Source organism: Rhinichthys klamathensis, unplaced genomic scaffold (genome assembly GCF_029890125.1).
Source record: "Rhinichthys klamathensis goyatoka isolate OS25496 unplaced genomic scaffold, OSU_Roscu_1.1 h1tg000554l_1, whole genome shotgun sequence".
NCBI classification, from domain to species: Eukaryota; Metazoa; Chordata; class Actinopteri; order Cypriniformes; family Leuciscidae; genus Rhinichthys; species Rhinichthys klamathensis.
The window spans coordinates 3,602,105-3,669,937 of NW_026607023.1; the positions used below are offsets into that span (position 1 = coordinate 3,602,105).

At 38.1% G+C, this 67,833-nt stretch overlaps 2 protein-coding genes across 2 annotated transcripts; both read right to left on the bottom strand.

Moving 5' to 3' along the window:
* Window positions 1-32,459: 32,459 nt before the first annotated feature.
* Window positions 32,460-39,289, bottom strand: brcc3 (BRCA1/BRCA2-containing complex, subunit 3). Its single transcript, XM_056239113.1, has 8 exons — window positions 39,073-39,289; window positions 38,852-38,972; window positions 36,132-36,218; window positions 35,901-35,989; window positions 35,759-35,814; window positions 35,259-35,390; window positions 35,036-35,079; window positions 32,460-33,038 (listed from the first exon to the last, which is right to left on the bottom strand). The coding sequence occupies exons 1-8, from the start codon at window positions 39,175-39,177 to the stop codon at window positions 32,890-32,892; spliced, it is 783 nt and encodes a 260-aa protein (XP_056095088.1). The 5' UTR covers window positions 39,178-39,289; the 3' UTR covers window positions 32,460-32,889.
* A 5,220-nt stretch (window positions 39,290-44,509) lies between these two features.
* fundc2 (fun14 domain containing 2) lies at window positions 44,510-52,492 on the bottom strand. Its single transcript, XM_056239135.1, has 5 exons — window positions 52,465-52,492; window positions 50,874-51,021; window positions 50,722-50,797; window positions 50,504-50,632; window positions 44,510-45,650 (listed from the first exon to the last, which is right to left on the bottom strand). Exons 1-5 carry the CDS (start codon window positions 52,475-52,477, stop codon window positions 45,573-45,575), a joined length of 444 nt encoding a protein of 147 aa, XP_056095110.1. The 5' UTR covers window positions 52,478-52,492; the 3' UTR covers window positions 44,510-45,572.
* Between the last annotated feature and the right edge of the window lie 15,341 nt (window positions 52,493-67,833).

Sequence of the window (67,833 nt, forward strand, 5' to 3'; positions counted from 1 at the left end):
TAAGTCAACTCAGAGTTCAAGTTTTAACTCAGAGTTGGTTGAACCTCCTTATTGAAACAGGCCACTGAATGTTTGGAAACCAAAATATTGTCATGTAGGCTACCCTCTTCTGTTTTTATACAGCTCATCTGCTTGAGTTGTGTTAGCTATTCCTTGACCTTCTTTTTCGCATTAATGTTTGTTTTGAGTATATATGCAGACCATTTTAAAGCCAATTCACAAATCTTTCATAAGGCTTTAGGTTCTATGCTAGGCCAGCAAAAACAGCTGCAAGTACTCAGTGTTGATTGACAAGCTAACTTCGGTTATCACTGGTGTAAAATGGAATAGTGCCATGTAGGGTTTGCGAATTAACATACCACTTGATGCGTAAGCAATATCAATTCTGTGATTGCTAGTTCTCATTCTGAGAGAAAGCCTGCACTGTCTACACCTAGAAGATATGCATTCCCCGGAAAATAAATTCCATTACTGAATGCCACTCTGGTCTGAGTGTCCAATAGAGTAATGAAATAACGGCCAACACTGTCAAACTCCACTCAGCTTTCCTCTTTGAGGCACAACCATCTGTTGAAATGTCACCATCAACACAGAGCTATGGTACCTGTAAATATATTCCTCTGCCTGTGTGTCAAAAAAGTCACAACAGCACATATTAATAAATACCTTAAAGATATCGCACCATGAAGTAAAAAAAGGTGTGGGCTTTATGGAGTAGATCATATATGGAGTAAACTGCCTGTCGCGGTTCGGGGGTTTGTGTGTGTCTTTGTTGTGTTTCTGTTCTTGGTCAGATTGCCTGTCAGCATTGCCTAGTTACCAACTGCTCTGACGAGCTAATCAGACCAGCCGCACATGCAGCTCGTTATTATCGCCTGGCCTATATCTACTACGTTTGCTGTGTTTGTTTTCAGATTGTTCTGGGGTGTATGCCAGAAAGCAAGGTTAACTTACCGTCACATATATCCTGTACTGTCGGTTGATTAACCTAAACCTTGCGTACTTAAGGTATACAGGTTCCAAAATCGTGGTCTGGAGTAAGTTCTGGGAGTATGAAACTCATGCTGCATCCCAATTCGCAATTCACAAATGTACTCTTTTTGTGAAGAAAAAGTACATACTGTTGAGTGTGTAGCAAAAGAGTAGGCAAGCTTTGGGACATACTACTTCGTCATCTTTAACGGACAGCTCTGTCGCGTCCATCCTATCAGCGTAAACTGCCCTGTCAATTATCATGTCACAGTTAAAATCCTCCATTTAATCTAATTTAATTTCCTTTCATTTCGGAGAGAAATGTAGTAGCACGTTCATCTGTCAGTCGTGGATCTTTCATGCGGAGACTCTCCTCATGTGTTTGCAAGTTGAATGTAATGATGCATTTAAAAGTTAATGGCTAAACGTATCTTTACAAAAGTTCACAATCCTGCTGCAGATGCAATATAATGTAGACAACATTGAATAAATACATTTTCGTCAGGTTAGATACTGATAATTAATCACTCAAACCTCTATATCTAAACCTCTCTACATAAACGCCGGACTCGCGCGTCCTCCATGTCTGTAGTTTTTTCAACACTTTTCACTCGTGTTTGTAGTTCTAATCGAATCCTCGTCCAACGCGGGATGGGTTGTGGGCAATATTAGCCGTCAGAGTGTGCATCGATCTGCACTTCGGATTCCGACCGGAAATGGTAGACCATCCGGGTATCTTTGGAACACTCATTTCAACATACTACGATTTGGGACGTACTAATTCTATTTTCGAATACTATTTAGGACGGATAGTATGCGAATTGGGATGCAGCTTCAGAGTTAACGGTGACCACACAAAAAGTCGCCTTAAAAAGTCGTAAGTTTCTAATATGAAAACATACAAAAGAGTGCCAGGACAATGATAGACATTAGGTGTGCATTAATTTGTATTTATTAAACAGAAATAATAAAACTGAATAAACAAAAGTTTTAAAACTTAAAGAAGTTAATAGAAATGACACCAATAGATTTCTGCATTTTAAATAAAGCAACATATCAACAGTGTTTCTTGGTCTTCTCCTGGACTGAAGCACGGGCTCTACTCTTCAGCACAATGGTGACCCACAAACCTCAGACAACAGAAACCCTTTAAATCCCAACAGAACTTTAAACACTAATAGGCTATAATTATATGAATAATTATATATAAAATTAATTAAACTTCATATAATATAAATATTATAAATAATTAGCTGCAAAAGATGAGCAATTTTGTCTCTAAAGTTTTTTCCATATAAATGCTTTAATTTGGAGCGAGGGATACAGGGGGAGTGGCTTTATTGAATCGGATAAATGTCACTGCTCAGCTGATTGGACCAGTTTGGTTTTGCGATCTCTAACCCAGAATAAAACCTCATCTGGAACAGGTTAGCCGTGTGGCGATGAACACCTCTAAAAACCATCGTGAGCCCGAAAAAAACAGAGTTTGCTGAAACTAATCCCAAACTTACCTAGGTAGCAACTAAAAACCAGCTTTGTGCAACAGTCCACTGGTACTAGAGCACAAATGCAATGTTGAACGAACATGATCGCACACACACACACACAAAGGTGTGACTGCAATAGAGGGCTTTTTTTATAGAAATTGGCAAATAAAATCAATAATTACAGTATAAATCTGAAAATGTACACACATAATTGAAGGCCTGGTAATTTATGAGCATAAATGAAAGCATAAATGCAATGGGGAACGAACATGCATGGACAGTTGTGTTCACTCTTCACTCCTGTTCATTTCATAGACTGTATAAAATAGGTTCATATCTGCTTATTTTTTGTTGTTGGTTTTATTTACTTTTTTTTCATTAATTTCTTATTTTAAAGTTCATTATTTTTATACATTTGAATTATTGAAATAAATAATGATCATGCAAAAACAAGACACTTCAAAAAAACTCAAACAACAACAAATTATAAACTTTGACCAAAATACTGATTTAATGTATTTTATAATGTTTAAATGTATATATTCCTAATATATCTGACAACAGCTTTTATGGAGCAGTTCACCACATCCAGAAAAATGAATGGATCTATGGGCCTCTGTTGTATGGAATTCCTAAGCTGCCAAAAAAATAAATAAATATATAAATGCATTCATAAATATACCAAGAAATGTAAAATAAAACAGAAATAAATATACTAAATAAATAAGTATTTATACTTTTATTTCCTTGTATAATTGTATTTTTTCCACATTTATTTATTTTTTCATTTATTTATTTCCACTTTTATTTATTTCCACATATATTTATGTATATATAAATTTGTCTACATTTATTTATTTTCACTTTTATTTTTTTCTACATTTCTTCATCTGTATGTTAATGAGGGGGGGCGTGTTTAACCTCAGACAAAGCAATCGATCTCAGAGTGGCAGTGCTGAAGCTTTGAGGCCACAGTGACACCTTGTGGTGTGACCAAAAGATATGCAAGAGGTTTGTGGACGTGCCTTTACAAGTCACAAGGGATGAATGACTTAGAGATGGGCAATATGGCCAAAATCTTATATCACAGTTTAAGTAATTTAATGTCACCCTAACTGTATATAACTATAGGGTTACCATACTCTTTATTCCAGAAATGGCCGAAAAACATTGTCCCGTTGGGTTTTCTAAAAATGTCTTGGCACACATGAACAGAAGCCGCATCTTCACAGGCACTTTGACACGTAAGCATGTAGCCTACACATGAATTTATAGATTGTTAATCACATTTGATGTAAATGCACTGGATGGGGCTGATAAGAGCTTGCGTTTATTGTCGATGAGACTCACAAGCCAGCTCCTCAGAACTCGGAGAGAAACCAGCGCACAAGTATATTGATCAATGCGTTTGAAACACATTTGCGTTTCCTAATTTTGCATGCACAACTTTTAACAATTCAAGAGCTTAAAAATGTAATGCATATTTCAAAGATGCCGCTTTTAGATACTGATTAATCACGTCATCAATTGGAATTATTTGGAATTAAATCAAACAAAAGGTGCTTATGTAAACGCAGCTAGTGAAACACACATCTCGCACCATACATTGTAGATCTGTACACAGAAGCATCATGCCCATTCAAACAGCACCTGTCATGCCCCCTCATATTTTTGAGACAACTGCATTTTTAATGTATCTTCCAAAAAACAATGTTGACAGCAACAGAAACAGAATTTTTTCATTAAGGGGTAAAATATTTCCCCCTATTGATTTCAGGGACTTTTTTTTCAAACCACATTAAATATATTCATCATCATGTACGTCAAGTTCTTAATCGATAAATTTAGTCAAATTGATAAATCACTATAGGGCTGTTACCAGTAAAGTAAAATAAAATCAGTATTAATAAAAGCCATCTTTGCACTGGTGGACATACAGTAGCTGACTGATATTTAAACAGACTTTTCCGAGTAAACCTACCCAGGTAAATCACATAACCTGCTTTCTGGAATACAGAAATTACCGATTGATTATTTTGCACTCCTAACATAAATTAAGAAATTAATGTTACTGCAAACGAGTTTTATCATAAACAGTGGTCAAATATCGAAGCTGGAATATTTCTAATGATACACAGTTAGTCCAGATCAAGTATGAGTGTGATGTTTTAACGTGCAATGAATGTTAAACAACAATAATCTGGAGGCACTGGCGATTTTTGCGTGTTAGGAGGTTAATATGTTACATGGCCTTTCAAAGTTTCTCTAAAGGACACTGCGCTTCACAAACCTTTCTTTTGGTTTCCCTGCAGCTCCCCTTACATCTGATTACTAAAGATAGGAATACCCAGGGCCCATGCCTGCAGCATTAGCTCCAGAATCCTCCACAAGCCAACTACATTTACAAGACTGGGTCTTAGTGACCTAGATTTGTCAGGTTGGATTCATCAAGTCACTTGCATTACAGCTGACCTGTCAAAAAATGATACTTATAATCACAACATGACAACTCATTTAAAAGCAAGTTCGGCAGATTCAGTCTCGGATTGGACGAGGCATGGACATGTCATAGTTAAGAACGTGGACTCAGAACATTGCAAAGTGAGAGATATGTTATTTGTGGCCTGCGGCGTTTTTCACTCACTTTACTGTCATGGTAGTAGCACTCCACCCAGAATGTCTAGAAAGCTCAGTACTCGGTTACATCGGCTTTTATTGGCTACTCTTTTTGAAGACCAAGTGGTTCTCCTCTCTTTCTTTTGCTCTCTTCCAGTTAATTTCTTCTAGTACCTTGACACAGCATCTTATTGGTCCTTTGGGGCCTGGGGCATATTTCCACGGCAACACAGGCCAAAATAGCAGATGACAAATTGCTCCAAGGCGCTGTTTATTCACTCTCTTGCTTTTACAGCAATTCCAGCCAATTATTTTGAAGTCTGACACTTAAAGCGTAATCAGTGGTGGATCATTATCTGGGGGGAGTGATAGCCAGCAGCCTCTTTCCCTGGTTTGCCCAATTTGGCTGGGAGATTGCAATTAAGGGTGCACAACTCTTCTCTGTCTCAAACTTTCTTCACACTGTTATTGCTCTTAAAATGTTGAAATGTCCCTTACAACTACTCAGCATGAGAGATTGTGTGTGAAAGCAGATAAGGCAACCTGGAACGTATAAACAATTCATCCCGATGACATGCACAGTTGAGGCATCTGATATCTGGCAGAGTTTGATGTTCTTTCAGCGTGATTTATGAAGTAACGCTGAGGTTCAGAACAGTCACAGGTGAGAGGGGGAAAATGCAGACCAGGCAATTTGGTCTTTCCACAATGTCACTGAGCCCATTAGAGCTAGCATTCAGATATAGATGTTAAACCTTGGATTATTTGTGGAACGATAACCTCAGGTGTCCCGCTGCCAAGACAAGAGTCCCTCATGGAGCAAATTACAACAGCTGTGCAGTGTCCTTGAGATGAGGAAAGTCAGGAGATGACAACAAGGAGAGGGAGGAGCATATAGCTAAATGAAGAACCAATAACTATTCACTGTTGATGTATCCAGGTTGTATTCAGTTCAGTAAACACACACATTTGTCATCAAATTTTGTAATTAGACTTTTGAATTCTCCCAATGAGTGAACAACTTTTGTACTTCCAGGAATCAAATAAGAAAACCCATCTGAAAATTGTCTAGTCTTGTAACATTTTAATAATTAAGCCTTCTTCGCACCCACAGAAATGCTCAAAAATTCTCAAATTGCAGGAACCCTTCAAGCACAGAATTCCCATAAACCAGCTTACAGCACTCTAAACAGAAGAGAGTCACAACTGCCATGCTCATTGCTAATTTCGTATTGGATCATTAGCCTATTGTCAGAGCTAAATAAAGATTTTAGTATTACAGATTACATTAATAAGATAAGCTTAATAAGATTAATAAGAGAAGAAGGGAAGAGCACTTCTAATGATGGCGGTCTCTTTGGTGGAAGTGGAATTGTCTGTATTGTTGGAGTTACTCCAGCACAGCTCTCTTTCCTGCATCCTCTCTCAGGAATAGCATGCATGAGTACCTCTATTCTGCTCCATGACTGCTTTGCATGCATGACTAATGTTTAGCTGACTATCCTTGACTGATTCCTGCAACAACAACAAAAAACTCTTGCTGGCATGTTGGGGTTGCCCTCAGGTGTCCAACTTTACCGTAGGCCTCCCTCAGAGAGGGTAAATAAAGATGTTTTATACCATTAAACAAAACAACTCTGTAATAGCCTACTTTTGATTCTTGACAACCATGGTGTTGATTCACTTTTTGCTGTCACTGTAATAGGATGCATTTCAGAAGAAGCATCATATGAATCGTGTGAAAGCCTTTCACATGAGAACGAAAATATCAAGTATTTTGCCTTGTTCTGTTCAAGGTTAGACTGAAAATCCATTGCTTCTGACATAGACCTGCTGAATATAATGTGTCCCACCACCTCCTGCAGACCATATCTGGACCACAGAAGGTTAATAGGTAACACTTTACAATAAGGTTCATTAGTTAACATTAGTTAACTTCCCTAGTTAACATGAACTAAGAATAAACAACAGCATTTATTAATCTTAGTTAATATTAATTTCAACATTTACTAATACGTTATTAAAATCAACATTAGTTAATGCACTGTGTGAACTAATATGAACAAACATTGAACAGCTGTTTTTTTTATTAAAATATGTGTATTTTATTATAATATAACATTAACAAAGATTAATAAATACTGCAACAAATGTATTGCTCATTGTTAGTTCATGTTAGTTAATACATTAACTAATGTTAACCAATGAACCTTATTGTAAAGTGTTATCGGTTAATTGTAGGGTCTTTGGCAGACAGAGTGCATGAAATGAAATGACATTGTCTGCACTGCAAAAAACATTTGGCAGTGTTTTGGCATTCGTTGTTGGGGGATATTTCCTTGATATAAGCTGTTTGACAGCTGAGGCTACCCATCCTCATGCAATATTTCACAATTAGGGGACAGCAAAGGCAAAGGCTGCCAGCCTTATCAGCGCAGCTTTTGATCGGTTTGGGGCTTCCTCCAGAAGACTTGGAACGTTCCACCATCATGAAAAACATGATGGTGGATCATGAAAAACAACTTGAACAATTTGGGGTGGATGAATATCCTTGAGAAATATCAAGAGTTCATTCTTGAGTTATTCATGAAATCAGTCATTGAAGTGAATAAGTATCCAGTTATGACCCTCATGCTGACCTTGAGCAAATGTGGTCATAAGGATAAGAAAGGAATTAACATGAAGACACTGGATAATCCAGAAAGAGTAGCTACACTCCATTGAATCTGCTTCAGGATTGGTGAAAAGTTGTTTCATAACTTTCCAGCAACAATTCTTACCCACTAAAATCTCATGTAAGCTGCTCTCTAAGCTACCATCAAAGCTAATAAGACAAACATTCAGGAATGTCTTGGATGTGTAACAGGAAACTCGATGCACCAAAGTTGTTGTTTTGTTTTGTTTTTGAATCTAGGTAAAAGAGGGCCAAAAAGACGATACTTGAACAGAAGGCTACAAACACAACACAGAGCAACAGCAGCATCTTCTGGTAGGGTGTGCATACTAGCCACAAAACAGCAATGAGCAACAATGACAAAAAAAAGGGGCTACACCTTAAGGAAATAAATGATTGAATAAATATTGAAGCACTCAATCATTAATCAAATTGCACCAGATCTTTAGCTACATATTCATAATTACTATCCTAGAAAGAGAAAAAATTAGATGTATATAAAAAATTATTTCCGTATATTTATGATCAATATATTAAATGATGTAAACATACTGAAAAATATATGAAATAATATATTGTGTTATATTGAATAATACATAAGGAATTGCTGCTTTTCCTATATTGAAAAATGTGACAATATATTTACACTGCAAAATGTAAAGTTGAGTGTACTTCGAAAACATGAGGAAAATGAGTGACTTAAATTTCTCAAGGATTTTTTACTCAAAGTTGTAAGTTGCTAATACAAAGACATACAAAAGAGTGTATAGACTGTGCATTTATTTGCATTTAAGAAACTACAAATACTTTGTGGATGTCTGAAACTTAACTGAAACAAAACTTAACAAAGTAGTTGATAGAGATCACTGTTATTGTATTGCCTTTTAAATAAAGCAACATGCAATATATGATCAATGTTTCTTTGTCCTGGACTGAAGCACAGACTGTACTCTTCAGCACAATGGTAACCTCAGAAAACTCAGACAACAGAAACTCTTTAAATTCCAACAGAACATTAAACACTAACAGATCTCAGCAGAGGAGGGTTTAACAACAAAAACAGCATTACCAGCTTAATTACCAGCTTATTACTGTTTAAGTAATTAAGTTTGACTTTATTTCTGTCATATGTCTACAAAAGTTCTTATTGAGAATTAACAGATGTTTAGATGTTGATGATTTAATGAAAATAATAAAGTTTGTAGTCACCATTATGGAGATCGGTATTTGCAGTCATTGGGCTCTTGACTCTTGACTTTTTAGCTTTAATTTTCTCTGGTTGCTTTAACTTTGTGTGTTTATAAGACACAGTCGTTATGGCAACAATAAATTGGATATTTATTGATGATATCATAGTCATCTTTAATCATACTGAGTCAAAGATCTCATCCGATGGTTTATCACTGATCAAAAATGTGTTAGGTCACTAAATCCATTTGAAATATTGTATTATATTCACACTGATACTATAACAAGAGGTTCAGCACTGTTGAGATAGATACTTCAGATACTTTTGCCTTCTGGGGACCATGGATGTTTTATACTATTGTAACGTCTGAAAAACGACAGACAAGGGAGGCTCCGTTTGTGAACTTTTAATCGGAACGCAGAAACAACTGTACTCAAATGCACCAGCCTAACTCACTTGCTCGTTTCTCTCTACCCGGCCTTTTTCAAACTCACTAAACTCACGCATTAACCCTGTAACTGTCGGCGAAAAAAAATAAAACAGCAATTTCACAACAATTATAAAGAGTCTGTGCGCTACACTATGGGAGCCCCCAGAATGCATTGAAGCATATCACCGTTGCTTTAGATCAGGGATGGGCAACGTCGATCCTGGAGGGCCACTGTCCTACAGAGTTTAGCTCCAACCCTGAAAAAATCACCTGCCTGTAACTTTCTAGTAATCCTGAAGACCTTGATTAGCTTGTTTAGGTATGTTTGATTAGGGTTGAAGCTAAACTCTGTAGGACAATGGCCCTCCAGGACTGAAGTTGCCCATCCCTGATTTAGATGTTGAGATTCATATGCTGATTCTTGATGTCTGTGTGTCTCACGTAGTAGTAAAAAATGTTTTGTGCACAATGTGTATCTGATTACCACAACAGTGTTGAACCTCTTGTTATAGTATCACAGTGTTTTTAATACAATATTTAATGACCTAACACATTTTTGATCAGTGATAAACCATAGGATGAGATCTGTGACTCAGTATAATTAAAGATGATTATGACATCATCAATAAATACCCAACAGATCATCCCCAGGATTTCTCTTGGCTATTTTTTTGTTTTGTTTGTTGCCATAACGAATGTGTCTTATAAACACACAGTTACAGCAGCCAGAGAAAATTAAAGCTAAAAAGTCAAGGGTCAAGAGCCCAACTAATGCAAACACTGATCACCATAATGGTGACTACAAACTTTATTATTTTCAATAAATCATCAACATCTAAACCTCTGTTAATTCTCAATAAGAACTTCTGTAGACGTATGACAGAAATAAAGTCAAAATGGTCAGAAATAAGTGAAGCTGGTAATGCTGTTTTGTTGTTTAACCCTCCTCTGCAGAGATCTTGAGAGATCTGTTAGTGTTTAATGTTCTGTTAGGATTTAAAGCAGGGATGGGCAACTTCAGTCCTGGAAGGCCATTGTCCTACAGAGTTTAGCTTCAACCATAATCAAACACACCTGAACAAGCTAATCAAGGTCTTCAGGATTACTAGAAAATTACAGGCAGGTGATTTTTTTCAGGGTTGGAGCTAAACTCTGTAGGACAGTGGCCCTCCAGGACCGACGTTGCCCATCCCTGATTTAAAGGGTTTCTGTTGTCTGAGTTGTCTGAGGTTACCATTGTGCTGAAGAGTAGAGCCTGTTCAGTGTAGGAGAAGATCAAGAAACATTGATCATATACTGTATGTTCCTTTATTTAAAAGTCAATAACTGAATTACAGTAAAGCTGTAATTTCACTGCTTTGATGTTTTATTTTATTAATTCGGTTAAGTTTCAGACATACACAAAGTATTTGTAGTTTAATAAATACAAATAAATGCACATTCTATCACTGTCCTGAAACTCGTTTGTATGTATTTGTATTAGCAACTTACAACTTTGAGTAAAAATGTTCTTGAGAAATTTAAGGCAATCATTTTCCTCATGTTTTCTAAGTACACTAACTAATTACATTTTACAGCGTAAATATACTGTCACATATTTTAACATATGAAAAGCAGCAATTCCCTATGTATTATTACACATATTGTAATATATTAACAACATATTAATGCATAATCTATTATATTATTTCATATATTTTTCTGTATACACCGTATGAGGTTAACCTCATATCAAATATAGGGAATGAATCAGATTCAAGGTTGACAGCCATGCTTTCCCTGGCCTCCATCGGCCTCGAGTTGAACCCTCCACTGTGTCCCGAGCACTCGCGGTTGGATGATTAGTTCCTGGGTGCCTTTCTTCCTGGAGGTGCGTGAGAGGGTTTAGAAGTCATGGAAGGCACCTTTCACTGCCTGAAGCTGTACTTCTTCCTACTCCGCTTTCACTACCCTCAATGGTGGGGCCGCCAAAGGGTACTTGGACATTCTACAGGTGGAGCGTGCATTTACGATGAACTTATACGCGCAAAGTGCCGCCACCTGGCGGAATCGTCCACGCCCCTCCACAAGGCAAGTAAGATGTCAGCAGCCCTCTCTCTCTCTGGTGTATGTCCTTAGACCTTCAGTTCTGTTGAGGAAAGCCAGTCCAGCATCGTATGATCAAGGTCAATTAAACCACGTTCGCCGCTTGGTGGCCGATATGAGGGGCAGCTAGTTAAAATGTGTTCCACAGTCTGTAGTGGGTCTCCGCACTCGCATTGAGGTCTATCCGCGATGCCCCACTTAATCATTGCTCCCCCAAAGCGTCCCACACCTGTCCTCAGCCGGTTGAGGATTGTCCACTGCTTTCTGGGCAGGTGCTGGCCAGGAACGTCCGTGGGGTCTTCGAGGTAGAGCAAGAGGTGTAGCCGAGATGGTTCCACTGACTTCCACTGGTCCCTCTATTTCGCCTTGACCCAGGCAGCCTTGCAGATGTTGGCTGGTGTAGTGCGGAGCAGTTCTTGGGTGTGTGTGGCAAAAGATCGCCGGGACTTGAGTTAAGCCCCTGACGTGTTGTTGATGAAATAGACGAAAGTAAAATTATTTGACAAAAGGGAATTTACATATGTATCTACAGTATTATTTTGTAGATTTATATGACAACACAGGCAAGAAATATTAACCTCAGAGTAAATACTTTGTCATACTATTTATGCTCGTTACTTGGCGTTTGCTTTTGTTACTGTACTAGGATCTTGCGCTGGATCTAGATAAAACAGTGTAAATTATCGTTAATAAAATCACTAGTTACCGCTTGCGGGAATATAGTTGGAATTCCCCTCTTCTTCAGTATGAGACACTGAGAGAAGCCTGCTTGATATTGTCCCAGGTTAGAAAATAAGTCCGTGGTGAAATGGGCAGAGCAAACTAACAACTTCGAATTAAACTGTTGCGGAATCCGATCATAGATCAACATCAACCATGCCTGTTGACATTTCTTTTCTGTGGGAAGGGTATGCCTGAAGAAGGTCGCAAGACCAAAAGCTTGCTATTAAATTGATTTTGCACAGTGTTTTGAGTGTGCGGCTGCTGTATTTTTACAATTTTCTGTGGGAAGGGTATGAAAAGTCCTCACATCCCCTGCACAGCCTGGAACATAACATTTGTCTCCATGATCTGCCATTTTCCCTATGATCCTCGCTTGTTTCTTCACCTGCAGAACTTCTGATGATTCGGCTGCGCAGTTTCGCCTGGCATTGAACATGGGCTGGCATATGCACATTTTTGGAGTCGTACTGATCCCGACTGTTGCGTCACAGCCGGTGTTCTGTGGAGATTCGCCTATTTTTCAGGGGTGTTTTAAAAAAACGAGATTTAAATAAGAAGGAGAAAACAATGGTGTTTGAGACTCACTGTATGTCATGTCCATGTACTGAACTCTTGTTATTTAACTATGCCAAGATAAATTCAATTTCAAATTCTAGGGCACCTTTAATGTTGTTTGGAAGCCTGTGCAATGATGTAGTTTCCTGACATCCATCGACTGAACAGCGTTTTCTCGACATGTTACATAATGATGGCAATTTGAAGGTAATTTTGTTTACTTCAATCATCTTTGAAAATTCTGCATTGTGTTTGTGTCACGAATTGCGTGGAAGCAAAGGCGGTAGTCGGATCTAAATGCAGCAGTAGACTTTATTTAATACAGACTTGGGTATACTCGGAACAGGCAAGACACTCGTCGTACGTAAATGCATACAATAACTGACAAAGACAGGGCAGAAACACAGGCCTTAAATAATCAGAGACAAACGAGCAGACAGGATAACAAGGGGGCGTGGATAACAAGAAACACCTGGGATAACTAATGACAAGACACTAATGACACTAAACATGACAGGACACAAGACCCACATTATGACATAACCCCCCCCCCTTAAGGGCGGCTCCTGACGCCCAACAAAACAAAACAAAAAAAAACAAAAAAGTTCAGGAGGGCGGTGAAGCACAGGCGGTCTTGGGGGAGGGATGGAGGGCCAGGCCCGTGCAGGGGAACGGGACCAGGACCTAGGCAAGGCGGGCCTGGGCCGCAGAGCGTGGGCGGACCAGACTGGGCCGGTGACCAGGGCGGAGCAGGACGAGGCGAAGGCCAGGGCGGAGCAGGACGAGGCGAAGGCCAGGGCGGAGCAGGACGAGGCGAAGGCCAGGGCGGAGCACGCTTGGCAGGAGACGAGGGCATAGGAGGCTCAGGAGGAGATAGCAGGGCGAAGAGCAGAGACGGGACCGGCAGGGCGAGGCGCAGAGGCGGAGCCGGCAGGGCGAGGCGCAGAGGCGGGGCCGGCAGGGCGAGGCGCAGAGGCGGGGCCGGCACGGCGAGGCGCAGAGGCGGGGCCGGCAGGGCGAGGCGCACAGGCGGGGCCGGCAGGGCAAGGCGCACAGGCAGGGCCGGCAGGGCAAGGCGCACAGGCAGGGCCGGCAGGGCAAGGCGCACAGGCGGGGCCGGCAGGGCGAGGCATCTGGGAACGCCCACCGGAGCCTGGCGAACCAAACGAGTCCTCCTTCTCCTCCTGCGACGGCGAGTCACTGGGCTTGATACTCTAACTTGGCTAGATTCAGCACTTGACTCGGCTCTTGACTCACTTGACTTGGCACTTGACTCACTTGACTCGGCACTTGACTCACTTGACACGGTACTTGATTCACTTGACTTGGCACTTGACTTGGCACTTGACTTGGCACTTGACTCACTTGATTCACTTGACACGGCACTTGATTCACTTGACTTGGCGCTTGGTACGCTCGACTCGGGACTCGGTTCACTTGACTCGGGATTCGGTTCACTTGACTCGGGATTCGGTTCACTTGACTCGGGATTCGGTTCACTTGACTCGGGATTCGGTTCACTTGACTCGGGATTTGACTCGGGATTCGACTCGGGACTTGACTCGGGACTTGACTCGGGATTCGACTCGGGATTCGACTCGGGACTTGACTCGGGACTTGACTCGTGAACCGCGGGTTCGGCTGGGCAGACGTCAGTCGCGGGCTCGGAAGACAGAAACTCAGGCATGTCGGTCTCGGCGGGAAGAAGCTCAGGCATGTCGTGAAAAGCAGGCTCGACTTGGCTCACGTGAAGCGCGGGTTCGGCTGGACAGACGTGAGTTGCAGGCTTGTGGAGCGCGGTGTCGGCAGGGCTGAAGTGAAGCGCGGGTTCGGCTGGACAGACGTGAGTTGCAGGCTTGTGGAGCGCGGTGTCGGCAGTGCGGATGCGGCGAACGGGCTTTCTCAGACCTCGGTTGGAAACTCTCTTACGTGAACTGTGCTTGGAATTACCTGGAACGGTCTTGACGGAATGCCCTGGTTTGGGAACACAGCTGATCTCCTCAGCGAGTCCTACAGTGAGTGACGAACCGCACACCCACAACGCTCGGTCCAGGAACTGCACAAAAGAGAGGTGTTCCGCATCTAACAGAAGCATTGCGCCGAGCGTGTCGTCCATCCCACTCCAGAAATTATACTTGAGTGTTTCCTCACTCAAATTTGTCTCATGATAAAACTCTAGGTAAGCCCCCACGTACTCCTCAAGCGACCGTCCATTCTGGTAGAATCCGTCCTCCATCATCATACCTCTTGCTTTACGGTCGGTGGTTCCCGGGTACTAACTGCTAGATCCTGGTGGTCAGTTATTCTGTCACGAATTGCGTGGAAGCAAAGGCGGTAGTCGGATCTAAATGCAGCAGTAGACTTTATTTAATACAGACTTGGGTATACTCGGAACAGGCAAGACACTCGTCGTACGTAAATGCATATAATAACTGACAAAGACAGGGCAGAAACACAGGGCTTAAATAATCAGAGACAAACGAGCAGACAGGATAACAAGGGGGCGTGGATAACAAGAAACACCTGGGATAACTAATGACAAGACACTAATGACACTAAACATGACAGGACACAAGACCCACATTATGACAGTTTGCATGGAGCAAACATTTCCTTCTCTTTTTTTCTTTTTTTTTCTTTTTACTGAAGATGATATTTTGAAAAAAGTATATAAATAAATAAGTTCATACACTTTAAGTAGTTAATATGTAAAAAATAAATAAAAAATAATAATACTAATAATGCAAATTAAAAATGATATTTTGAAAAGTCTTATTTTCAACTCCAAAGGAAACATTGGAAACATTGCAAATAATTTTATACACTAAGTAGTTAACATGTAAATAAATAAACAAATAATAATAATAAAGCAAACCTGCTTTTTGAACTCCCTAAATCTCATTTAATCATTGAAGCTCTGAGCAATGTTAGCACCACTTTTGCAGGGTTAATCTCATCATTATGGTGCTAAAGTATGAGTTAGAATTTGGGGTTATAATATATATAATATAATAATAAACAGCCAATTGTTTAGCAACAAACTTCCAGTAATAAACTGAACAGCACTTGGCTCAATAAATATTTGTGTACATTGTACAATCACAAATATTACTTGCTGTATTTTTATTTTATTGTTTTCATTTTGGGGGAAAAATCTAAATGTCAAACAGCGATACAAGCCTATTATTTAAACAGGTCCTGTAAATGTACAATGTATCATGGTCTGCTGTAGATTTCCAGAATACAGTAATATGACCTACAAATTTGAGATTTTGCAGCAAATCTTGTCCACAAAATCTTCAGTCTCATTTCAAAGGTCATTACATTCCATGTTCCATAAAGGTCATAACTACAGTGTTATATAAGTCAATGGTGATTTGAATATCACCATGTGTCAAGCAGCAGTAAACTGTTGCACAAGTGATGGTGCAAATCGAGTACAAAGCTCTTAATGTCAACACATTAAGAGCTTTGTACTCGATTTGCACAATCACTAACGTGTTTATCTACACCGCCAGTTTGTGACAACAGCTGTAAATGAACCCTTACCAACGTAAGGGTTCATTGTACAGCTGTTGTCACGAACTGGCGGTGTAGATAAACACGAAGAAGGCTAATTTAGGTCAGACAGTCTCTTTACTTGATAATTCACTAGATACACAACAAAGAAGGTAACCACATCTATTCACAGACAAGACCAAACAATGAAACACAAACAGAACAGTATTTAAGTACACATGATAATGAGGGAGATAATGAGTGCACAGCTAAACACAATGAGTAACCAAGACAAGAAACAACTACCTCAGGCAGAAGGTGGAGAGACACAAATCTCCAAACTAGCAGAACCATGACAGCTGTGGCCAAAAGTCAAATTGTGCCGAAAAATGGTTCATTACTCGAAGCTTTTAACAGAATGCGCATTATAGTAACAACTGGTGGTCAGACATGTTTGCTCCACCATATCTAACAAATCACCTCAGAGCAGAAAAACCATATGACCAAACAAAGCTTCCGAAATCAGTGACATACAAGAGTGGAATCAATCTGGCATCAATACAGTTTTATCTAATCTCATCTAATCATAATTAGTGATCATAATTAGGATTGACGTGAGTAGAAATATTTTGGGTGTTCTGTTTTTGTTTTGTTTTTACAATTTATGTTATAGGGAAGTAGAGTGTTAAATAATTTATATAAGTAATGCCTCCTCGATAATCATTTCCCTTTTTATGCATTGCGAATAGACAATTTTTTTCAAACCAGCTGTTCCGACCTTCCAATACTGCATGGCGTTCGAAGCTTCAAACGTCATCAATCACGTGGTATTGTCATTTCGATACAAGCATCGGTACAGTGTGTGATACAATAGTGCTTTGAAAACTGCGTCGGAGCATCGGAGCCCCGGTATCAACTGTCCTATCTAAGTATTTGCAGATTATTTTTTCACATGTTTCTGTGGTAAAGTGGAAAACAATGATACGCATTTCACAAGTTTTAAAGGCTTTTACTGGCAAAAAAAACATTTAATTTGCAAAAAAAAAGTCAATATTTACAGCGTTGACCCTTCTTTTTCATAACCTCTGCAGTTCCCTATGGCATGCTGTCTATCAGCTTCTGGGCCAAATCCTGACTGATCGTGATCCATTCGTGTCTTTCTTAGTGCTCGGAGTTGATCACAATTTGTCGGCTTCTGTTTGTCCACTTGCCTTTTGAGGATTGACCACAGGTTCTCTATTGAATTAATATCTGGGCAGTTGCCCGGATATTCACGGATCCAAAATTTCAGTGTAATGATCTCTGAGCTACTTCATGATCACTCTTGCCTTGTGACATGGTCCTTCATCATGCTGGAAAATACATAGCTAAGCCTACTCCCTGAATGAACAGCAACCATACAAACGGTTTGTCTCAGGATGTTTCACTGGACTCCTGGTAGCATTCAACTTCTACAGGCAATAGATTTTCCAGATGTCCCAAACAGTCAGAAGGGGGCTTATCAGAGAAAATGACTTTGCACTAGTCTTCTGGTGTCCAATCCTTGCACTTCATGCAGAATGTCAGTATGTCCTTGATGTTTTTTTTCTTGGAGAGAAGTGGCTGCCCCCTTATGAAAAGAAAATATATTTCCCTATATATGAATGATCAATATATTAAATGATTTAACAGTATATTTGAAAATATACAGAATATATGTTATATTACAATATATTTAATAATACATAAGGAATTGCTGCTTTTCAAAAATATGTGACAATACTAATACGAAGTAATGTATGAATTCTATATTCAGTAATACACTTCATAATATACAGATGTATATGTGATCAGATAATACACTCACCGGCCACTTTATTAGGTACACCTGTCCAACTGCTCGTTAACACTTAATTTCTAAGCAGCCAATCACATGGCGGCAACTCAGTGCATTTAGGCATGTAGACATGGTCAAGACAATCTCCTGCAGTTCAAACCGAGCATCAGTATGGGGAAGAAAGGTGATTTGAGTGACTTTGAACGTGGCATGATTGTTGGTGCCAGAAGGGCTGGTCTGAGTATTTCAGAAACTGCTAATCTACTGGGATTTTCACGCACAACCATCTCTAGGGTTTACAGAGAATGGTCCGAAAAAGAAAAAACATCCAGTGAGCGGCAGTTCTGTGGGCGGAAATGCCTTGTTGATGCCAGAGGTCAGAGGAGAATGGCCAGACTGGTTCGAGCTGATAGAAGGGCAACAGTGACTGAAATAACCACTCGTTACAACCGAGGTATGCAGCAAAGCATTTGTGAAGCCACAACACGCACAACCTTGAGGCGGATGGGCTACAACAGCAGAAGACTCCACCGGGTACCACTCATCTCCACTACAAATAGGAAAAAGAGCCTACAATTTGCAAGAGCTCACCAAAATTGAACAGTTGAAGACTGGAAAAATGTTGCCTGGTCTGATGAGTCTCGATTTCTGTTGAGACATTCAGATGTTAGAGTCAGAATTTGGCGTAAACAGAATGAGAACATGGAACCATCATGCCTTGTTACCACTGTGCAGGCTGGTGGTGGTGGTGTAATGGTGTGGGGGATGTTTTCCTGGCACACTTTAGGCCCCTTAGTGCCAATTGGGCATCGTTTAAATGCCACGGCCTACCTGAGCATTGTTTCTGACCATGTCCATCCCTTTATGGCCACCATGTACCCATCCTCTGATGGCTACTTCCACCATGTCACAAAGCTCTAATCATTTCAAATTGGTTTCTTGAACATGACAATGAGTTCACTGTACTAAAATGGCCTCCACAGTCACCAGATCTCAACCCAATAGAGCATCTTTGGGATGTGGTGGAACGGGAGATTCGCATCATGGATGTGCAGCCGACAAATCTGCGGCAACTGTGTGATGCCATCATGTCAATATGGACCAAACTCCCTGAGGAATGCTTCCAGCACCTTGTTGAATCTATGCCACGAAGAATTGAGGCAGTTCTGAAGGCAAAAGGGGGTCCAACCCGTTACTAGCATGGGGTACCTAATAAAGTGGCCGGTGAGTGTATATTGCAGATATATTTACTTATGCAGCATAAACACACAAATATAGAGAAATATATTATGTAAAATATTTCGGTAACACTTTACTTGAAGGGGTGTGCATAAGACTAACATGACACCTTCATTATCATGACATGACACATGTTATGAATATGAAGGAAGTTTTATGCATGTTTGTGACAACTGTCATTAAGTGTCATTCGCTCAATTATGACATTTTTTAATGCAAATATGACATTGTTTGAGATGTCTTTGTTATGACACCTTGACTTAAACCAATACATCATAACCTGTCAGTGTCTTTGTCATGACAACTTGACATTACTAAGACAACACAACCTGTCATAAACTTGACATAGCAGATTAATTATCAAACTTAAGAAACCACTTAGCTTTATTGGTTAACATTACATTAAACTGTCAGGTGGTTGGTTTTGACATTGGCTGTCATGAAGCCATTATAACTGTTTAATGACAAATTCAATTTGTACCACTGTAGTTGAGGTCACGAAAAATATTCATGACACAGTTATAATGGCCTTATGACAGCCAATGTCAAAACCAACCACATGACAGTTTAACTTAATTTAATGTCAAGTTGTCATGACAAAGACACTGACAGGTTATGATGTTATGGTTTATGTCAAGGTGTCATAACAAAGACATCTTAAACAATGTCATATTTGCATTCAAAATGTCATTATTGAGTGAAAGACACTTAATGACAGTTGTCATAAACATGCATAAACCCTACTTCATATTCATGACATATGTCATGTCATGGTTATGAAGGTGTCATGTCAGTCTTATGTACACCCCTTCAAGTAAAGTGTTACCAATATTTCTTAAATTATTTATAATAAATGTTTCATATTTTCAAGCTATAGTTAACAAAAGCACAAGCACACCTGCATGTACTACATTATTTAGCCAAGAGACTATCACTGTGCTGAGGAGTGCACAGCCATTACTTTTAGTTCACCAAAAAAAATTAATTAGCCCATGATTTACTCACCCTGAAGCCATTCTAGGTATATATGACATTCTTCTTCCAGACGAATACAATTGGAGTTATATTAAAACATCTCCTGGCTCTTCCAAGCTTTATAATGGCAGTGAAAGGCTGTATGACTTTGGAAGTCCATTAAAGGTGCATTGCGCAACTTTTCATGTTAAAAATACCTGTTTTTCTATCCTATACATGCTTAAAGAACTGCCTGATGGGCTGAATGAGCCCTTCTCTGCGCACTGAGATTGCCTCTATAATCCTGTACAGTAAAATATATAAGAGGGATTCGGGCTCGAATTTGAGACTGGGCGTGACGTCATGCGCGTTCACGCTCACCAGGCTATGTCTCGCAGGTTTGTGTATTCGCCGGCGCCGCCATTCTCAGCATCAGCAAAGACAACTCGTGCGTCAAAGGTAGAAGATGGATTCAAAGAGACCGGCTTGTAGTCCATTCCAAACCCCAACGCAAACTCCACGTAAAGTAAAGAAAAGAAAATTTTTGTCTAGTGCCACCAAAAGGTCCAAATTGGAGTCAGACAGGCATCGGAGTAAGACTAGAGTCAACCTCGGGAAGGCATTCAACAAATGGAGAGATCTCCGGTCTGCTCTTGGTCTCAAACGGGATCCTCAGTTGGCTTTTTTCTTGATAAAACGGTAAGATATAGCCCAGTCTCTAATGTTTGATACGGCCAATCTATGTATGACAACAAATGACGATGCGTAAAATGTGTAATGCTTTAGGGTAAGCTACATACATGTACAATCAGAATTCAACATGACATCATGACTTTGCGTAAACATACACGCCACTTTCAATTCAAGTGGCGTGTTATCTATACGCATTTTGAAATATCCGCGTGTATGTCCACGCCGAAATCTTTTGCGTGTATGTCTACACCATTAAATGTCCGAGTGATTCCGCGTGTATGTGTACGCCGTTAAATGTCCGAGCGAAACGAAGCAAAATCTATATCTACATCTGTGGAGCGATATTTCTTTTCCTAGGATGGTAGGAGAAGACTCATAAATGGTATTAACCCCAGTGACGGGTAGGTTTAGGGACGGGGTTGGGGTAGGTCATATATTTATATATGCATAATACAGTAATATAACGTTAAGTCAAAGGCGTTGATAAACACGCTGAAAAGGGATTATGCGTGTTGATAGCACGCCAAAAATGGAAATACGAATTGGCGTGTCATACATACGCCATTTCATGAGATCAGTCTGCAGAATTGGTTTTACTACCATTGTTAGTGAACAGTTTCATTAACTAGGAATTGTGTTCGGAAGAATAGTACAACATGAAACATAAAACATATCCAATAAAAGATGCGTGTGGTCCATGAGCGTGCACAACTCTGGCTGCAGTTTCGCTTGTCGCCAGAGGGGGCGTAGTTCTGCAAAAACTCAGAGACTTGCGTTTTGCACCTTTAAAGCACATCTTTTCATCTTTTCATGATTAAAGTGCTCGACCAGGCCCTTCGGGGATTAATTAAGGTCAACTCAAGAGTCAAACTGCCCAACTAAAGCAAACACTGATCTCCATCATGGTGACTGAAAATGTATATTATTTTCAATAAATCATCAAACTCATCTAATCTCTGTTAATTTTCAAATAAGATCTTTTGTAGAGGTTAGACAGATATAAAGTCAAAATGTTAGTAATAAGTGAAGCTGGTAATGCTGTTTTGTTGTTTAACCCTCCTCTGCTGAGATCTTGAGAGAACTGTTAGTGTTTAATGTTCTGTTGGGATTTAAAGGGTTTCTGTTGTCTGAGTTTTGTGGGTCACCATTGTGCTGAAGAGTAGAGCCTGTGCTTCAGTCCAAGGAGAAGAGCAAGAAACATTGAGAATATGCTGCATGTTGCTTTATTTAAAAGGCAGTAATCTATTGCAGTGATTTTTGTATTATATTTTCTGTTAAATTTCAGACATGCACAAAGTATTTGCAGTGTAATAAATACAAATAAATGCAGAGTTTATCATTGTCCCAACACTCTTATGTCTTTGTTTAGCAGCTTACAATTTTGAGTAAAACCTCCTTTTTCCACATGTTTTTGAAGTACGCTCATCTAGTGACATTTCAGAGTGTAAATATACTGTAAATGTATTTTTCAATATAGAAAAAGTGGCAATTCCTTATGTATTATTCAATATAATGTAATACATAACACAATATATGAATGCAGTTTATTATTTCATATATCTTTCAGTATATTTACACCATATAATATACTGATCATAAATATATGGAAATATATTTTAGTTCCATAAGAATATATCCATTGCTGCCCTTCTTGACACCAGTCAGTTGTCCATAGGTCTTCACCTCACTGTGCGTGCAGATGCATCACACCTACCTGCGGCCAATATTGAGCAAGCTCTGCACGGGTGGTGACATGAAACTGTAGCTGACTCTTTAGGAGCAGAAAGTCCTGCTTGCTAGACACTGGGACATCCTGAAGCCTTCTTCACTGAAATTGAACCTCTCACTTTGAAGTTCTTGATGATCTTGATGATGCAAAGAATATTGCACCTGAAAGAACCATAATGGTTCTTTCAGGTGCAATATTCTTTGCAGCAATTTCCTTGAATGTGAGGCTATTTTGATGCAAAATGATGATGGCTGCACATCTATATTTGGAGGTAACTATTGCTAATACAAGAACACAATGATTGGAAGCTCTTCTTCCCTCTATAGTAATCAGTCTGCTTTTATAATCCAATCAGAATGATAGAGTGATTTTACCTGACTAGTATTTGTTCACATTTTCCCATGTGCTGATTATATGAACATTTGGGTTTTTTGTTCATTTTTTTACCAATAAATTTTTTTGAAATTATTTAAAATGCATCTGATCACTCTAGAAACAATGTGAATCAACACCACAACAACTGAAGCAGAAAGCTTTGCAAAACACAAAATTCTAGTCAAGTCACATTTATTTATATAGCGCTTTTACAGATTGTTTCGAAGCAGCTTTACAGAGATAACAGGAAAATAATTTTGTTTCCAGTAGAAAAGAGCATCACAGTCCAGCTTAAGTAAGTTCAGTGAGTGATGTTTCATTTTTGTTTTAAAAAAAAAAAAGCTATTCATTTAGTTCATTTATAGCCGCTCTGGAGTAAACCGTGATCTCATCGTCCAGCTCAGTTCAGTTCTTGTATAATAGTGTCAATGCAGGCAGATCATTGTTGAATATTAAATTACATGTTAAATTGAATGTCCCCAACTAAGCAAGTTAAGCCAATAGCAACAAAGGTGGAAAAAGACGAGTGGCAAGGAACCAAACCTCCATCAGGTGACAGAATGGAGAAAAGAACCTTGGGAGAAACCAGGCTCGGTCACTGACAATACTCTTGGCCATGGCTGTAGATGTGGACATGTCTACAGGGTTTGACTCAGAAACAGGCTGAACTGAGCTTCTCTTAGCACACTAGAGGCAAAGCAGTTGAGCTGAAAGTGCCATAACTGCCAAAGCCCCTGAGCAAGATGGCAAGACCTGCTGAAATATTTATCAGTGACAGCCACATTCACAGTTTAATGTGGCACATCAAATATAGCAAACAGAAGCTCAGTCGTGAATGCTTGTCTTGAGAGAACAATCTTCCAGAGGCTCAAACGTGCTTGCTTGAAGAACACACAAGCACACACATTTGAGCTTCCGTTTACCATATTTGATGTGCTCTACGTATGTGTTGAACAGTTATAAGTGTAAATAAAACCTAATCAATTTAATTAATCTGTTCTGTTCAAATAAAGTGATTGTCTTTTCAGAACTCTTGAATTCCAATGGATTACTTTGACATGTCTTGAAAATTTTGGTTGGATGTATTTTTAATCAGTAGACAAAAATGACTAGAGAATGTTAAAGAGAATATCGTCATTGTGTTCCATAGATTCAATTCCATTTCAATTCACAATTATTTGTATAGCACTTTGTTTCAAAGCAGCTTTACAGAAAAAATGCATACATACATTAGAGTAGGGATGCACCGATATCCACCGCTTTTGTACGTGGACCGCACACAGTTTCAGAAACTCAGAACAGCTCTTTGTCTGCTATGAAGGCCAGCAGAAGGGAAAGGCTGTCTCCAAACAAAGGTTGGCCCACTGGATAGTGTATGCCATCGTCCTGGCATACCAATCCCAAGATGAGCTGTCCCCCCTTGGAGTGTTGCTTCCTCTTGGGCTCTGGCACACAGTGCTCTCTGCCAGACATATGTAGAGCTGCGAGTCGGGCAACACCTAACATATCCACAAGATTCTATAATATCCGAGTGGAGCCGGTTTCTCGTGTGTTGGGTGCAAACAGGTAATGTGAGGGAAGGCTGGTTAGGTGTTTCGCTTACTGCGCCATTCCCCTTTGAGTATGGCATATGAGCGCCTATTCTGCTCCTCAGGTGAGTTCCCTGACTGGTGAACATCTGAGATCAGGGAACGAGACACTGCGTCGATGACGCTATGGGGAATGCCCTCCACGTGAACGTCTGAAAAGCTATCCAATCACGCCAATCGAAATTGTGTTTTCTGAGGGGGATCCCCTTTGTCATTTCAGTATTTTAGTTATTAAACTAGATCTGGTGACTATAATTATTATACATTTGTATGGGTACAATTCTAAAATTGAAAATTATGTTTTAATAAACAAATTAGAGAGTCGTATAACCAACGCTGTTTATCTAAATTCCCAAATTCACTTATTCTAATAGGAGGAGATTTTAATATCACTTTAGACAACTCCCTTGACCGATGGCCACCTCGCAGTGTAAATGATCATAACTCCACACTGAAGCCCTATATGCAGAAATTTGGAGTAATAGACATTTGGAGAGAGAAATTCTGTGGTGTTAGCTGTGGTGTTCCACATGGAATAATAAGGCACGTACCGTTATGACTCATATTGACTTCTGGTTAATTCTGTGTATTTTACATAGAGAAGATGTTTCTGTTAATATTCTTCCCACATCATTAACAGATCATAAGGCAGTGTCTATCAACATGTCTTTACATTCCTCTCTTTCCTCCAACTACCATAACTCTTATTGGAAGCTCAATAAGTCATTATTGGAACATGAATTTGTAAAGATGACCATTCACAGTTTGATTATTAATATTGGAATATAGCTCAGATTAATAACTATTGCACTAATTGGGAGTTATTTAAATCTGAAGCTTGTAAATTTGGCAGTTTATTGTCTAAAGCTAAAAAACTTGAAGAGGAGACGATCATTTCTAAAACCACGGCTTTTACTCATAAATCTCCTCCAAATTTGTCGGATAATGAATATCTTGAGTTATTCAAATTTCAAAGCCAATTAGATGATATTTATAAAAGGAGGGCAGAGAGATATTCATTAGATCTAGACAGAGATGGTTGGAAAAAGTAGAACAGAATTCGGCATATTTCTTTCAATTAGAAAAATTCCATGCAAAAACGAATACAATTTTGCATTTGAATATTAATGGTACGATAACACATGACTCAAAGGACATTGCAGATTACTCTTTGACCTTTTTAAGCACTCTTTACAATTCAGGGTTTAATGAAAATAATTCCTCTGTTTTTATAGATAGTCTCACTAATTCAAAAACTATAAATGAAGATCAAAAAGAACTTTGTGATAGTTCTATATGTATAAAGGAAGTCCTTCGAGCTATTACAGAGCTCAAGTTTAATAAATCCCCTGACGGGTAAAATTCTATAAAACCTTATCAGAAGACCTTGCTCCTTTTCTTTTAAATCTTTTCTTACAATGTATTGATTATGGCAAACTCTCACACAAGGTCTAATTATTTTAATTCCCAAACCAAAAAAAAAGACACTTTAATTTTAGACAATTGGCGACCAATTTCCCTACTTAATAATGATTTGAAAATTTTAGCCTCTATATTAGCTTCTAGAATTAAGAAAACTTTGGATTCTATTATCGATGACACACAGTCAGGTTTTATGCGACACATTTCAAATAATACTCGCTTGTTATTAGACCTAGTTGATTACCCACATCTATACCCAGATGAGAGTTATATTCTTTTCTTATACTTCCGTAAGGCTTTCAACACTGTTGAACATCATTTCATTTTTTCTTTTTTTCTTTTTTTTTTTTCTGCATTAAAACTTTATATTCTAATACAAATTCCTCAATCAAGCAGCGTAATGGCACCTCACCCAGATTCAATCTCAGTCGTGGTATCAGACAGGGATGCCCTATTTCCCCATATTTATTTTTACTTTGTTCACCACTTCTTGCAGATCATATTAAACAGAGCCCTTTAAGAGGTATCACTGCTGCTGGCTGTGAAATTATCATTAGACAATTGGCAGACGATCCCACTCTTCTTCTTTTTTTAAAGATGCAGGAGAAATACCTTTAGCTCTTAAGATTATTCATACATTCTCTAAAGCTTCAGGGCTTTATCTAATATAAATAAGTGTCAATTAATGTCTCTTAAAAACAGTAATCTTATGTCAATTTGTAATATTCCCATTAAAGATGAAATCACATATTTAGGTATTAAGATTGTAAAGAACGAAGAGGAACGATGTAAGCTTAATTTTTCACCCGTCATTGACAAAACAAAGAAAAAATGTAATCAGTGGTTACCCTATCCTTGAGGGGGAGAGTATTGATCACAAAGGCAGAGGGCATCTCGAAATTTATATATGCAGCGCTCTCCTTAGCAGTTAATGAGAATATTTGTACAATTATTGATAAAATGCTGTTTAATTTTTTTATGGAAAACTAAAACCCATTATATAAAGAAATCTGTGGTTATGAGCTCAACTGAAAATGGAGGCCTCTTAGATTTTACCATATCACACCTTCAAAGTTAACTGGCTTACGCAATTCCTTAAAAACCAACATCTATCTGGAATATTATACCTCACTTTATCTTTTCACAAGTTGCTGCTCTTCAATTCCTTTTGCTTTGTGACTACACTATTACCAAACTTCCTTTAAAATGATCTAATTTTCACAAACAGATGATTCTTTCTTGGAATTTAATTTATAAACACAATTTCTTTCTAAACAGGTGTTTTATCTGGAATAATAAGCACATTCTGTATAAATCTAAATCTTTATTTCTTATGAATTGGTTTTGTAATGATATAGTTTTTATTAGCCAACTGTATAACCATGAAGGACTTGTGTTGACCTATACTGAATTTCTTTCTAAATATAATATTCCAGTTACTCCTGAAGACATTGCTGTGGTTATGGATGCTGATCCCTCTGGACTAAAAATGCTTCTTAAAAATACCTGTCCTCTGCGATCTCCATACTCGTTGGATCCTGCTGAAACTGAAGTAGGCCGTGTCTGTTTCTCTCTTTCCTATATTAAAAATAATAACAGTTCTGTACGGGCTTTGTTTCAAAGGCATATTGTCTCCAGACCTTCTATTGTATCATTTTGGAATGGTTATGCTGATAGTCTGCTATGGAATAAAATCTGGAAACTTAATCATAAATATTTAATCACAAACAAAATCAAAGAAATTTCGCTTGAACTCATTGATAAATATTACCCATATAATTATTATCTTGTGAACAGATTGAATTGTGATATTGATACATTTTGTACATTTTGTGTTCTACATGATGAAACATTTTATCATTTATTTTGGAGTTGTCCTCATTCAGTTTGTTTTTGGTCAGATTTCTGTTCCTTTATTAGGGCTCATATCATGCCCAGCTTTCAACTGTGCTTTAAAAATGTGTTATTTGTTTTTTTTTCTCTTATGACAAATCTTATCATAAGGAATATTACTTAATTAATCTGCTTCTTCTGTTAGCTAAATTTAGTATTCATAAATGTAAATTTGGAGGAAACAAGCCTTTGTTTTTAATTTTAAGAGCAGAAATGAAACATTACCTAAACACAATATTGGGTTTGAAAAATAAGAAAGCTGCAAAGTGTGTCTCAATCTGTAAACTTTTTCACATTTTTGTTTAACTTTTAAGTTTGTCACTGTTTCTTTATATGTCTTTGTATGTTTGTTTATTTGGTTTACTCATTGTACCCCCCTGACTGAGTTGTAATTCTTAAAAAGCAATAAAAAAAATAATAAAAAATAAAAGACTAAATGTCTGGTGTGAGTGAGCGGAGGTGGGGCTAATTTGCATATTCATGGTTCTGCGTGTACTAATTGAAGCAAGGGTTATAGAGTTACACTCAAGCTATTTTAAGGCATGAAGATTTTTTTTTTAAATATGTCATTTTGGTGATCAAAGATGAGTTTTAAGGGATACAATTATTGACTACAGGGGGACTTTAAGCCCTTGGCTGTTTTCAACAAACTGTCATTTATTCAAAGAGCTGACGAGAAAGGAAACTGTTCAACAAAACTGAGAACTTATGCTTACTATCTGTACACAGTTTGCAATGTGACTTTGTAAATGTATAATTTTGAGTTTTTATTGATGGGAGGGTCAAATCCGAGACCAGAAGAAGGCTGAACATTTCAGACATTGTAAATATGCTTTCCTCTGGGGTGAACAAAGCCTGGTTTATGAGTTGAATCAGTTGTGTTAAATGAGGTAGACATCCAAAATGTGCATTGGTAGGGGGTCTCAAGGATCATGTTAAGAAGCTTACTGAGAAGACTTATTGGCTCAAGTCAAAAGAGCCCACCCCAATGCTGTGTCTGAAACCATTCACTATTCCCTATATAGTGCATTGTAGTTTTCCTTGCAACCAATTCCTTACAATCTAATGAGTTGAAAATAAAGCAGCCTCAGTGAATTAGTTGGTATAAAAAAACACTTGAAATTAAAGGCACAGTATGTAAGTTTCGCTTCTAGAGATCGCTTATTCTAACAATAACGAAGGCATAACTTGATGACGCTGTGAATGAGCATGGAATCATGGGATTCCATCACAGTGATGGAAAGCAATCTGACGGCACTTGGGCAGAAATCATGTTCATGGATGAACTAATGAATTAAAGTTTTATTAACGTTACTGTGAAGCTGGGCGGGGCCGAGAGGCTATTTTACGTTGCTGTTTTTATTATGCTTATAAGCTGCAGTCGGCCACTGTCCTTTCGTTTAGTTATTTATATTTTACGATTAAAGATAGGTTTAATGTCTGCCTCATTCTTCCCTGAACTTGAACTTTGTTACAGTAACATTTGATCACTTAAATTCACATAGTATTAGTTAATAAAACTAATGTCTAATTAAACAGCCACAAATGCTGAATTACTCATAGAGGTCACTTTATCTGAAAATTGAGAATGTGGGTTCTGCACTGTTTTACAATCATACTAAAAATACATTTCAGTGAGTTGAAAGTTATGTTGTTACGTTGCACATTGCAGTAAACTAGATTGATATTAGAATATCATATATTTGTAAATGAATTGCATGCCATTTAGCAACACAAGTCATCCAGTTTTTATTTATATTTTCTCTGAGAAAATGCTATATTACTGTTACTAAAAATAATCTGGTAGTCTGATTATGCTATGTTAGCCACTTGACAAAATGGTACAAACATGTTACCCGTGGTAAATCAAGAAAACAAGAGATTCGCAGACTAACCGTGTTGAGCTATATGACAATGTTTAGTTTTCTGTCGAAAAAGGTAACTACATTTGCTCAGATGTCTAATAAAACAAATAATATATTAAACATCTTTGGTGTTTCCATTGTTTCTACAGAAGTAAAACTGGAAATCAAGGGTAGCGCGGATATGACGTAATTGACAGGCGACGCAATGACACAGACGTTATTCTGGTTAAAATTGTGTATTTTTCTGGATTTAAACATTGTTGGACACGTTTGGGATAATGTAAGTACACAAGTCAACAAAATATATAACATTGGTTTAGTGTTTTTTGATATTTGAATCCTAAAATCTTACATTTTGTGCTTTTAATGATTTTTTCCAAACATGTAAACACTCCATCTGCCATTGGTCTGTCAACAAACGTATGCCATGTGCTGTGTTAGTCAAACAAACAAAACAATGTTTTCACAGTTACAGAGTTTGCACTTTACAGAAAGTCAACCTTCTTAGCTGTCTCTGCGTATTGAACGGGGAAAGGAAAATGTAACAACATCCTATAATTAACGTACATCAGCTTTAAAAAAGAGTGAGACAGATTTCATAATTCTAGATGGAACACAAGAGCCAAACCACCAGCCTATTTTGTGATGTGGTGACAGTATGAGCTCTGTCCTGCCTATTTTGGAGGTGTTAATTAAACACTGTTTGCCTCTGGGACGTCATTGTCCACTACCTCATTGGCCCCTCTGCCATAAATATATCAAAGGGCCCAAGGTCCCCTAGGCATCTCATCAAACAGAATGCCCTCCAAACACTTATAAATTCTACCCCCTTCACTTCACCCCCACACCCCACAGACACCATTTCAGATTTATAGAGGCTTCAGGTTTACAGGCAACTTGCCTTCACACTAAATAAATGGCAGTGTTCTGCCAGGAGTAATAACCACTATGCTGATGCACAAGGAGGGGGAAGTGTCTTCACTCTCTCCATCAGTCTCAGAGCGCAGCCTTAATATTACCTGCGTCACTGCGTGCTTCCAGTCCCAGGATGAGTGCTTTTACACACATACAAGTCATTCTAGTGGAGTGTAAGGCCTTGCCATAATACAAAATGGTGTGACTTTACGGTCCACTATACATAGCAATAAATATAGGGCATTTATTCTAAATGAGCATTTGCTCTTCCAGATGTTAGACGATATAGCGGCCTGGTTCAGTGCCTGAGATTTCATTTCTCAAGGACAAAAATGATGTAAAAGTATGGTGAAGGTGTCTGAGAATGGCACTGCAGAAGGGCTATTTCTATAAACCACTGTAACTGTAAGAGCAATATTAGATTGCTTCAGACTGGCATTAATGTTGCATCAAAACACAGCTCGCTTTCAAAGAATAAATAGTATTAAAAAGTCATAAGCTTATAGATCGAAGATGCATTATTCTCAACCCCTTTTTCCCCCTCAATTTTTTCACTTTGAATAAAGAAACTGCACTCACAACTGCTTGGTAAATGAGCAGGTATTCCATGTATTATTGAGTGACTTACTGCTTTTATACAACATAAATATTTAAGACCCAAAATTGTATCATCATTATTCCTCACTCAGGTAAAAATATATTTGTAGAATAATTCCGCTAGAAGATATCTATCTGATATATGAACTAAGGTTAACAGTTCTCTAGTTCAAATGTGTGCATATGTTTTCCTCATAGTAACTCAATAAAATGTATTTTACTGACCAGTCAACATCTAGAGTCGTAAGTATCCATTTTGCAATATGGTATGGAACATAACACTTTATGATTCTCTCTTAGCAAGAACAATTGATAGACTGGTGTTTATTATAACTGCACACCTCAATATTGTTAATAGCGTGCATGACAAATAAATTGTATGCATTGCTTTAACTCTGTCTGTCTGCTTGACCAGTTTCACAATCTAAAGAGATTAAAGACTGTTCAATAAAAACCGTCTGCAGTTCAACATGGACACAAGTGCCACCTAGTGACAAGAAATAAAACATGAATCCATTGGGTTTTCAGTTAGATTCATATTTTATCATACAAAGTGTTTGTTTGTTTTTCATAGTACGCTACTGATTTTATATTAAAACATTTAGGTAAGATTAGTCAGAAATCTGAGGGAAATATTATATGACAGATAAACTGCAGTTAAAAAGTCTTAACCAGTTTCAGGTCTTTCAAACTGTCAGCTTAAATGTTCATTTTAGTATTTCATCTGAAAAAGCTCTTTATCACACCTTTTCTATTCATAGTCTAAGTGCCAGACTGTTCAACCAGGGACATACTTGACATTCACAGAAACATTCAGTCTAGACTGAAAATCTGCATGTAAATGATGAAAAATTTTTATAGCTGTTAGCGAGTGTGTCCCGTGCAAAGTATTTCAGAGTCCATGATGTTATAGTTTTGATTTCCAAACACACATTCCAAACTGAATTTAGTTAAGAAAGAGAAAAGTGAGAAAAGAAACATTCAGTTAATATAGCAGATAAGCCACTCTATATTCAGTGCAGGTATTTACATTGTCATTTCAAAATGATTGACAGCTTAAGAAATAGCTTCAGTGAAAAAAGATCCATCACTATCACTCTTATAGAACAATTATGATAACCATCAAAATCAAACAACAAAAAGTTAACAGCCAATGACCTTTTTAAGAACGTGCATTTTGTCATAGTTTGTTCAGTGTATACATACATCAACAAAAGATACCAGCTTGTAAAACATATATGTGTCTGTGTGTGTCTGTACACATGACAATAAGCAGAAGCTGATGGATGAGTTAAAACATTACAAAAGAGTGTGAAGAGTTGCAGACAGCCCTAAGTTCAGCACATAATTCAAATATTTGGCTGGAAGCGCTGAGACAGTACTAGTTATGCACTGAGATCACAACATGTGGAAGTACAGGCATCCTGTCTTTGCTCTCCCAGTGATTTCTGATCCAAGAGGGGCAGTAGGGCAGAAAAGCCAACGCTTTCAGTGGAAAAACAAAGGAATGAAAAAAAGAATGAGGGCTTTTAAGGATTTTGCTAAAACTCTCATTGCTTCCTTATCATTCTCCTTATAATGCAGCCAGTTCTTGTGTCAGTTGCTCCTTCTCTTTCTGGAGTTTGATGATACTCTGTTTATTCTGTTCCAGTCGATCTTCCAGCCACTGCAGCAGCGGGCCGCTTATGGCCGACATCTGACTGCACAGGTTTTTAGTGAACACTGAGAAGCACACAAACATACAAATTACAAAAGCTACAACAGTAAAAAAAAAAAAATGGTTCTAAATTCCTCAAATTTATAACAATAAATAAGGTTACTCCCACACCATACCCAAAAATACTTTTATAATAATGATTTAAAATTAATAAATTGACTAATTATCTTTCATTGAAAAAATATTTTGCATGAACAGATTGATCTATACCAGTGGTTCCCAAACTCTTGACAGTGGCGTAGCCCTGAGGCATTTAACATCCTTCTGTGGACCCTTTCTCTTCCACTAATTCCGAGTTCACAATTAGCCATTTCAGGCCCGATCACCCCCAGACAGGTTTTGCGAAATCGCTGAGAAATGGCCGAAATCGGAGGCAAATCGGTGCTCGTTCATGCGAGTGACAAACGAAAATCAGTTTGCATTATCAAAGACGCGATCTGAGAGAATTGACAACGCGCAAATTGACTATGCCCATGAGATATATGGCATCCTAAATATCTGGACCTGTCTGGGATTCAAAATCCTGCTGTGTGAAATGTGTTCTGATTGAAAATTACATCGGTGATGACCTAGAGCTCTCGGCGACCGGTGAAAAATGCAGCGCGCCCAGAGCTTCAGCGTGAAAAAGATGCTCAGCGCCTCGTTACACTCATGGCGTTTTAAAAACGCGGCAGTCCTATTGAAAACAATTGGAAAAATTATTATATGTGTTTAGAATGATTAAATGGATGCCGCCTTATTGGGACTATAAATCCCTCCCTACACTTACCCCTAAACACTTTATTATTAAACACGTGTAAAACACTTTATTTCCACTTTTCAAATATTTTCTTAATTTTTATTGAAAATAAATGCCTTTCCGATCTGCTATGGGATGGGAAAAGGGAGTAGAGTAAAATCGGCAAAAGGTGGATTCGATTGAGTCAAAACTTTCTACCACGCGCATTACCACTGCACCATTGCTGCTGTTCACAATCTGTAAATTTAATCATTTCCTCCTCTGTGGGCCGTGATATTTCACGTAGTGAAACTACGCAAAGCTTCTAGGTTGCACGTCACACGCAGGCTCACTATTGGCCGACGCTGGTCATGTGTGTGATGCGTGATGTACAACCTAGAAGCTTTGCATAGTTTCACTACGTGAAATATCACGGCCATACAGAGAAGGAAATGAGTAGTTGAATAAAGTCGTTATTTTTTTTGTTTTTTTGCGCACAAAAAGTATTCTCGTCGCTTGATAAACTTAAGATTGACCCTAACCCTAGTCACTCGGACTATTTTAACGATGTCTTTCATAACTTTTGGGCGGTCAGTTTCGATCCCTTAAGGAGCCTATGGAGGAGTGATCCAGCTCTCAGATTTAATCAAAAATATCTTAATTTGTGTTCCGAAGATGAACGAAAGTCTTACGGGGTTGGAACAACATGAGGGTGAGTAATTACTGACAGAAGTTTCATTTTTGGGTGAACTAACCCTTTAAAAACAAGTTTTTTTTTAGTTTTTATGTTTTAGTATCGAAGTGAGTTTGAGTTTTAAATCGATCACAGTCTGTCTATATTTGTTCTTCATGCTAGTAAGAGCTAAAACACCACTTTTACAAAGATACATCAAAAATGGCAGTAACGTAGCGTGATTTGCTAAGGCAGCAGACTCTGCAGGCACCCTATCATACACATGCTGCAAGTCAAGTCACCTTCATTTATATAGCGCTTATTAAAATACAGATAGTTTCAAAGCCGCTTTACAGTGATAATAGGAAATTAATGCAACAAAGACGCATTCAGTTTTGACCGCAAAGGATGAGGTAATATGATTGGATGTCATGTATTTGACCTTTTACGGCACTACCATTTTCCTGTTTCTACACTAGAGGCGGCATTTTGCCTGTTAGAAATGCGTGCTCGGTTTTAAGGTGGGGTAGAATTAAATGGATAGCAAAACCTCACATACCCCAGTTTGGGAACCAGTTTGGGAATTATAAAAGATTATATAATTGCATTACCTGATCCATTATGTATCTTTGTGATTGGATCCAGATGAGTTAAACTGAAAAAAAGGAAATTGGGAGGAAAACATACATATTGCATGAGGTCATAAGCAACCGTTTACTATGTAAAATAATCTAAAATATAGCTACAACAAGGAAATATATCCATGAAAATTTTTATAAATGAATCAAAGTAATCTTAAACAAGGAAATGGATAACTCTGGTAATGGCCTATACCTGTGAATCCTTCTGTACGTATCCTGTTCTTCCTGACAGAGGATTCTGGGCAGTTCCACGGCAGACTCCAGACATACTTTTCCAATGGCTTCATGTGGGACTACATGGATTGGGATCTCAATCCGCTCATACCTTGTCGTAAGAGAGGAATGTAATTTATATATTTATGATCAAAAACACTGCACAAAATACTTTTTCTTGCACACTACAAAAGGCAATAGCCCTGACTTGGCTTTACCATGTTTGTGAACCTGTTAAACAATTGATCAAACATTTAGAGTTATATTAAAACAAGTAATATAACTCTAAATGTTATATTGCATGGTGTGGACTAGTTTTGGTTTATATAAACTTAAGCTAATAATTTAAAGGCTTATGTTTAAATGCCTTAAACTCGTTTAAAATATGCATGATGCATAGATTGAAGTTGCAAAATAAAACTGTAAAACATATTATTAATTCATGAATGCATTTTTTTAAATAAAAAGCAGTTTATTTACTCTGAGCCTTTCTGGGCCTGTACTGACTGGAAACAGGTGTACAGAACTCTACCGGTCTGCAAGAGAAACAGAAAGAGCAGCCAAGGTAAAAAAAAAAAAAAGAATTTTATTGTTTCCTGTTTAGATGGTTTGCTTAACATACCTTTGTGTTTTTATCTTCTATAAAGCATGAGAAGATGAGTCCAACAAAACCCTGATCCATCATCTGATACATTGCTTGAGTCCTAACATCTGTATAATGCAAAGATCAAGTAAAATTAAAAGAAATAAAGGGAATATAATAATGCATAATTACATGCATTAATAAAAAAAAACATTATAAATAAATAAAAAACACAAAAGATTTAAAATATATATAAAAGATGATACTAACCAACATGTGATGGCCACACAGTGATGTGTGGATGAGAGTGGTACCAGCCCACAACCCGCATGGGACGTCCTGTCATCTCAGCCAACCTGTGCTTCATTTTAAGGAAATATGCTTAAACAGTATCTGGTCAGGAGGATTACACTTTATTATAAATTTCATTGAGAAGTTATGTTTTAAACACTATACAGTATAGTGCTTAAAGGGATAGTGCACCCAAAAATGAAAATTCTGTCATCATTTAATGACCCTTAAATTGTTCTAAACCTATATGATTTTTTCTTCTGCTGAACACAAAAGAAGATATTTTGAAGAATGTTGGTAACCAAACAGTTGATGGGACCCATTGACTTCCACAGTATGGAATAAAATACTATGGAAGTCACTGGGGTACATCAACTGTTTGGTTACCAACATTCTTTAAAATATCTTCTTTTGTGTTCAGCAGAAGAAAGAAATGAATAATATTCATTTATTTCCAATATATCAATTTGAGTGAAAACTGTATTGAAAAATGTACATGAATTTCAGAAGATCTTGTAATGAATTTGGTATGTCCTGTCTCAGACATTTTAGACCCACGCTATGAAAATATATAACTATTGAATGTGAATTAACTAATAACTTGTTTAACTATCATATATTAGAGTAATGTTTGTCGGTAACTCATTAACGAAAGCTATAGTGGGGCAGGGATGACGTCTGAACCTGGAAGACTAATTCGCCACTGGTTCCTTCCAAATTTTCCTATAGGGTTTTATAATGGGGGTTTTCAATTTATATGTAAAACAAAGCTTGTGGTAAATATAACTTGACGATACTTTGACGTTTTGTTCTATAATCTAAATTGCACACCCCAAAAATTCTTATCTAAAAAATTATTAGAAACAAATGTTTTCAAAAATAAACACAACTGCTTCAAAATTTGTGTTTTCAGTATGGTTGTGTTATTTACATTGTAGAACAAACCATCAAAGTATCGACAAGTTATGTTTACCACAAGCTTTATTTTACTCATAAATTAAAAACCCCGGGTAAAGAGAATGGGAACGTGACGTCAGCAACCCAGTGCATTCTGATACTTTATGACACAGACACTACATTAGAGACTGTGTAGTAATGGAGGTAGATGTTAAAACTAATACTATACATTTAAAAACACTTTAGAATGGTGAACGCTTGCTGTGTTATGAACTATCACAGCCGCTATTTCCAGCGTGGAAAACGCTGATAATTTGTATTTATATATTTTTTATTTATAACAGATATATTACAGATTCATATTTCTGAACTGCTTTAATGTGCAAGTGCTCACACCATAAATAATGTATGAAAACACGTCTGGTTATTATGGTGGCTAGTTGCGATCACTCTCCGTGTTTGTACAGTAGTGCTCCTTTCCTTATTGTTCAGCTTCTCTCAGTAAAAGGAATCTTGTACTTGTTCCATTCAAGTCCAGTTAAAAAATGTAGTAGGCTAGCGCTTTCACAATAAATCATTTCAGAGCTGCATTAGCTACAGAGGGCAATACTGTTGTGTTATCCCTTAATGCTTTAACATTAAGAAATGATTATATGTTGATTGAATAAATGATCCACTGGCTGAGACCAAGCTATATTTTGTTTATTATTTTATCTAGCAGATAAATCAGTGCCACTTTTTAGTTATTAAAAAATAAACTGCAAAAGAGAAAACAATTTGGTCTTGGGTCTGGTCTGATAGAAGACGTCCGGGTGATTTCTATGAGAGTATGGAATGTGATGAAATATGTGCAGAGTCTTGGCCGCACAACTGAGCGCTCGAAGGTACTTTAAAATATTACCCCATTTATTCTAAGTTAGTGCAAGCAGATTTTTTGTTAGTGCAATGTTTGTATTTCAGAGTGCAAAAATGAAAGTATTAACGTAAATACACTCTTTTTTTTTCTCCCGTGATTTGTATTTGTTATTATTGTACGCCCCTGAGTGTATCCAAAAACATGGCGGCGACTACCTAGAATGCAATGTGCAATGGGGTAGTTAACCCTATAGGAAAATCTTGAAGGAACCGGCGGCGAATTAGTCTTCCGTGTTTTGACGTCATCCCTGCACCACTCTATTGCAACTGTCAAGGCCGATTCACACCAGGAGGAACGATAACTATAACGATAACTACATTAGCGTTTACACCAGCAGACAGGTAGTTCTGTCATCGGCCGCTTTAAATGCTTAAGCTCTTTACAGTTTGGAGGATTCTGATTGGATGTCATTGGTTTTATCATTCATCAGCTTGAAAAAATCATTCTGAAAGTGATTCCAACGATATCGTTTCTCTGTGCAGTTATCTTTATAGTTGTGGTGGTATTGATTTTTAGAACTATAGCTTTATTGTTTATATTTATAGTTATCGTAATTTGTGTGAATGGGCCTTTACCCAGTACAGTATACAGATATCTCCTTGGGAAAAAAATTATATATATATATAAAATCATTAATACATACATTACACACTGCCATTCATGGCAGTGTTTAATGTATGCCACAGTATTGAATGCATTTACATTGTTCTCCAGACTGAGAAATACCATTGTACTTGCCAAAACAACACGTTGCCACCACCATAGCACAAGAATATAGTGCAGATTTTTGGTTAGTGCAGATTGTATTGCAGAATACAAAAACAAAAAATCCCCTTACACAGATAAGATGAATATATGATAAGTATGTATCGTTTGTGAAAGGATATCTCCGCTTCAGTGGATGCTGCTGAAAGCTGCTCTGGGGAAATCTCCACTCTGTCTTTCCTCTTGTCTGATCGACGCAGAATGATGACAGAATGAATGTGCACAATGCGGTTTGTGTCCACCTGATGGAGATAAGTCGTTTAAACAGTTACCCTACAAAGTTTCATAAACACACCAGTTGCAGTTACAAAACAACACATGATAAACGCCAGATATTCAAACCTCGCCAATGCAGAGCCCCATTACTTCCTCCTTCTCCGTACTCAGAGCATGATTCATACATACTAGAAATGCGTCTGACTCTAAATGTACCGCGTTTACTGCCATGATAAGTATTACAATCTAATAGTTAATCTTTTGGTCTGATTTATTTGTTTGTTTATCACTGTCCAACACTTCCACATCAGTAAAGCGCATGCGCTGCATTCAGCATTCAACTCCTCCTCCTCCTTCTTCTTCTGCTTCTTCTTGGTTTTAATGGCGGCTGGTTACCAGCGTGATTTACCGCCACCTTCTGCTCCGGACTGTGGAACACAGTTCTAGATGTATCAGCCTTGTCTCCCTAATAAAATCAAAGAAAGCTTTACTATTTATTTAACTTGACCATTTTATTAAAACCTTAACATGTAATTCTTGAATTCCATTTTTTTTCATTTCTTCTATATTGTTCCTTTATTGTTCATATTTGGTACAGTCAAGAATCGCATGAGGTATATTGTTTCTTCAACATGACATTATTCGCACCCATTTGGGTGTTTCCCTATCATTCAGCTCCTTCTTTTTGTAAAATGCAATAAAATCAAGAATTTGTTCATTCTCTTTAACCTTTATTTAACTGACAAAAGTACAAAGAAAAGATTTTCAAAGTTTTCACTGAGAGTGTAATTTGTAAATATAAACAAATTTTGATTTTGATGGCTGCAACACACTCCAAAAAAGTTGTGGGACGGAGGCATGTTTACCACTGTGTCCCATCACCTTTCCTTTTAATTACACTTTTTAAATGTTTGGGAATTATATTAGAATTCTCTCCTGATATTAGACATGCTCAGCAGTGGTCGTCCTTGTCTGATTCTCCTTTTCATGATGGGCCATACATTTTCAATAGGAGACAAATCTGGACTGTAGACAGGCAGTCAAGCACATGGTGTAGAGTGTCTAGAAACCACTCTGTTTTAGCATGTGCAGAATGAGCCCTGGCATTGTCTTGCTTCCCAGGAAACATGTCATGTTGATGCCATTAAATGTCTCCATATACGCCTCCACTCCACGTCATACCTTCACAAATTTGCAAGTCACCCATGCCGTTTCCACTGATGCACCCCAATACCAGACAGATGTTTGCTTTTGCTGTCGCTGATGAAAGTCTGGATGGTCCTTGTCATCTTTGGGACTGAGGACTTGAGGTTAGTTTTTCCTAAAAAAAAGCAAGCTGAAACATGGACTCATCTGACCACAGCACACATTCCCACTGTCTTTTAGACCATCTGAGATGAGCTCAGGCCAGAGAACTCGCTGCATGGAATCTCCACAATTATCTCTCCCTGCCTAACAGAGATTTGAGTGGCATTTCTTGATGCAGCGTCAGACTGTGTTGAGTGAGAATGGTTTTACTCCTGAGCACATGTGGCTGTATTTAACAGAGTAGCATGACAGTGCCGTCTAGGGGTCAAAGGTCACGCACATTCAACAGAGGTCTCCTGCCTCTGTTTGTCTACAGACTAAGAAATCTCTGGATTCTTTTGACAATATATTATGGTAGAAGGTGAAAGACACAAAATATTTGCTATCTTTTTAGAAATTTCATTTTTTAATTGTTTGACAATTCATGACATTTGGCACAACGTGATGAGCCATGACCCATCCTTGCTTTTACACTCACAATCCCCTCGCCTATAAATCAATTCACATGCTTATTGTGGACTGTTTCAAAAGAGTTTAACTTGGATAGATCATCTTTTCACTTTTATTTGTCCTCTGTTCCAACTTTTTTGGAGTGTGTTGCAGCCATCAAAATCTAAATTTGTTTATATTTACAAAATACATCTAAGTTGGTCAGTGAAAACTTTGAAAAGCCTTGTACTTTTGTCAGTTAAATAAAGGTTAAAGAAAATTAACATATTACAGATTCATGATTTTATTGCATTTTACAAAATGTCCCAACTTTTCTGGATTTGGGGTTGTATGTTTTGTTAAATGGTGTTTAAAAATATCTATTATTATTTGTTTATATTAGAGGTTTGACTCATTGTCCTTAAACTTTTTATAATAAACACCATTGAAAGAACCATTTTGAGAATATTAATTGGGAATTGATTTGGATCTATAATAAAAAATACTGTGTCAACAACAACAACAAAGTTAGTGATTCTATAAAACTGATCTTTCTGAATCCTGTGCATTCTGTAACATTCGTGTGGAAAAGAGACTGTCATTCCACGTCACATTAAAATACCAAGCATTATTCTCCTGGTTAGACAAGTATGTCCAGTTTCTCCTTACCTATTCAACACTAAGCAACACAGATACTTAGCTCATGCATATCAATAGTAGTCCTTTAAAGGGTATCACAATTGACAACACTAAAATAAAAATGAGTCAATTAGCCGACAATACTGCTTTATTCTTAAATGATTCGTCACAAATTCCAGTGGCTTTTGGGAATTCTTCAGTCCTTTTCTGAAGCCTCTGACATTTTTAATAAATGTGAATTGCTACCAATTAAAAACTGCTCTCTTCTTACTTATATTGAGGATATGTTAAAAATCGGGTAACAATCCTCCTCAGTTTACTGCATCCTTTCCTAAACCTTGTGATACTCCTGTTGGTCAAATCTGTTTTTCTGAGTCGAAAGCTAAAAATTACTCAATAAGATCTTTATTTCTTAAGAATTTGATTTCTGTTCCTCCTGTAATTTCCTTTTGGAATAATTTGTTTGTTTTAAATCTTAATTGGAAAAAAATCAGGTCTTCACAGCAGAAATTCTTTCTCACAAATAAAGTGAAAGAAATTACCTTTAAGCTCACTATCCTTAAGACATTTATAAAGATTTAAAGCTGACATTGAGCTAACATGCTCTTTTTGTTTAAATTCTGATGAAACAGTGGTTCACTTATTTTGGTCATGTCACTACACTCAGAAGCTTTGGAATGATATTGGTGTATTTGTCAAGTGTGAGATTTTGGCAGACTTTTCGATACATATGAGAAACCAGATATTTTGGCATTCAGACCCCACAAACAAAAATATCTGTTTTGTTATTAATTAAAAAAAATTCCTAAGCAAATTTTCAAACTGTAAACCAGTCTTCTCTGTCTTTTTAAAAGAAATGGAAAATGATTTAAATGTGATTTCAGTATCTTCTAATAAGGACTGTTAGGATTTGCTCTGCCTTTGATCTCTTCGTGTCAATATTTATATGTGATATATTGGCACCCTCTCTCTTTTTAATTTATTTATTTGTATTTGTCTTTTCCTTTTTGCTGTTGTCTCCCTTATTATTGTTGTGGATGTATGCTTTTTTCTTTTATGTTCCCGATCTCTGCAATATTAAAAAAGCATATTCTCCTGACGTTTGAAGATGAGAACATGAACGTGAAGGAAATTTTACAGCTCATTCAGTCAAACTGACGGATAATGATTATTTGTAGTGCAACTTTATGATGTGAAATTAGTTTGAGCCTTTTTGAGTGGAACTTCCCCAAACCGGAAGTGCCACCCATAATCTAAAACCATAGACATAATAAATACATAGACGCCCTATTGGCCGCTTTGGAACGTTGCTGCGATACGTCAACGCGTCCGCCATTTTGCGGAGGGCAAGACTGCGCTGTGAACAAATGTAAGTAAACGGGGGAGCTGCGTTTTTTCTGGATAATAACAAACTGTTTTTACATTTATCAACCGATTTCAGTGGTTTGTATGTGGTGTACAAAAAGTTCCATCTCTAGTTATTTAAAATCTCGATAGTTAGACTTGTAAAATATTTTTTTTAATAAAGAATGGTCAATTAAGCTCAGGCTTGTCATGTATCTGGCTTTTTATTCTTCGATAAGAATGGTGAAGACCCCCATACTGAGATATAATTTAAGTTTTCTTATTGTGGAAAAAGCATTTTCTGTGATTGACCAGATTTTAGCAATAACAAAGATAACTGATGGATCCTTTATAATAATACGTTATGGTACAACTACAGTGCAATGCAAATAGTAAATATAACATAAAGTGAGAAGTAGCCTAATAGTAAATAGTTTAGTCAATAAAATAAACAAATAGTATACAGCAAATAAAATAGTAATGATTAGTATAATTATATAATATCATAAGTACAATAATACAATCATAAAAATATTGATAATAGTAGTTTATTAATAATACTATAATAATAGCAATAGAATAAGAAATATCAATTACAGAATATACACAATAAAAAATAAGTTAAATAGTGACTTTAATATTTAACTATTTTTGTTAAATTTCAGTTTTATTGATCAGTATAAAAGAAGTAGCTTCAGTCAAACATACAGGATACAACGTTAAAATAGCCTAAATATAAAGTTATGAAACTTCACTTTGCCCTCAGCCAAAACGATTTACCAGGGACCCATTTATAGATTAATGAGACCAAAGATCGCCCGTTAGATATACACAAGACGAATTATATCTCATGTTTAACCACTAGACTACAGACATCCGAGTCAGCGGCAAAACTTCAGAAGCACTGGCCGAGGTACGGCTGTTCCAGGCGGGGTAGACGAGCGCTGAGCGCATCTTACAACTCCGAAAACGTCAGATAAAATTTTTAAATAGGCGCTATCTTTATAAACAAACCACATATTTGAGCTTTAAACAACTACATTGTCGACTGAAAAACTATTTAAACTACATTTCGTGACACAATAACAGTAGTATTTTTAAATGTATCCTCTGAACGTACTAATTAAATCATGACCAAATACAACCAAAAACAAACGTTCAGTCTTGCTTGTGAAAGGTAATTCCTCGAAAGCTGTTTTCAATTGTGTGGCGATGTGTACAGCCCCAAACAGCGCAAAAAACAGGCATTTTTCTCAATTCCCGGTATGAAAGGTATAGGAAAGTTGCCATTCCCAACATGGCGGCGCCGTTGACGTACGCTCCAGCGGCCAATAGGGCGTCTATGTATTTATATTGTCTATGTCTAAAACGCAGTCGGCTCGTTAGAAAAAAAAAGAAGTTCGATTGACTCTTGTTTTCCAACCGGAAGAAATACAGTTGCAACAAGTCAGCAGCGGCCAGCAGCACGTCGGTGACGTCATTGTTAATGTGTTTACTAGTGTTTTGACGGATTTAACTGGAATTATTCCTCAAAACTGGAGCTTGGTTGTTCATATCCTAAAATAAGATGTCACAGAAAGATCCTTGTCAAAAACAGGCTTGTGCCATACAGAAATGTTTACAAGGTAGCAATGTTAAGTTGCTATGCATGAATATCGCCATGCTGTTGATTTGAAGCATTTAACCATTTTGTGACTTGTATTTTTAACAGCCAACAAATACATTGAAAGGCGTTGTGAGGATGTGATTCGAGACATGAGGAAGTGTTGCGAAGTCCATGAAAACTCTGTCTGCTGCTCTGGATTTGCCAAGGAACACAAATCAAAAGACACAAAGACGTTAATTCAATAGAAGGATATTAAGTGTGTGTATATTTGCTGCAAGAGATCAATGTAGACTTTTCAAGGAAATGTGAAATACATATTTATCAGACTATGTAATTGTGTGGATTTAACAGTCATTCTTCTCCTGTCTCTATATTACTAATTTAAACTTTCATTTAATCAGTGAGCTGCCTTTGGCTGTCACTATTTATTCAACCTAGTAGTACAGTTTAGTGAGAATATTGTTTATTAATTTAACATCTAGTGTCCATCAGAGTACATTTCTTTTTTTATATATGTATAGCTCATTTCATATTTTATTTAAGTGACACTGAACACCAGTTGGTCAAGTTAAGATTTCCTAAAGTTTGAAAATACAGCAGGGATTTCCATAATTAGTCACATGAAACTCAGATCACAAAATCAAAAAGAAACTGGAATATCATATCACGATGTGTTAAGCATTAGCTGTAATTTGGCAAAATAGAGATGGATTTCATAAACAGCAATAAAAGAAGAGAGAAAAAGGCAAACCAGCATTGTTTAAAACCTGATTGTCAATTTACATTTAACATTTCTGCCATTATAAGTTAAAATTGCTACTTTTATTGACCCTTGGTCTTTTAAATAATGTCCCGATTTATTACAAAAATAGCTCAAGTTTGTACAGTTAAATGCTCTTAACTCGGTAACCATATTTCTGCAAGTTTAGGTATGGGTCTTTAACTGGGGCAATTTCAAATGTTGCAACTATTTACATAAACTGACTTAAGTCATTTTTCAGAAATTGATTGTTCCAAAATAATACAGCAAAATGTTCAAATAAATAAATTTAACAGGTGTTAAGTACAAACTAAAAAAAACAGTGTACATTCAAAAACTGAAACCATACATTCTAGCAAGCTTAAATGTTTTCTTATGAACACATAACCTATTAAATAAAGAACTAATAAGTACTGAGTTAAATACAAGCTGTGAGTTAAATACAAGCTGCAATATCAGACAAAAGCTATAATCTGCTGTATACATAGTTAGAAGACATCCTCAGAGTATAAGATATCAGAGAGATATCTGAGAGAGCTCTTATGAAGCCAGGCCAATCAGAAATCCTCCAGCAAAGCCCCCTGTGAGAACAATGTTCTTCTTGACAAATACCTGCACCTATATGGAAAGAGAAAATTTGACGAAATTCAACTCAAAGCCTGTAAATCAATGACATTAAGCATTAACACATTACACTTTTCGTTCCACCGACTTCCATTGTTTTTATGCATGTGAATGTGGGACACAGAAAACACAAGCTAAAGTTTGGTAAACTCTGACCTGCGAATTCGTATCACATGAAGACGTGTGACTAAAAGGAGATCGATACATCATGGCGTGACTTCTTAGCTGAATAAAAAAAAAACAGCAAACCTTAAAGCTGCCGGTTTACTTTTCCAGTAAAATTGAATACAGTGGGCTACACAAATATTGCCATCCTTGGTAAAAATGAGCAAAACTAACTGAAAATTAGTTTTTGCCATTTAAACTTTCATTTAATCAGTGAGCTGCCTTTGGCTGTCACTATTTATTCAACCTAGTAGTAGAGTTTAATGAGAATATTGTTAATTAATTTAACATCTAGTGTCCATCAGAGTACATTTCTTTTTTATATATGTATAGCTCATTTCATATTTTATTTAAGTGACACTGAACACCAGTTGGTCAAGTTAAGATTTCCAAAAGTTTTCCTAAAGTTAGTCTTTCATTTAAAATATTCACAAAAATCTAACCTTTAATTGAATATATTAATATTGTGGAATAAAAAAAAAGTTTTTTTCTAAAATGTGTGCCAAAATTATTGGCATCCGTACAAATTCTAATGAGTAGAAATCTAACTGAAGTATATTCCTATTTATGTGGTATGTTTTTAAGTTCACCTCAGTGATCAGCAACACTTAAAGGTGGGGTATGTGATTTTCTTTTTTGACCATTTTTCAAAATCACTTGAAATCCTATTCCTAACCCACTTACACCCACTGAGTTAGAATAAATGAAAATTAAGCAATTTAATCATCTGTGGAACGGGCAGGACTCGAAAAACTCCAGCCAATCATTTCCAAGACCACCTAGAATCATTGGACAGAAAATGCGTCAATCAAACGTTCGTACCATACCCCCCTCCCCGCACCCCCCTCGCCTGCGTGCCCCCTTCGTGCACATACTCAAAGCTTGTGTCCTAGTTACAGTAAGTGCAAGTCGCCCCGGTACAGAGAGAGAGAGAGAGAGAGAGAGAGAGAGTAAGTGCAATCTCGCGCATCTGAGTTTTGCAGATGCATGATTGCGCGTCTATGTTCTTCGAATGGGTGGAGTCAGGGCAGCGTTTCCACTATCTGGGCAATAATGAAGTAGTTTAAATCAACTGGAGATGGTAGAACAATCTACCTGGAAGTAGGGCTGCGTGATATTAAAGAAAAATGCAATATGCCATAACTCGTTAAATAATGCAATATGTGATATGATAATTCTTTAATTGTGTAAAATAAATAAATAATATTTTAATATATTTAAAACCTGAAAATGATATAACCAACAGAGCCTACATGTTTCACATTCTTTTTGTGAGAAGAAAACATCCCTACAACATAAAGTGAACAGCAGTGTTTTACTGTAGCATTACATAAAAAGTAAGAGTGATTTTAACATCACTGTGAACCAGGGGGTTTAGGGTTTCAGGTAGGCCTACATTCGGTTTATTTAACAACAGAAATGTATTAAATGTAAAAATAAAACACTGCTTAGTCTTCACTGTATGATTTAAATAAATACAGATTCTTATTAAATCTACAAAAGTTATTCAGTCAAGAGCATTGAATGATTTTCTCTTTGTCTTTTGCTGTTTGATTAACATTAAAGGGTTGGTTCGCCCATTTAAGACATGAAGTTGTATGCAATCCTTACCAGCACTATAGTGCATACACACTGACCCACTCTGTTGTCACCTCCCTGGTCAGAGTTCTGGCCGCTGGAAGTTTTTCAATGAAGTACTCCCGGTTATTTTCCGGGGTCACAAAACTGTGCGTTTTTACGTGAAAAAATGATTTGCGTTTCAAAGCTTGATTAATTTACCACACAAAAAACACGCCGGTCAAAATTCATACCTCAGTTTTAATCGGCACTATTTTCTATCCATTTCTATCAATCCGCGCTGCTGTCAACGTCAACAGTGCGCACGTTCCGATCAGCTGTTAGTGTTTACACAATGGATTGACAACGACGTAAAAATTATTAAATTAACAATGGTGCGAACTTGTAAATTCCCAGGCTGTGACCACAACGATGTGCCGGGATCAAAGTTCAGATTCCATCGTTTTCCTGTTTCGAATATAGGCTAACTATGAGACAGCTTTGGCTGGTTGCCATCGGCTACTCTGCGGGAGCTAAAATATCCAGAATAAAGGATTTTCGTGTGTGTAGTGCTCACTTCAGCGAAGACGATTACATCCCCAACCAAGGAGGAAAAGGAAAATTAAAGAGTTTTGCTGTACCAGTACCACGGGTAAGCTCTATTTACTAACTTTATGATCCCATGTCTAAACGGTACGGTAAACAAGCTGATGTTTAGACTCCATTATAAAACACGTGAAAAGATGTCTAATATAAAAACAGTATAGCCTATAGGGATATTGGTACAATTTGCTGAGAAAACTATTTGATTGAACACACACACAACTGAGGTTTGGCGTTGCGATCAATAACATTGTTGTTGTGCTAAAATTACTTTCATCATCTGATCCGTCTGATATTGTGCTAAAATTGGTTTCATCATCAGAAGTTTCCAAGTCAGACATGTTGTCAGCATTCAGTTGAGGTATGAATTTTGACTGGCGTGTTTTTTGTGTGGTAAATTAATCAAGCTTTGAAACGCAAATAATTTTTTCACGTAAAAACGCACAGTTTTGTGACCCCGGAAAATAACCAGGAGTACTTCATTGAAAAACTTCCAGCGGCCAGAACTCTGACCAGGGAGGTGACAACAGAGTGGGTCAGTGTGTATGCACTATAGTGCTGGTAAGGATTGTATACAACTTCATTTCTTAAATGGGCGAACTAACCCTTTAAGCACACAGACGGAATTTAGGTTTACGAGGCTGCTGTCACTTTAAGAGCTGCACAGAACCAATATATTGTTACATGCGTGCTTTCCTTCTCAACTGTTTACTCTACTTAAGACATAACCAACCGTGTTACGTGAATACTCACCAAGATGGGCATTTTGACTTAATTGTGTGTATTTGGCCATATAACCTGCCGAAGAGAACTGAATTGTCCGAGAGGCGGCTTTCTGTGCACGAGTACTTCGCTTATTGCATTTAAAAACATTAAGCATGTCACATGTATGTAACAGTGTCGACCTAAAACTTGGGACTTTTTGTAATCTTTTGGAGTATTAAAATCATGCAGTTATTACAAGCCGCTGTGATCGCCGGCACGATCACTTGCATATTTTCCTGATAACAGCGGAAAAAACTTAAAGGCCCCCTGAAATCAAAATTTCTGTTTTTTAGCTCTTAGGATGAATATGTTAGCCTTAAAGTTATAAATAAGCTGGTGTGTTCCAAAACAATGACAAAATTCGCATTTAGGGGATATAAGCATTCAAAACTTACAGTCTCTCACTTCTGCTAAAATGGATCACGGATTTTTATGACGTCACCGTGGACTTCAGCTTCTCATCACATCTTCTGTCCAATCAAATGCTCTCTAGAATCTGAAGCGTCCCGCCCCCTATGCCACCTAATACCACCTGGCCAAAGCGAGGGAGGCTGTACCTGACTCTACGTTCGACAGTAAACGCATGCTCAGTGTCAGCTGCTCGTGCTCATCGGTTCCATCAGTTAACTGTCGGAGTTACTGGAGTAACATATAATCCGGCATACCGTAATTCCTCAAATAAAGACCGGTATTCAAATAAACGCCGGGCCTCTGATAGTGGCCGGGGGCGTGGTCAACGCGGACAAATAAAGGCCGGTCTCAAATTAAGGCCGGGGAAAAAATTGTGTGAATAGGTACACTTTAAATGAGTGTACACTCAAAGACGGACGCGCTCAGCGCTTGTCATATATCACAACTATTCAGTGTTTTTAACCACATGTTTATTTTAGGTTTCAGACATTTAAATAGATATGATTTATAGCAAAACAATAAATTTATAGTTTGTAAAATACACAATGGTGTCTATGGAAGCAGCAATAACAATCCATTCAAATATATTTGGCGACGTGTTTTATTCATATCAGATACACAGTGTGTAAGTAACTATAAAGTTTACTCTATTCTTCTCCCAGTTCACCGGCCACTTACTTTCATGTATTTCGGGAGAAACTGAAGAATTCACGCGCTGTAACTTAACAAATACAACAGGAATCTGCGAACTGCGGTGCCCATCTCACGTTACAGATCAAGATAATTTATAAAGGGTTTTAAACGACAAAACAAACTCACTTACACGGATTTGAGAGTCAGAATAGAAGATAGTTGATGACATGGTAAGCAAGTTTGTTAATATTTAGAAATAAAAGCGCTACATCTGTCATACAGCGCTATTTTGGCTGTGGTGAACACGTGCCAAGCATGACGCGTCACCATGGAAACTTGGCTGGCGGGCGGGCGGGGATCGCGAATTAGAAATAAAGGCCTGCCTCTAATAAAAGCCTGCTTCAAATAAAAGCCGGCTATCATCTGCAGTTCAGGTAAATAAAGGCCCCGGCCTTTATTTGAGGAATTACGGTATTGTTTATTTCTAAGTACTATTGTTTAGTACCTATTCAAAGAAAGTAAGAATTTGCTTAAAGAAAATGCTATTTTAATGACAATTTTGCTATTGATGTCATGCCAATTAAGCACATTACTGACAAATTCTCATTGCTGCAGTTGTAGCAACTGAGAGAAATAAAAGATTTTCTTTATCTTTAGGCTGATTATATTTCATCCCCCACCCTACATGGTACTAAAATGTAGTATTTTCTTACCTCATTAAATTTTGTTCTCATTTCTTTGGGGGGCTTGTCTGAATTTAGCTTCAGTTGCTTCTTGGCCATATTCACATCATGCTCAACTCTTTTCCAGTCTACTTTAATGTAGCCTGTGTGATGAGCAATCTGAAAGCACATTTGAAGATTATACAGTGCTTAAACAGTCAAAACAACAATTATGATAAGCACTTGTGGGTTTTTTTTTTACGATTTACCTGGAGCAAAAAGAAGCCACCACCTACAGCTGATGCTGCAAGCTTCCCAACTTTCTGAAACAAGTACCCTGCACACCTGAAAGACACAGGAGTCCGTGGTTTATACTGTACTCAGTGCTTTAATGCATATCAATGTTCATATAATGACTTACCAGCCAGTCACTCCTCCAATGGCCAACTGTGTTGCAACAGAGTACTTCTCAGCAGCCGGTCCAGATTGATTTTTGCCAAACATTTTGTTCCACCATCTTTGTTTCTTCACATGCTCTGCCAATTCCATGACATCAAAGGTTTCAGTGTCTGTCAGAAAACAGTAATGTGCATTCAGCATATTTAATCTGCTTGCAAACCACATGTTTCATATCCCAGAAAAAGCTCTTTCATCATAGTGGCCCCCACATTGAGACAACTGTTTAACAAATAGATATTTTTCTAATGTTTTAAACACACCACAATTCACTTTTGTTAAAATATGTTTTTCTAAGAAATAGCAGTAAAAGATTATATAAAACTACTTGAAAGGTTTTCCTTTCAAGATTATTAATTAATTTTATGAGACTTTTTCTTATAATTATGATCAGTTGGATCATTCTGACATTTTTTTTACTTTATGCCCCAATAAAAATATCAACATTTATTTTAAAATTGAAATGAAAAAATATCGCTGCTATGTACATCCTTGTTCCTAACATATTGTGTCATACACAGAAGAGCACAACAGAAAGCAACTTTTAATAAACATAAAAGGCTACTTTCATTTTCTATTCTGGGCAGAAACTGACTAATACAAAACAAGGTCGAGGAGAAAGGCAGTTAGAAAACCCTGAAAAACTCAACCATATTAAATGCACTGCTTTTGTTCTCCATCCAGGTGGGATAATCATAGACAGTAAAAGAAGGGGATAATAGACTTTGGATAAAGGAGCTACCAGAGGGAACTGTGGGAAGTCAGCGTCTTTACGTGACTGTAGCCTTGGCCAAAGAAGTGACCTTGCTGGACTTCGGACATAAGCCAGACACAAATAGCACACCACTGCAGATACACTGACAGACCACAGTATCACTTTCAGACAGATTTGAAGTAAAGAGACACGTTTAAATCGAATCTGCAATGCAATGAAGTTGAACTATAAAACCAACAAGTTTGACTTGTCATGACTTGGCACACTCACACTAATACTAATACAAAGCCTAAACTTTTCTTCTTTGACAGTATTAATCTTTAGAATCTGATTTATAATTTTTTGGAGCTTGTTTAATTCAATCTGTCAAGCAAATGTTTCTGGCCTTGACTTGACGATTTCAAACAGACTTTTGGGAGGTATACATGTTGCTGTTTTTGTAGACACATTCAGAGGTCTCTTAAAACCTCATGTAAAGGGTGTGTGGTTAATATGACTCATACCACAAACATTAATTGGTTTTGCATGTGACTTTCAGGCCTTGTCTAGTGTTAAGATAACGAGCGTCTTACCATGCTTTAAAGGTTATATAATTGTGATATAACTCTCTTCATCGTTTAAACTGTTTCTATACGCGTTTAAAACGTATCCAATGTAAGTTGCATATTATACTGAAGGACGTGTGTTCATATGAGCTACGTATGTTCTCGTAATGTAGCAGATCTGAAGATCGTTTCATGAGGACTATAGGTTTGCTATAATGTCAAACAGAAATATTAAGTAATGTACAGCCTTAAATTTGTATAAAGTGATAGGAAAAAAAGAAAGGCATAGTACATACCCTTTTCAGCCATCCTGCGTTTTCTTCTTCTTCTTCTTGTTTATTGGCGGATCGCTCTTTTGGAACATTACGGCCACCTACTGCACTGTAGTAGTAACGTCACTCCCATGAGCGTGGAGTGAGACAGGGCTGCTGCTTAAAGGGATAGTTCACCCATTACCTCAAAAATGACAATTTGCTATTACCGGTAACTCAACCTCAGGCCATCCAAGATGTAGGTGTCTTTTTACCTGTAGGTGGCTTTTGACATTATCCACAGCCTCGGCAAACGGTCCTGAGCGTGTACGGCAGTCTGTCACGTGAGCTTCCTGACTCATAATAATGATATAAAGCTGAGATCAAACCAACCCCCTGCAATAAAACAATAAAACTCACTAATCTCTAGAGAAGATCTCCAATGAGCCGGCGTTCTGGCGTAGAACCTGGAAGCGCTGCATTGGGTGAGAAATGAACTTTTCACTCACCGGCCAATTTGGCTACTAAATTTTTAAGTTACCGGCCATTCAGAACTTTTACTAGCCAAAAAGAATGAAAGAAAGATATAAACCAGATTACTACGTACAGCTACTGTCTGACCTGGGTACTCAATGCGGTACTCATGCTGTGATAGATTATTTCGCACACACCTATTTGTTACATTAATATAGCGCTTTTCTGGGTACTCAAAGCGCTTTACATATGGAAGGGGGAATCTCCTCAACCACCACCAATGTGCAGCATCCACTTGGATGATGCGACGGCAGCCATATTGCACCAGAACGCCCACCATCTTATTGGTGGAGAGGAGACCAATCAGATGAAGCCAATCAGTATATATGGGGATGATTTGGAGTAGAGTCCTGCGCGGGACTGTTTTCTTCATCCCGCTCCCGCCCGTGCCCGCCGAATTTCTGACCATTACCGCCCGCTCCCGCAATATGTATGTCCACTCCCGCCCGCACCCGCAAAACTCGGAGAATTTATTCCCGCACAATAATAGAGATGCATTGACTTTGTGTCTTCTCCCGTCCCGCAGGAAAAAAAAAGCGTATTTGTATTGCTATTATTAAAGAGATTCATGGGGTTGTTGGTTTCGTTTCCCTGGCCTGCATGTATTCTGACGCACTGATCAGGAAGATGAATAGTAAATGTCAGACTTGCCTTGCTCAGGTTTTGTGCTGTAAATACCTAGCCTAGAAATCTAGACGCACCCTAGCGGCAGCGAAAATTATTTCGCAGCCAGTGTGGTCTAGCAACTCTCCATAGGCTTTTGAGCTGGAAAAACCAAAAACTGGTCAGGCCAATCACATCGTGTATAGAGTCGGCGGGCGGGCTTAACACAATGACGGCACAGTTCATGCCGTTCCGCGTGATTTCCATAGGTGATTTCCCTGCTACTTGAAAACAATGAAGATGCAGCGGTCTTTCGAATCGGCTTTGGCCGCGACTCTGGAGGACTTGTGAGTTAAGAAAACGTCACTTAAGTCATTCTTAAAAAAGGAAGATGTGTTCGGAGTTTTGCCGACCTGATACGGCAAAAGTTTAATATATTAATTAGCTCCGCTGGTGGAAAAACGCATGGGACTCACTCATCCACAACCGTTCGTTGATCTGGTTGGTTGTAGCGTCATCCTATTGCGTGCAGAGGGATTTTGAAAGGTAACCGTTTATCCCGCCCCTCGGATTGAGGCATGTCAATGGAGAGTTCCCAGACCTAACATCTTGATGTAGGTCTGGCATGCCAGGCTAGTAAATAGCCCGTTTGAGGTTCTTTTCCACATCATTGACATCTCCATCATGTCGTTAGGCTACCTCCCGATCCCGCAGGGTTTTTTTTTGGCCGCCCATTCCCGCCCGCAGCAAAGTTCAAACCGCCCGCTCCCGCGAGATTTGCGTTGGGTCCCGCGGGACCCGGCGGGACTCAATCCCAATGCAGCCCTCTAATTTGGAGGTCATGATGATGGACTGAGGCCAATGGGCAAATTTAGTCAGGATGCCGGGGTTACACCCCTACTCTTTTTTCGAAAGGACATCCTGGGATTTTTAATGACCACAGAGAGTCAGGACCTCGGTTTAACTTCTCATCCGATAGACACCTGAAGCGCGCGCACAGAAAGTTCTCAAGAGAAATCACACGCTTAGACACCACACGAGTACAAAATTGAGTTATCTTTCGTGTCGTCTAGAGCAAATAATCACAAAATTGTGTCAAAATGCCATTTTAACAAGTATACACATAAACACAGTCTTAACTAAATTTAAACAGTTAAGAAAATATCTGATCTTTGTCAATATAAGGTGACATCATTAGATGTTAAAGTGACAGTAGCCTCATATACCTTCTGTTTTAATAATGTTAATCAAACAACAAAAGAAAGAGAGATAATCCCTCTGTCACACAAGGTTGAAGGAAAAACAACAAGATAAATATCAAGTTTCAAAAGTCTTTAATAATCCACTTCGAAGGCAATCCAAACATGCAGGCAAACGAAACAACCTCATGATGACGGTAATTGGAAGTAAGAGCTCACACAGACCTCACAACTGGGTTTTCACTGTTGCTCAGCCGTTTCCTGTCTGCCTGAGTGAATTGCATTTGCTGCTCCGCATAGCTTTGTTTTTTAATTCTATTTTCAATCTTTCCTGGCCTTTACATTGTTTACTATAATTTAATCATCAATATATACTGTATATGATATTATCTAATATTGTCTGTCACATTGATCTGACATCGCTAGCTTTAATCTAAATCGATTAGAACATCAAACAGGTTCTCCCCACTCAGTGATACACTCATTGAGATCCTGTTGAAAGTGCCCTAGTGATTGGCGATTCTATTACACGTAACATGAAAATAGAGACACCAGACACTGTAATTTGCTCTGGCCCCCTTCCTGTTCGCCGGAGTGATGCGACATCTGTTTTCACTGATGACAATCCTGGTTTCTTACTGCACAGGGCAGATGGCAGACAGCGTGTATGGCGTCGTGTGGGTGAGCGGCATGCTGATGTCAACGTTGTGGATCAAGTGGCCCATGGTGGCGGTGGGGCTATGGTATGGGCAGGCGTATGTTATGGACAACGAACTCAGGTGAATTTTATTGATGGCATTTTGAATGCACAGAGATACTGTGACGAGATCCTGAGGCCCATTGTTGTGCCATTCATCCACGACCATCACCCCATGTTGCAGCATGATAATGCACGGCCCCATGTTGCAAGGATCTGTACACAATTCCTGGAAGCTGAAAACATCCCAGTTTTTGCATGGCCAGCACACTCACCGGACATGTCACCCATTGAGCATGTTTGGGATGCTCTGGATCGGCGTATATGACAGCGTGTTCCAGTTCCTGCCAATATCCAGCAACTTCGCACAGCCATGGAAGAGGAGTGGACCAACATTCCACAGGCCACAATCAACAACCTGATCAACTCTATGCGAAGGAGATGTGTTGCTCTGTGTGAGGCAAATGGTGGTCACACCAGATACTGACTGGTTTTCGCAAAGCAAAGCAAAACTTGTGACATCTTTGGCATTGTGCTGTGTGATAAAACTGCACATTTTAGAGTGGTCTTTTATTGTGGCCAGCCTAAGGCACACCTGTGCAATAATCATGCTGTCTAATCAGCAACTTGATATGCCACACCTGTGAGGTGGATGGATTATCTCGGCAAAGGAGAAGTGCTCAATAACACAGATTTAGACAGATTTGTGAACAATATTTGAGAGAAATAGGCCTTTTGTGTACATAGAAAAAGTCTTAGATCTTTGAGTTCAGCTCATGACAAATGGGGGCAAAAACACAAGTGTTGCGTTTATAATTTTGTTCAGTGTAAATAAAGTTGATTTGACTTGACTTGACTTGATCTTATCTCCCCTGTGGGCAGGGAGTGGTTTCCGTAGCGTCCCTCTCCATTGGACTGGGCATGCTTCCCCAGCGTTAACAACACTGGTCATGGCTGAAAACAATGGGAATTGAGATCCAAAGCACTCTTCCCAGTGAAATGTATGTCACGTTTAAGGAACATTAGCTCCAACCATCCCCAGAGTAAGTCCCTTCCATCCCGTTTGCTATGGAGGACTACCCCTCTGGCTTACTTGAGGTGCTGGGTAGGTTACGACATTGTGAGAGCAGTTTCCAAAAGGGCACACCGTAGCTTGTCAGCATCTGCATCTCCAACACAGTTCAGTGGCTGTGGCTCTTTCCATAGGGTCCCTAATACGTCAGTATCAACGTAACGTTGAACGTGACTGACTGAATGGGAACATCTAGGTTACTAATGTAACCCCCGTTTCCTAAAGGAGGGAACGGAGACGTTACGTCCCCCCTGCCACAGCCCTGAACCACTGCTGAATGACCAGGATTCTGTCTTGGCTCCTCAGCAAAACATGAATAAAGTGAGTAACGCCGGTCATATTTATACCTGTATGTTAGGTGTGACTCACTGCAAATCTCACTGTTCATTGGCTCATTCTGTTACCACTTGGAGGTGATTGGGCTCCCAAACATAGACGTTTGTGGGGATTCCCTGTTCTAGATTGATTTCCATATTTCCCTACTTTTTGCCTACATTAACCGTTACTATAATAATCTAATATTGTTTGGATTAAAATAATTAATCAGCTGATACTAAAAGAAAAAATATAAGATTATGCAGGATAATCAATTTTCAGAGATGCTTATCAGTCCCCTGTAACTGCTAACTCATCAGGCTTGTCCATTTTTTCAGCAATGTCTTTAAACTTTAACAACTATTACTTTAACAAAACAGTCTAGAACCGTTTTAATGTGTTCTCAATTTAACAATTTCTTCATTGTTCATGATTGATTTAACTTGTTTACTTTTTTCTTCCAGGGATTAAATGTAGCTTTCAAAAGAAACATTTTTAGCGCAATTTTCACAAGCATGTGTTACATTTTCAAAACTCTTAGTACCAACATCACACCAGATTATCAAAAGTGCACTTTTTCAAACATATTAGCATGTTTTCAATTGTGTTAGTACAATACACAAAATCACAAAGTATCATTTTCACAACACAAAATTAGTGTTTCTTCTATATAAACATTTAATTCAGAGTAACTGCCTTTCATAAAGCACTTACTATCAAACATTTGATTTGCATCTCTTTTAGTTCAGTTTTATAAATTTTTCTATTATTTAATCCAACTGATCTTAATGGTTAAACAATGAATTGTTTACTACACCTATTGATTTCTATAGATAAAGATTCTCTAGATATATAAAAACAATTGCGGCTCTTTTACTGTAATTGGTTTTACAAAAATCACAATCATTTGTGCACCATTTTTCCAAACACAACAAACAAAACTCTGTTATTTGTTAAATTCTCAGTTGCACTTAGAATGTACGGAAGCGTATTGCATTCACTTGAAGAAAAAAATCTACTCTGTTTTTCTGAATTAACGAGTTAATTATCTCAGAATTACGAGATAATTTTTCATGGAAAAAAAGTTTTTGCTCTGTTTTTCTGAATTAACGAGTTAATTATCTCAGAATTACGAGATAATTTTTCATGGAAAAAAGTTTTTGCTCTGTTTTTCTGAATTAACGAGTTAATTATCTCAGAATTACAAGATAATTTTTCATAGAATTTATTTTTTTGCTCTGTTTTTCTGAATTAATGACTTGATTATCTCAAAAACTCAGAAATTCAGAAAAACAGAGCAAAAACTTTTTTTCCATGAAAAATTATCTCGTAATTCTGAGATAATCAACTCGTTAATTCAGAAAAACAGAGCAAAAAAAAAATTCCATGAAAAATTATCTTGTAATTCTGAGATAATTAACTCAATAATTCAGAAAAACAGAGCAAAAACTTTTTTCCCATGAAAAATTATCTCGTATTTCGGAGATAATTAACTCGTTAATTCAGAAAAACAGAGCAAAAAAAAAAAATCCATGAAAAATGATCTTGTAATTCTGAGATAATTAACTCATTAATTCAGAAAAACAGAGTACATTTTTTTTTCAAGTGAATGCAATACGCTTCCGTAAGAATGTTCTCAATTAGCCCCAAATAAATATCTGCCGAGTTAGTAATGCACACAACACAACACAGGAAATGCAAAATTTCTAATTGTTTACATAGCTATCTCAATGACAAAATCTATAAAAGGGGAAAAGGAAACCAAAACAAAAAAGAAGAAGAAGAAGAAGAATGGGAAAAGGAAGAGGTGTAAGAGTGAGATGTTTTGTAGATGATAGAGGACGGGTAATATTGAGAGGGAGAGGAACAGTGGAAGAGGTAGAAAGAGATGAGGGGAAAGGAGTAGATGGTATAGGAAGAGGAGATGAGCAAGAAGAGTTGAGGATGGAGGAAGAGGGAGAAGAGATGGTAGTGTGGAAGGCAATGGTATTAGTGGAAAGGGCGGCAAGAGAAGAAAATATAAGAAGACTTGGACAGAGGATAAGGGGATAAGAGGAGGGAGGTATAAGAGGAGGGAGGAGAGGTAGAAGGATAAAGTACAGACAGGTTTCAAATGAAATCAGAGCCACCCTAATTGACCGTGTCATAAATGATGGGCTTTACTTGAGGGAAGCTGGACAGAGAGTTCAGCCCAATATAAACATCATGCCACAGTCAATGTCCCTGGTCAGCAAGTGCTGCAGTCCACTGGTGTTGTGGCACACAACACTGTCTTTGGCCTGCACAATACAGACGGGCTTCTAAGGCTTTCTCAAGGCTTTTTAAACTCCCTCAATGAAATCCACTTTCCGCAGGGTGATCAGGAGCAAATTGAGGGAATTGTGTAGTTGTTTGGGACAATTTCCAATTTCACAATTCATTGCTGGAATTGTGAAATCACTGGTTTGAGCATCATCCACATTTCAGGATGGTGTTCCTTGCATATTCTCCTTCCAGTATATGATCGCAACCTTTACAACCAAGTAAGTCTTCTTCAAGCAATGGAAGAGGCCAGTGGAGAGGTTGCCACAAGGATGGATCCAGCATACACAGGTTTTGTTTTTTCTCCACGATGCATGACTCGTGAAAATACATGCTGTGATGTTGATTAAATTCTTTGACTAGATGTAAATGAGAGACAACATCTATACATGTTATTTTTTGGACGAAAACCCATTGTTATACAACTAAACTGATCATTAAAGAACTTTGAAGAACATGGTTAAAGAACACAAAAAACATGTATTTTCATTCATGTATTTAGCTGAATTTGTTATCAAATCAACAGAGAGCACACTTGTAGTTTTGATGTTACTTTTCATTTTTGATAAATGCATTATGCAGTGCTTCATTATGCAGTGAATACTGAAATGTTTAGCCACAACACAAAAGAGTGTGTTTAGTTTGCTGTGTTAATTGTTTTGAGAGCAACTACAACAGGAGAAATGTGTCAAATCAATTGAGAAAAGCTGTAAAAGTACTAAATTGAAAGAAGATCATATTGTTGTGTTTTGGTGATTAAACCAAATGTTCTCGTTCCATATTACAACAATCGTGTGTTTTGAAACAATCATGTGGACTGAAAATGTGTACACCTGTAATGAAAGCATGGGATCGGGTTTTGAAAGAATTCAAGCGTGATCAGTGTGATCAGTTTGGATTTTTGTACTAAGAGTTTTGAAAATGCACACCTTACTTGTAAAAATAGCCCCAAAGCGCGAAAAAAAGAAAAGAAAAAAAAAACCTGGACTAAAAAAAACATAAAAAGGTTTCTTGAATGTTTGTCTGTGGGACAGCGTTGTTCTTATAGGAATGACTATAAGACTCATTTTTGACAACATTTTATTTTGTTACATGAACTGGGTACTACATCATTGATTATAAAGCATATATTACAGAAGCAGTCCTGGTTGCCTCATTCATGTCAGTGCGAAAGAAAGAAAGAAAGAAAGAAAGAAAGAAAGAAAGAAAGAAAGAAAGAAAGAAAGAAAGAAAGAAAGAAAGAAAGAAAGAAAGAAAGAAAGAAAGAAAGAAAGAAAGAAAGAAAGAAAGAAAGAAAGAAAGAAAGAAAGAAAGAAAGAAAGAAAGAAAGAAAGAAAGAAAGAAAGAAAGAATCATATAGGTACAAAAATATGATTTCTAGTTTTCTTGGAGAACATTTGATTGAAGCCTGTAAAATCTTTACTGACCCAGTAATCAGATGTAGCTGCATTTTGATATCAAACAGACTCTACACTGAGTACTGAGTGAGCAAATGACATCAGTGTGATCCTCCAGTATACTCGTTTCCCCGTTAGATACATTCAGAACAGAGTGAACACAATAAAATTCAATTAAAAGATTAAATACATTACTCATAGAAGCATCTTCCATGTCCACGAAACATCCTATAATTACGTCATTATTGTTTTATAAAATAATTAACAGGTCCACTCATGACAGCTTGACAGCGATTGAAGTGTCACACTATTCTTCTGCGGTGTTCTTTGCTTTCTCTTTGACAGAGCTGTTCAGAAAAAGTGAAACTGATGGTGTCTGTAAGGGGGAATACCATGTCCTTATTATGCATGTATATTAGGTTATTTCCAAAAGCATCCACACTTACTGGATACAAACTGAATATAAATTATTAATATTTGTGACAGAGGAAACATTGCTTATATGTTGTGTTTATGGCATTCTTCTGGAAGACTTCTTTCTTTGTTTATAAACAAACAATTTCACTTTTTAAATATAGTTGTGTATGAAGTTAACAAAGAAATAGTTGCAGCTGCAGGTAGCTGCAATCAATACAGTTACAAAATGCACAATAGACAAACAACAATTTGATAACTAGCCCCTACATTTTAAGTTTTAAGTCTATTAAGTCTATCTAGAATTGACTTACTTCGTCTCAGTGAGCCATTCATTGTTGCTTCTTGTGTTGCTACATCTTGTTCCTGCAGCGCTGCACCTCTCTGAGCTCTTCAACACACATGTTCAAACACTAACAAAGACATTTGTTGGCTCAGAAACCTACCTGTTGTACAACCACACCAATTTCCACTGAACTCCTCATTTGACGTCTCAAGCAAACTGTCTATTGCTCCACATCCTTCCTCCTGCTGCATGCAGTCTAATCCGAATTCTAAGAATACGGAAAAAAGTGACTTCCTTGGTTGCAGAAGCGCTTCAGCATGTTGTGTCTGCACATGGTAGACCTTTGTGCTCGTCTGTACGTCTTTTTGAGAGTGTGTCGGGTGTGCGGGTGGCCAGAGTTTATCAGCCCTCTATAAATTTCCCCTGGGTCTCTCCCTTCACCTGGCTGGGAATTGTGTGTGTTAGTCACCTTACAAGGGGACAGTCCCTTTAGACAATTTCAATAGGCATCTTAGCTCACAGGCAATACCTTGGACAGGGACACTTGCACAATTCGAAAGTTGAATTTAGCTGAGGTATCTTTTGCAGGAGACTTTGGTTTGTTTCTAATTTATTACATTTGGTGTTTGTTGCATACTTTTTTGGGTGAATAAAAAAAAAATTAAAATGAAAGATATTCTCTTTTTAAATACAATAAATTATTTTTATAGGATAACATTTGATTGAAAAAGCTTTTTTTCATTCTCATTTAGTATGAAATTAATTCATATTTCATTGTCTCTCCAACTCATTTTTTTCTTGACTCTTTTTATTTGCTTGTAACTGATAAATGAGACAACAGAACAGTTTAGGGCCAAAGATACATACTTTAAGTTAAGAACAATTTCTTTAAAATAAAAAAAAACAGTTTTGTTGTCTATTGTGTGTGATGGAACAAAATGACGATGAAAAGCAGTTTCAACAATGAAGGGCAAGGAAAGCATGTGAAACAGTTATATCTAGTCAAGTCAAGTCAAGTCACATTTATTTATATAGCGCTTTTTACAATACAGATTGTTTCAAAGCAGCTTTACAGAGATAACAGGAAGATAATGCAATAAAGTTTGTTTTCAGAAGAAAATAGCGTCACAGCTATATACTGTATATATAGCCGCTCTGGAGAAAACCGGGATGTCATCAGTTAGTTCTCATGTAATGGTGTCAGCTTAGTTCAGTTCTCATATAATGGTGTCAGTGATGGCAGATCAATAATATTGTTGAATATTAAATTAAAATCTAGTGGCGCATGTGTGCCTTGAGAGCATTACATCATTCTGTTTCTCATTCTGTTCATGTACTTATTTGACCTTCTGTGGGCTCTGCACTGATGTCATCATTTTGCTGTCCCCTAGAAGGCTTCTATTTGCATAAACATTTTGGTGAATCATAAAGTACATTGCCATCTAAAAGAGGGAGTGTGGCATACAGGAAGTCAAAGCAAAGTTTGCGCGTATTGCGTACAGGAAGTCAGCGCAATGTTCATCACCCATCCTCCTAACTGGTAGATGGGGCTTTTTTTGTCTTTGATGTTGCCTGGTCAGGTCTAAAGTCAGGATTATTTGGATAATGCTTTTCACAACACACGCACTGCAGTTTTAATTCATTACCGGTATCTTGTCGTACAAGAATTTGATAGAATGATAGATTTTTGATTAGTTCAGTCCCCCAGTGAGGAAGCTAGGCGACGGTGGCAAGGAACAACAATAACAAAACAAAACAAATGGTGGAGAAAGATACAGGGGATAAAACCTTTGGATGAATCAAGCTACACTGAGGGCCAGTTTTATACGTATACGTTCTATACGTAATGTCAAAGTTAGCTTCAGTATCTTGATGTACGTACAGTATGTACAGTGGCTGAACACGTACAAGACTGAAAGGACATGCAGACAAATAATCCTTGAGATATGACGGTCACTTGGCACAGGATGCAATTGTAGTCGTGGGACAGAGACATATAGTAGGGGGAGTCCTCATTTTTTGTTATCATGGTTTCAGTTTTACACCTGTTCCTTGTTTCATTGATCATCATCCCTGTGTATATACGCACTTAGTTTTCTCAGTTTCTTTGCTCGGAGTTGTTAATGGTAGTTGTGTTGTGTGCTTTAAGTATCTTGGTGTTCATTATAGTCTCCTTGTTCCTTTCATTCTGCGTTTATTGTGGATCACACTACACAGCCCTTGACACATGGCTGACAATAATCCTGCTTGAGGGCATGTTAATATTTTAAAGTAATTCCCAAATGACATCAGAGGAACATCTGGGGAAAAAACTGAATAGAACTCACAAGACTCTTGACAAACTTTTCAGTTTTTTCTTTAGCTGTGTTGAATTGACTGTACTGTAAATGCATCAGCCACAGTGGTAATCATGACAGCTTAGGCTAAAACGAACTATCTGCCCCTAAAATTTCCCAGCTCAAAAGTAGGGGGCAGAATTGTGGTTTCCATGAATGTACATTGAAAAGCAAAGAGAAAAAAACAGTATTCTCCCCACCCTGGAGGAGCCAGTAAACTCAATGAAGGTCATCTTTACTGTTGAAATAACTGACATCCCACCATTTACAAAGAAATGTACTGTTTGCCTTTGCAAAAGGAGCATCTGCAATCGAATTCACTTGTAAATTTCTTCAAGAAACCGACACTCTCTCTATCCCAAATGTACTCTACACACAACTTGACATGTATCTGCTACATGCTAGAAATATTATTTTAGTGGAAAGATCTGCACTTACCACTTAACGAATAAAGAATAGCATCTTTAACAATAAAATTAAAACACCAGTGTGTAACACATATTAGGAATTTACATCAGACCAAAGTGCATTCTAGTGAAAGAGGTGAAAAGAATGTAAAAGGAATGCTGTATATGCTCTCAAAAATAAAGCAAACTGTCCCTCATGCCTTTCCAAACCCGTAAGACTTTTGTTTATCTTAGATCTTTTTAATAAGTTCTGTCCCTCCATTGACAGCCTTATAATTACTTCCACAGAAAGGTATTAAAGACATCATTTGAGTAATCGGTCACACATTACAATAAGGTTTCATTTGTTAACATTAGTTAATGTGTTAACTAACATTATTAACTAATCATGAGCAATGGATTTGTTACTGTATTTGTTAATCTTTGTTAACATTAGTTAATAAAAATACAGCTGTTCATTGTTTGTTCATGTCAGTTCACACAGTCCATTGGGTTAGTTCACCCAAAAATGAAAATTCTGTCAGTAATTACTCACCCTCATGTTGTTCCAACCCCGTAAGACTTTAGTTTATCTTCGGAACACAAATTAAAATATTTTTGATTAAATCTGAGAGCTGGATCACTCCTCCATATAAGGGATCGAAACTGGCCGGCCCAAAAGTTATAAAAGACATCTTTAAAATAGTCCGAGTGACTACAGTGGCTCAATCTTAAGTTTATCAAGCGACGAGAATACTTTTTGTGCGCTAAAAAAATAAGATTAAATCATCTTAATCTTAAACCAGTTTTTAGCTGGTCACAGCCTGGTCAAACTGGTGTAGCTGGTCAGCCAGGGTGATCACAAAACCCCTCACTAACAGCCACTACCAGCCAGTAACAGAAATGATTATAGCTACTCATGAATAAGGTATCTCATAACATAGTACTTTTTCGTGATAATTTTCCTACAGGAAGCTGAAGTCACACAGGACTCTTACAATCTCCCACTTACAAGTATCCTACAATAATCTTATATGTGTAACAGTGATGTTAGACTTCTTAGAACTGAGAGGAGGCAAGGTGCTGGCCACTATGCCAAAATAAATAAACATATAAGAAATAACCTTATCGGGAATTATATGTATTTAATTATTTATGAAAGTTTCACGAAAAGGCGTAGAAAAACAAAACAGAAAACAAAATAAATAATAAAGAAAAAAAAACATTTGAAAACACTGTGTGTTACAGTAGTGCAAGCAAGATAATTGAACTAATAAAGCAAATAATTGTTATATGTTCTCTGTGACATGTTTATTTTCTGTTTCGTGTACCATGTTTGTAGTTCTTTTTTATATCAGCTATGCATTCCGATAATTTTGTGAATTGGTAAGTTTCGTCAGGGTGTGAAGAAATATAGAGCTCCGTATCATCAGCATAATCACAACATTAATGTGTCTGAGATGTGAGTAATTGTCTTTTTTTTACTCTCAACATGGTCATAAAAGGCATTACTAATTACTCAACTTTTTTTTTCACTTTAAAATAATGTTCCAGATCACTAGTGTCACGGATACACCAGCGTCAGTGCCAGACCTCTACACTCCGCCCACTCGTTCCGCATCCCCTGAGTTCTGATCACCTGCACCTGTCATCATCACACTATTCACTATTCAAAAATGCCACCTGTTCCCTCAGTCTCGTTGATACAACGTCAGCTTACTGACTCTCTCTTCAAAACATTACGATCGTCTGCATTACCTGGTTCCCGTACTTACCGTCATCCTTGGATTACTCGTCCTGTCTCCCGGATCTCCAGTCTTCAACCTACCTGCTGTCTTCATCCTGTCCGTCTTCCTCAGCCCGGTTATCATCCATCAACCTGAAACAGATAAGAGACTTTATCAGAAACCATTCATCCGCTGATTCAACCTATCATTCCAATGACTCTTCAACTTTCCTGCTGTGACTGTTCCTGAGTGCTTGAATAAACCCTACTGCAAACTTTACCTGTTTGTGTTGTTCTGATTCATGACAGAAGATCTGACCAACATGCACGAACCAACAGATCACAGCGAAGAGGAAGCTTCAGCCCCGGTTGCAAACGCCGAAGTCTTGCGTGACAATCCGCACCCTATTCCACCACCCGCCATCAATCCTTCTTCATCTGCCTATGTCAGTCCCATGGCCCGACCAGCGCCCTACTCCGGCGAGGAGGAGGAGTGCAGTGGTTTTCTCCTGCAGTGCGAGCTGTATATGGAAATGAACGCTTCACAGTTTGCCTCAGAGAGAGCGAAAGTCGCTTTTTTCATCTCTCTCCTCACCGGACGAGCCCTGCTCTGGGCTAGAGCGCTTTGGGATGCAAAAGGTACTGTTACACAAACTCTCTCCAATTTCTTTGGTCACTTCCGTGAAGACTTTGTACCAGTATCCAACTCTCTGTCCATTCATGATCAATTATTTCGTTTACGACAAGCCAAGACATCAGTTTCTTCGTATGCATTAATCTTTCGCACCCTAGCAGCTGCCAGTGGATGGAATGAGACGGCTCTAATTACAGCTTATCGTCAAGGTTTAGATCCTGAGATTCGTTTACAACTAGCCATCCACGATGACATCATTGGTCTGGAAAGTCTCATTCAACGTTCCATCCGTGTGGACCAACGCCGCACTGCTTGTCATCTCGATAGTCCTGCACTGCCTCCTCCTCGTCCTACTACATTCGTCAACCCTCCAGTACCAGAACCCATGGATATCAGCTCAACACATTTATCTTCTGTCGAACGTCAACGTCGCATTCACAATAACCTATGCCTCTACTGCGGGTCTGCTGACCATCTGCTCGTCTCCTGTCCAGTTCGTCCTCCACGACCGGCGGTGAGTACAGTACGGCTACACTCACCTATTTCGCAAATGAAAAATACCCCGGTTCAGATCACTTACCTCAAACAATCTCTTTCAGCGCAAGCGCTAATCGACTCTGGTTCAGCTGGTAATTTCATTTCACTCTCCACTTTACAAAGACTTCAAACCCGCAGAAGAGTTATTCCCCAGGCTCTCCATGTGCAGTCCATCCTGGGCAAACCGCTCGGTCGTGGTCGGATCTGTCACAGTAGTCCCGTTATCAGCATGAAGATCGGCTGTCTTCATCAAGAGGAGTTGTCGTTTCTGGTGCTGGAGGGTTCTACGGCGGATATCATCCTGGGACGCCCTTGGCTCGAACTTCACTCTCCTCATCTGCTGGTCCACGGGTGAGGTTTGTCAGTGAGGAAAGGATTGCTTCACACACTGCCTGTTGCCGGTCAAGAAGATTCTTCATTCTTCACCATCTCCTGTCCGTGACGTGTCTATATGTTCCACCTCCGTCGAAAGTCCACCCACCAGCGATCATCATGAGGTTCCTGTCGTCTAGCGGGCATTCCAGGATGTTTTCAACAAACAGCTGGCTACCAAACTTCATCCACATCGGCCATGGGACTGCGCGATCGACCTGCTGCCTGGGGCGGTTCTACCGTGTGGGAAGATCTACCCACTGTCCATCCCGGAACAGAAGGCCATGGAGGAGTACATTGAGGAGGCTCTCAGTCAAGACTACATTCGTCCATCTACGTCCCCTGCCGCTTCAAGTTTCTTCTTCGTAGGCAAAAAGGACGGAGGCTTGCACCCCTGTATTGACTACCGGACTCTTAATAACTCCACTGTCAAGTATCGATATCCCCTTCCTCTGGTCCCAGCCGCTCTGGAACAACTCTGTGGTGCTCGGATCTTCACTAAACTGGACTTACGCAGTGCTTACAATTTGGTAAGGATCAGGAAAGGAGACGAGTGGAAGACTGGGTTCATCACACCTGCCGGCCACTACGAATATCGGGTCATG

Bases quoted from the DNA above. Each gene is read 5' to 3' on its own strand.
- brcc3 (XM_056239113.1), bottom strand. From the start codon at position 39,177: ATGGCAGTAAACGCGGTACATTTAGAGTCAGACGCATTTCTAGTATGT. The intron at 35,990-36,131 runs GTTAGTATCATC...TGCATTATACAG, and splicing joins TGTGTGGCCATCACATGTTG to ATGTTAGGACTCAAGCAATG. The intron at 35,815-35,900 runs GTATGTTAAGCA...TTTCTCTTGCAG, and splicing joins TAGAAGATAAAAACACAAAG to ACCGGTAGAGTTCTGTACAC.
- fundc2 (XM_056239135.1), bottom strand. The intron at 50,798-50,873 runs GTAAGTCATTAT...TGTGTCTTTCAG, and splicing joins ATTGGAGGAGTGACTGGCTG to GTGTGCAGGGTACTTGTTTC. The intron at 45,651-50,503 runs GTAAGAAAATAC...CTTTCCATATAG, and splicing joins TGAGAACAAAATTTAATGAG to GTGCAGGTATTTGTCAAGAA.